The following is a 69,227-nucleotide window of genomic DNA, read 5'->3' as shown; positions in this document are numbered from 1 at the left end:
GGAAAGATGATATAAATGTGGAACAATTGGGTGCTCATCTTCGGATTGAAGAGGGCATTCGGGTTCAAGATGGACAAAAGGAGGTAAATCCTAATTTCTACCATTAACATGGTGGAGGATGGAAAGTTCAAAGACTCAAATCCTAAGAAGAGGGCTAATAATTTCACCAAAGGCAACAACTTTAAGAAGCCTAAGAATGGTGGAGGTTTCAACAACGTGGTTGTTGGGAGTGTGGCAAGCCCGGACACTTCAAAAAGGATTGCTTCCTATGGAAGAGGAAAATGAACAAAAAGAATGAGCAAGGTGGAGGGAAAGGCGAGTCTAGCCAATCCCAAGCCAAACAAGGTACTTGTGCACAACTTTCATGTAATTCAAGTTTGAATTATATGTGTATGATTTCTGAAATCTTTTGTGTACAGGATGATTGTTCATGGTATATCGATTCAGGAGCTTCAAGGCATGTGTGCAAGAGCGGTCTTCATTCAAAACCTTCAAGGAGGTGGACAATGGAGAAGTTCTATACATGGGGAATGACTCTACAGCTCAAGTTCTTGGTGTAGGACAAGTAGAGTTGGTCTTTAGTTCCGGCAAATCTCTAGTGTTAAGAGATGTTGTATTTGCTCCGGAACTTAGGCGTAATCTAGTGTCAGGAGCTATCTTGAATCGAATAGGTTTTAAAATGGTTTTGAGTCGGACAAATTTATATTATCTAAGGGTGGTTTGTTTGTTGGACTTGGTTATTTGTGTAATGGTATGTTTAAACTTAGCATTTCAAATGCTTTAGTAACAATGTGTGTGTTATTAATGATAATTCTTCTCTTTGGCATTTAAGACTTGGTCATGTTAATTATAGAAAATTATATTCTATGGCTAAGGATGATTTAATTCCTGCTTTTGATCCAAGTATTGAGAAGTGTAGAACATGCATGCTTACCAAAATAACTAGGTGTTCTTTCCCTAATAATGTGGAAAGAGATACTAAATTGCTTGATTTGGTACATAGTGATCTTTGTGATTTTCATAGTACACCTTCTTTAGGAAACAAAAATATATAGTAACATTTATTGATGATCATTCACGATTTTGTTATGTATATCTATTGTCTACTAAAGATGAAGCCCTAGAAAAATTTGAGATCTATAAAAATGAAGTAGAATTGCAACTAAGTGACAAGGTTAAACGGTTTAGAACCGATAGAGGTGGTGAATTTCATAATCCTAGTTATTTCCAAGCTTTAGGAATTAATACATGAAACAACCGCGGCTTATACACCACAACAAAATGGTGTAGCGGAAAAAGAAAATAGAACTTTACAAGAAATGGTAAATTCTATGTTATCCTACTCGGGTTTGAGTGATGGTTTTTGGGGTGAAGCGGTTTTAACCGTTGTTACATCTTAATCGTGTTCCTATGAAAAAGAACAAAGTACCCCTTATGAATTATGGTACAAAAGAAAACCAAATCTAAGTTACATTAGAGTTTGGGGATGTAGGGCAATAGTGAAAGTGCCGGAACCTAAACGTAAAAAGTTAGGTGAAAGAGGAGTTGAATGCATCTTTATAGGATATGCTGCTCATAGCAAATCCTATAGGTTCTATGTTATAGAACAAAACGACTTTTGGTCGGTTCACACTATTGTGGAGTCAAGAGATGCAATTTTTGATGAAAATAGATATTCATCGGTTCCTAGACCAAAGGAACATAACTCCAAGTACCGAAATTCAAGAAATTGATCAAACTAATGATCAAGAGTTAGATGAACAAATTCTAGATGAAAATGTTGCATCTACATCAACTCAACCAAGGAGAAGTAAACGGGTTAGGAAAGAGAAATCTTTTGGCCCGGATTTTCATGTATATTTGGTTGAAGGATCAAGAGATAGTGTTTTGACTAAATTTCCATATGTCTATAATGTGGAAGGGGATCCTTTAACATATGATGAGGCCATGCAATCTCAAGATGCTTCATTTTGGAAGGAAGCTATTGATGATGAAATGGACTCAATCATGGGGAATAACACATGGGTTTTAGCGGACCTACCTCCTAAATGTAAACCAATAGGGTGCAAATGGATTTTCAAGAAGAAAATGAAAATCGATGGAACTATTGACAAGTTCAAAGCTCGGTTAGTGGATCAAGGCTTTTCTCATAAGCCGGGTATCGATTATTTCGATACATATGCACCTGTAGCTCGAATCTCCACTATAAGATTATTGATTGCCCTTGCAGCAATTCATAATCTTGTGATCCATCAAATGGATGTCAAGACTGCGTTCTTGTATGGAGAATTAGATGAGGAGGTTTACATGAGACAACCGGTTGGATTTGTTGTCAAAGGTCAAGAACAAAAGGTTTGCAAGCTAATTAGATCTTTGTATGGGCTAAAACAAGCACCTAAGCAATGGCATCAAAAATTTGATGAGGTAGTGTTGTCTAACGGATTCAAATTGAACAATTCAGACAAGTGTGTATATAGCAAATTTGATGACAATGGTCATGGTGTTGATGATTTGCTTATATGTAGATGACATGCTAATTTTTGGAACTGATTTATCCCAAGTTGAATGGACTAAATCTTTTCTATCGTCTAAGTTCTCAATGAAAGATTTGGGGGAGGCGGATGTCATTCTAGGAATTAGAATTAAAAGAAGCAAAGGTAAATTGAGTTTGTCTCAATCTCACTACATTGAAAAGGTTCTTAAGAAATTCGATGTTAGTGGTTGCTCTTTTGTGTCAACTCCAATGGACCCTAGTGAGAAATTACTACCTAATGTAGGTAGTGCTGTATCTCAACTTGAGTATTCAAGGGTGATTGGATGTTTATGTATGCAATGACGAGTACTAGGCCGGATATCGCATTTGCGGTAGGCAAACTAGTAGGTATACTAGTAATCCTAGTATACAACATTGGCAAGCTATTCGTCGTGTTGTAAGGTATTTAGGAAAAACCAAGGACTATGGTTTATCCTACAGTGGATATCCTTCGGTTTTAGAAGGTATTCGGATGCAAGTTGGATCTCTAATAAAGAGGATCATCTTCCACAAGTGGATGGGTATTTCTACTTGGGGAGGTGCTATATCTTGGGCTTCCAAGAAACAAACTTGCATAGCGGATTCCTCCATGACTTCGGAATTCATTGCTTTGTCTTCCGCAAGCAAAGAGGCGGAGTGGTTGAAGAATCTCATGATTGAGATTCCTTTGTTGCCAAAACCGATATCGCCATAGCGATTCATTGTGATAACGATGCTGCTTTGGCAAGGCATATAGTCAAGTCTATAATGGTAAGTCAAGACATATTGGTGTCGGCATAGCTACATCCAAGGACTTATCAAGGATAGTGTAATCACTGTTGACTATGTACGTACAACGTATAATCTACGGATTGTTTTACAAAGGCCTTGGCTAGAGATAATGTAAAGAGGATGGCAATCGGTTTAGGATTGGAGCCCCTCGAGAATCACGAATGAGGGAATCTTAACTTAACGCCCAATATGACGTTGGGTCTTAAGTTCAATAAGATTAATTTCTTCATTTAGATGATTGTAGAACTTTTATTCATCCTAAGTTTATAGTTCTATAACTGTGTTGTATAAGGAGGTTGTATAACTTAATAGGTCTCTTGTTTATGCTTTTCACAGTAGCATGTATTTTAGAGATCTACCTATGTAAGTGTGAAGTTTAGCCGCTTCAAGGAGCTATTGGGGCATAGCTTTGATACACTTATGAATAGATATGGACACAAGGCTTTATGTGTCGGTTTATAATGAGTTTAAGTAAACTTTATCTTGTGTGTATTGTATCTTCGGGTTTCCATTATGTATTGAAATTGGTTCAATCGTTATCGACACCAATTGGATACGGATACTTGGAATGTGTACTTTACTATATGGAAGTTCAAGTTTTATACACTTTCATTTATGCATAAGATTGATTTGTTATGATGATGTTTATGCAAACTATTATATATACTCTAAATGGGGGAGGATTGTTGGAGATTTAGAGTATAGGTTAGTTTATTTCATGATATATTGTTTCAAATTACTTGGCTATGGTGGTGTTGCTTGAATCAATATATGTAATACTATGCTTAGTTATGATGGCTTCACAATGACATTTGTTTGCAAGCTTTTCATAAGCAGTAGCCTCGCAAAACTCTTCCTAACATATTGTAGTAAGCTCGCACAAGTACAGGCGAGGGAGGCAGTCGCAAGCCACAGTTCGCACTTCGCGAGGATGTCGAGGCTGGTCATTCGCAAGCAGGAAGACAGAAGGTGGTCGCGACTCGCGACCTGGGTCGCACCTCGCGACGCTGCCCAGGTCGCGGCTCGCGAAGTTGCTTCTGTTTTTCTGCGGTTTTTGCGTGGCTTCACGTATTGACGGTTTGTCAATACGTTGGTTCAGTTTCTCAGAAACAATTGAGCAGTAGTATATATATGATAACTCTCATATGATGAAGAATATAGAAAGAAAAATACTCTCTCTTTTGCATAAGTATCAAAATTTCATCATCTTACAAATAATTTCTTCCTTTCACTCATTTGACAAATCTCATAACGAGCGTGATATTTGTTGTTCTTCTTTGTATCTCGAAAGTGAATTCCTTGCAACCCGTGCTCAGTGTAGGGTAGGAATATTGCTTTTGGGAAAGTGTCCCAACACGCCTAGAAGATTCTAAGTTCATCAAGTAATCATCTTCTTCACCCTTTACCGATTTCTAACATTCATAAATTAGAAGCAAAATCAACATATTCAACAACATAGAAAAAATGTAGACTTCCATAAAATTGCACTAAGGTTGCTCTTGTTAAAAAATTAGGCAAACTAGTCAACTTCTTCACAACAATTAGGCACACAAACTGACCCAATTTGGCAATAAATTCATACATTCATGATTCAACAATAATAGCAAATCACAGTATGACACAAAGTTGAAAGTTAAATTGTTAAAAAATCATGAGTACAATCACTCAACCACAACAAAGATAATCCAATTACATGTTTTCCCTCAAAAGAAAAAGTTAACTAACCGCAATCCGGCAGGCGGCAGTTCTGGGCTTCCGAGTTCCGGCGTTTCCAAGCAGCGACTCGGCGAGCGGGCGACTGAGCGAGTGTCGGACAGACAGTCGGAGTGTGGGACTGGGCGAGTGCGGCACCTCAGCAGACCTAAAGAGTGAAGACTCGGAATTGGGAGAATAGGGAAAGTGAGAAAATCAGTCACGATCTTTTTAATACTACCTCTGTTTTTATTTAGTTGCAACATTCACATTTTTGCACAAACTTTAAGAAATGAGAAAAGAGAATATAATTGACTCACTTACTCCTGCTACTAGTATTGTAATTAAATGGGGAGAGAGTAGGTGAAGTAAGGATAATATAGTCAAATTATCCCAAAAGCTTTCCTAAAAAGGAAAATGTTGCAACTAATAAAAAACACCTAAAAGTAGAAATTGTTGCAACTAAATAAAAACAGAGGTAGTATTTTGGTACCCTCACGAGTCACGACCCACGACCCCTCTAAATCAACCCCTCGATATAACTAGTTTGTGTTAGAGGGAAAAATATAACTCACTCATATTTAAAATCATGAGACTTTTAATATACAAGAACCTTCATCACAACTCCAAATCATCAAAACTCTCACACATGACACAACATCAATTCAATATTCATAATTCGTATGATTCATACAATAAGGTAATTTGAATGTTAGTTCAAGAAACTGATCTGGGTGGTCTATGCTTCCGGCGAGGATTGGGATGGGGGGTCATTTGTGTTGGACGACTGTTAGGGTGGAGTAAGGAGTTGCTCGCGTTGTTGGGGTAGGCAGGGTTGGGGTAGTATTGTTTTTGCCGGGGTTAAATTTCAAAAGGGGTTAGTCTTTTAATCCGTTTTATTATATATATTAAAAAAAGGCTAAATACAATAAAAAAAAAAGAAAGTAAAAGACTAAAATGATAAGGGATTATCCATGACAAAAGGCCGCTCTGCACAGGGTCATCTATGATCAATAACCCGTCATAGGGGGGCATAGGCGGATACACAGGGGGTACAGTGGGTACAACTGTACCCCCATTAATTAGAAAAGCATATATATAGTTTACACATGCAGACTTTTATCAAAACTAGTGTTTGTTTCAGTGGTAAGGGAGAGAAAATTGATAAAAAAGTATGAGGTTGCATGTTCGATTCATGTAATCTACCTTTCAATCTTTCTTTCTTTTTCTTACTCTTTCTTTTTTCTCAAATGTTCTTTAGCAACATTTTTTTTCCCTCTTACTCTTTTAGGCCCTCCTAAATAAAAGGAATAACTTATGTAGAAGTTAAATATGCAATTCTTATTAATACATACACCAATATGAATCATAGAAAGTCGCTAACTTATATTAAAATTGTTGGATTTTTTTGTATTTTTTTTATCTCACTTCTATGTTCATATTAAGTCATCATTTTATCTTCTAATAACCATTTTTTACCTTAATTCATTAACATGATTATGTGACTTATATCAACAACAAATTTTTAAAAAATTCTTCTACAATAATTTATCTTTCATATTTTCCTCGGAATTCAAATTCATTACCTTTATCCACATCTTGTATTGGAGCATTTATATCATATGATATTTTTTTCTTATATATTAATGGTATTTTTAGGTTAAAGTTGGCGAAATTTGACTCCAAAAAATAAAATATAGCCAAAGATTAGGGACGGACAAATGATATATTTTATGAATCTAATTGCTCATTGTTCCGTACCCCCATGTCTGAATTTCTAGATCCGCCACTGTAGGGGGGTCATCTATGACAGATGACCCTTGAGAATGACTCCATCGTAAGAGAATCATGTAGGACAAGTGATCCTCAATTCGAAAAAGATGACATCCTACTATACTTTTGAATAGTGTGACAATAAATTTGAAATTACACAATTGACTACTAACCAATCTGTTGTTACTATTTTAATTGTAATGGGAAAAAGAAAAAAAAAATATAACAGTTTAATATTGTACTCCGCTATGATCAGTTGGATGTTAAGTAGTAAGTACTACTATTATACTATAATGGGTAGTTAGGTACAACAAATTAATAAGAAGTGATAAAAGCATCTCATATTTTTTTACTATAAAAAAGGTAAAATTAACCATGATTAAATTTTATAAAATATAAAATGTTATATTTATCCTTTTTTTTTTGCTATATTTAGCACACCCAAAAAAAAAAGCGATGTTGACTAGTAACTTCATCGTTGGTCACTTGGTTCTTTTCAAATTTGTCTATTTTTATTGATTTTGCGATTTTTTAACCTAATATCCCCGAGTTTTCAAAAAATTCACCACGTACCCCTCATGTTTTCAAAATTCACCAGGTATCCCTCAGTTTTATGTAAATACACCCAAATACCTTTAATGACTAACAGGTTAATCGCCGTTAATCTTAACTGTAATTAACCTCTAATTAACCCCTAATTAAACCTAACTAACCCTAACCCTAACACCCCTTCCCCACCCCTGTAGTCTCCCCTCCGCCCCATCCCGCCGAAACCCCCTCCTCCCTCCTCCTACCACCCCGCTGATAAATCATATTTATATATAGTTTTTAGGTTCATTTAGGTTGCATTTTAGAGCATTTAGTTTCATATTTAGGTTCATTATTGCATCATATTCTTAAGTTATGCTTTTCTACTCCTATTCGGTATGTTTTTTTGTTTTTGATGAATTTCAGGCATTGAGGACGTATTTGGAGTATGATTAGCTAAACTTAAGGATTAGGAGCACGTGGAAATAAGCTACAATGAATAAGGTTCGTATGGATATGTCATAGTACGAGTTTGAGCAAAAACGAAGCGGAAAATCATTAGAAGAAATGTGACAAAAGAGTCACGTCTACACTTCTGATCATAACTTTTGATGTGATTCTTAAAATCGAGTAATTCCAGCAGATTTAGAAACTAGACTTGAAGATCTTTCCAACGATAGGTGGCACGCCCCGAGGAGACTTCTAGTCAAGGAGTTATGCCTTTCGGAAGATTGCACTGTTTCTGCTGGAATCTGCCACGCGAACGCACGGATCACTAATCCGCCTATTAATGATTTATTTAAGACTTTCCTTATCTTGTAAATTACTTTCCTAGTCATATTAGGTGAATATTATTTAGATAGGTTTTCATTCTTTCTCTCTCCCCCTCCTCTCACGTGATTTTATTATTTTTCTAGGTTTTAGTTTTTCTCTCCTCTCTTTCTCTCTAGTTTTTAGTTGTAAACCCTAGTTTTCATCTCCTTCATTAATTCATGATTTTTTTTAGTTTCTTTCATTGATTTCTTTGATTATGTTTTCTTTTATAGTTTTAGATTTCATTATTTATTTCATGATAGAGAGTTTTTATATCTAGGGTTTTGGGAATCCATGTTTATATGCTATGATTTGATTGATATTTATTTGTGGTTTGATTAGTTATTGATTTCTCTAATTGATTAGTGTTTTATTGTTAATCTTGCAATCTGATCAATTGTCTGATTAAATATTGCTAATATCGAGTCATAGATCGAAAGATAGTACTCTTTAGAGGCTTACCTACAATTAGCAAATCTGATTATGTTGAGCGACCGTACTAGCATATGTTGATTTGAGAGCGTTAGTGCCTGACCAATGATTAACCTGTGCTCTAGATATCTGATTCATTGAACCATTGATGATATTTTGATAGATTATAGTTATAAATATGGTGAACCATTGCCCTAGATCTTTTTAGTTTGATTTTCGTATTTTGATTAGTTTAGAACTTTAATTCAAATATCTGTGATCTTGTTTAGTTTCTCTATACCTTATAAATTAGATAAAACGACCATCTCTCTGTGGATTCGACCCTACTACATTGTTAGAAGGTTTTGCAGGAATTATTTTTGACGGGTGTACGACAGCCTATCATTCGCCAAAACTCCGCATAAACCTCGTCGATTTTCATCCCCTCCCTAACCTACCCATTCCAGATTGCAAAGTTTTAGATTTGCATCCTTAGAATCGAAAAGATTTTGAGCACAAATTCGAGCAAAATTGAGGAGATGAAAATCAAGGAGAAGCTGATGAAGAGTGAAGAGGATGAAGAGAAGAGAGAGAGATAAGGGATGAAAATCGATGGGGGTTAGAGGAGGTGGTTTCGGCTTGGTCGTGGTGCTTAGGTAGTGTGGCAGCGGCAGCTCTAACGTGGCTGGGTGTTAGGGTGGCGGTGCGGCGGGCGGGTGACGCTAGGCAGCTGCCCAGACGAGTAACAAAGGAGAGGAGACGAGCAATAGAGAAGAGGAAGAAGAGGATGGGAGGTGGTGGCGAGGGGTATGGGCGGCAGTGGTGGTTCACGCGGGCTGGACGTAGTAGAGGATTGGTTGTTGTGGTGGTGTTGGGTGTGGGGGGGGGTGCTGGGGGGTGTTGGGGTGGTGGGGTTGTTGGGGAAGTGTCGATGCTTGGGAGGTGGGGGAAGGGAGGTAAGGGCTAGGGTTAGAATTTAGGATTAGTTAATTAAGAGTGAGGTTAATTAAGTTAATTAGGGTTAATTATGGGTTAATTAGAGGTTTGTTACATAAAACTGAGGAGTACTTTGTGAATTATGGGTTAATTAGGGTTAATTATGGGTTAATTAGAGGTTTGTTACATAAAACTGAGGAGTACTTTGTGAATTTTATCAATATGGGGGGTACCTAGTGAATTTTTTGAAAACTCGAGGGTATCAGGTGAAAATACCGCTGATTTTATGGTATATTTAAGTCATGAATCATGATTATAACCAAAACAAATGTATGAGCAATGGAAATAGGTCTTCCAATCACGATAAACAAAGTTTGCAAATTGTGATCTATTTTTTACTTTAGATCCAAGAAGGTTTTCAGTGGTTAACTAAATTGTGACCACTATAAATTTATAATTGCTTAAATTTTACCAATTATTATTGTAAATTCATATGGTCCATTGATTTAAGGAAGATTGGAATTTAATAATCCAACCTTTAACCGATCCTCTTAAAACAGTCCCACTTATAAGTTATTTTTGAATAATCCAACCTTTTGGGGTTATCTTCTCACAATGGTCCATGACTTGTTGTGACCGGTATAACAAGTCAGATGTGACACGCGTCACACTATCATTGGTCAGCCTATTTTCTCCCTCCTCTACCTCTTTTCCTTCACAACCACCACCACTTAGCCACCAATAGCACCATCCTACGCCAGTCCTTTACCCCCACCCCAAGTCCACCCCACCCCACCCCACCACACCACACCCCACCATCGCCCCAATCCCCTGCAGCCCCACCCCAGCCCGCAACAACCCACCCCACCCTGATTTTTGGCAGCCCCACCCCATCCCCATTCTCACCCCCAACCTGCTACAACCCCACCATCACCCCAAGCCCCTGCAGCCCCACCCCACCACCACTTCACCACCGCAGCGCTACCCAGACAACCACTGAACCACCACTTCACCACCGCAGCGATGCTACCCATACAACCACCGAACACCCTACGGACCTCCACCTTCTCAGCCACCTTTCCGACCCCGCACTTCCTTTGTCTCACGCACATCCATGTTCTCGACCCACTTGTGCCGACGCGCCTCCACCGGAACTAACCCCTTAGTCACTCGTTTTTTATCCTCAATGACGGCGAAAGTAAAAGGCGAGAGATAAAGTTACCGCGCGACTTGTTTGGGAAAGAGAATTTCGACAGTGATGAACGACCGTTGAAGAAGAACGGCCGACGATTGCCACTGATTGAACGACCGACGAAGAAGGACGAATCTTGAGAAGGAGAGAGAAAGGAGTGTTGAGGACGATGAAGATGTCGAGAGGAGTTTCCCGGCGAGTTGAGAGCGCCCGGCGAGTAGAGAGGAGAGTGAAAGGAGATTGGAGAGAGAAATGAGTAGGAGGAGGCAAAAAAAATTACCTGAAGTTTAGGTTGCAAGTCACTTGGGACCATTTTGAGAAGATACCATCAAAAGGTTGGGTTAGTCAAAAATAACTTATAAGTGGGACTGTTTTAAGAAGATCAGTTAAAGGTTGGATTATTAAATTCCAATTTTCCTTGATTTAATTGCCTTGAAAAATTCTAGAAGATTAAAAAGGTAAGATGATGGCTTTGAACAATTGCGGAACGACTACCTTCCAACACTTCCATTCCATAGTCTTCTTCGAGAAGTTTGCACCTTCCACTTCATAATTGAAATTTCCAAAAAATTACTCCCTCCGTCCTAGAATATTCTTTACACTTTTCTTTTTCATCTAATACTCTTTACATTTCTATTTTTGGATATGATCCACTATTATTTTAATCCTTATAGGGGTGCTTATCGAACGACCTGAGTCCAAATAGCACTGGGCTCGGCTTGACTCAGCTAGGCTCGTGAGCTCGACGAGCCTGGAGTCGAGCTCATGATTATTTTTTGCTGCTCGAGCTCGTTTTCAGGCTTGGGTCAAACTCGGGTTCGATTATGGGGTCGAGCTCGATTATCGACATTTTTTATATAATTTTTAATATAAAATAATTTTTTAATATAAAATATTTTTTAGTACAAAATAAATCGAGCTTTTCGAGCCGAGCTTTGCTTAGCTTAGCTCAGCTCGTTTAAGTCTTGAGCCAAGCTTTGATCGAGCCGAGCCCGAACGGTTCGCGAGCTTGTCAGGCTCGTTATCACCCTTAGTTACTTGTATTTTGGGATCTTCATTCTTTACTAGAGGCTTAGAGTAAACCGTTGATCTTGTAAAAGACCATCTATTTTTAGTCTAAAATTAGGCAACAACCTAGGCTCAAAGTCAATAAGAGAATATTCCACCTTTCTGAATTTAGCGATTTAGTTTAAACTTATTTTGTGACCGATTTAACGCATTCAGCAATCACATTCTTTAATTTATTTAGTGACTAATTTAATCTATTTAGTAACGAGTGTAATTCATTTGGTAAAACTACCGAGTTATTTTAAAAAAATTGTCTATTATAGATCGAGATTCAAAGGGAAATAAAGGAAGGAGAAGATAAGAGACAACTAGGTTAGCGCAAGATGTTTAGGGACAATATTGGGTTAGAGCGAGATGGAACGAGCTTGCATTGTTAGGAGAATGTAGGCTTGAGTTTGTCTAATTTTAACATAGAATTAGACTGCCTATTCTAATAATTCTAGTTAAAGTTCATCTCTTTACCAACTTAAAAAAAGCTCTTATTTAGGAATTTTCTGATATACCCTTATTCATAACAAATATCTCTGTAAGGTTAGTAGTGTAAATAATATTTTTTAAAGCGTTTCTTCAACATTCACATATATTATTTTAGCTAATACTTAATATATAATGACCGTTTTAATTAGACTAAATTTAAGTACATGATTACCTTGCATGATTTCCTAATAAGACTCATACTTTTTTTATTTATTATAAAAGTCATATCTTAAAAATGGTTCACTTTTGCTTGACTCTCAAACATAATTTTAGCTTTAGTGAATTTAATCATTAGGTTCAAGTATTAGTTAGCATATATATGTTGTTATTTGTTACATGAAGTCAAGAAACAAAAATAACATAGTGCCAAATATTGAATATGTAGTTCATTTTTATTCTTTTCAATTTTTAGTTTGATGTGTACAAGGACCATGAACTGTTTAGGGAGCATTTAGGTAAGGAAGAAAAATAGAGACTCGTTTCCTTTGTTGATGTTTGTTTAGCCATCTTAGTTATTGACTTTACGATTAAGTAGATTTCAAGATGTTATCGATTTGGTCAAATCTCAGCTCTCGTTGCTGAAGCCCGGGGATTAAGAAATGGATTGATACTTGGCATTCAGCACCATATTCAAGATCATCAAGTAGTTATAAGAGTGTTGCAAGGGCATTACAATTGCCCCTGGACTATCCAAACCCTAATTGATGACATTCAAAATTTGCTTCGACAGTTTAGATTCTACACCATCAAGCATATTTTTCGGGAAGCTAATCGGGTAGCAAATCTTCTATCAAAAAAAGGTCACAATAGTTCTGCTGCTTCGGTAGACGTGGATGCTTCTACGGAACCTTTGTTAAATAAATTAGTTATTCTGAATTCGTTAGGAGTATTCCTTGAGAGAAGGGTGTCCTAACTTTCAATATATATGTACCAAAAAAAAAAAAAAAAGTAGATTTCAAGATGTTTGTTAAGTATCTTTTGAAGAAATAGGAGTTCATACTAGCAGAAGTTTTTCAAAGAATAGGAGTACATAGGTAATTATTGATAAGAAATTGATTTACTTCATAGACAAAAAATCAAACACAATATATTTTTTGAAGGAACAACGGTAGTTCATAGTTTATACTAAACTAACAGAAAGTTTTACTCACCAAAAAAACTTGGGTAATGATACAAAAGAGTCTTCCCCAAAATCACCAGACCATTAAGTAAATTGTGCTCAATTTGTCGCCATTTAAGAAAGGTTCAACACCAAAAAGCTTGGTAATGTAATGAGACAAATGGGTATTGTCTTCAATCACCAATTGTGATTGATTTCTTACTTTATCACCATGATCAATTTTTGGTCTCTCTTACAATAAAATGCAAGACAATATTTGTGCATTATGAATGATCAAAGTACAAACAATCTTACATATCCCACAATTCGGCAACATTGAATGATCAAGTGCAGATGATCATAAGAGTAATTGTTCCACTAATTCCAACTAGTTATTGTCCATAAAATTGTCGAAAGTAATTTCGTAACTCAAAAAAAAATTCAAGCATATTATACAAATTATGTAACTCAAATATATAAGAGCAACTCCAATAGTGAGCATTAGGGACTTACTAGCAAATAAAAAAAAAGTTAAACAATTTGCCCAAGCATTAAAGTGAGTAGCTGAACTTTCATTTGCTAGTCAATCTAGATTAACTAAGCCAATTTGCTTGAGCTAAAGATGTAGGCCCATGTGGGAATTTTGGTTAACAATTTCTATATTCTTCTCTAAAAAAACTATCTTACTTCAAGTAGGACCTAGATAAGCAACAAGTATATTGGCTAACCATTGTGGGAGTTTTGGCTTAAATTTGAGTTACTAGAAAAATCTATATGACACTTTAAGCCAACTACCATTTTGCTATACCATTGGAGTTGCTCTAATAACACCAATTTTTTATGGGACCCCCATTGGGAACCCCATGGTAACATGAAGGCTCTACCAAACCGGATTCTTTCGCAGGTTAACTCGACATGACTTTGCGGGTAGACACTTTTAGAGCGGGGGATGGTAAGGGGAATCTTAGAGGGGATCAAACCATAACCTTGAGGTTGGAAGGTTCCTTTCTTCTTTTTTTTTTTTTTGAAAGGAACCCACCAAAGGGAACAATTATATTAAATCATCCAAAGCAAATTTCACAACCGAGTTAGGAAAATCTTCCTCCCAAAAACGTTCACCAACCTCCATAGGGTGGAAGTGGGCAAGCTCATGAGCGACTCTATTTCCCAACCTCTTAACAAAAGACCACACAACACACAAAGACAAATTAATTAAAGCTAAAATGTCTTCTAAAACCAAATGAAAAATACTAGAGCCTATGGAGGTTAGCTTACTACTTCCTCTGTTTCTTTTTAGTTGCAACAGTTTGACTTTCACGCTTGCCAATACATAATTTCAACCATTAATAAGTTTAATTAGCGATAAATAAAAATTATAAAAAGTATATATTCGGAAAATATACATTCAGACGAATCTAACAAGATCCCACATGAATATGTTTTTACTTAACTATAAATCACCAAGCATAAACTAAGTAGAGTTGGTGAATAGTGTAAAAGTTAAACTGTTGTAAGTAAAAAGAAACGGATGAAGTATATAATATCACCAATTATTAAAAAAAAAAAAATACACAATAACACCACCAACTATCAACAGAAGATTTTGCAACACCAAAAGTGTCTACCCCACAATCAACATCAAGTAAATTGTTATCGATTTCTTACAATTTGAAAAAAAGTACAACACCAAAAAGTTTGGGTAATGAAATAAAAAGGTCTTATCCTCAATCATCATCAATTGATTTCATACTTTATATCATCCATGATCTATTTTTGGTGATGCTATATGATCATGAATGCAGGACAGTGCATATAATCTTACATATCCCTTATCCCTCAATCCGGCAAGTTAAAATGATCATAAAAGAATCATTAATCTACCAACTCGGACCAAATAGTCCATATAATTTGTCCAAACTACTTTCACAATACAAAACATAATACTCACGCATAGTATACAGATTATAAATCTCAAATACTACTATATACTAACACACCATTTACCACCAGCAAATTTTGCAACACCACAAAACTTGGGTTATCAAACCCACAATTAACATCAAGTAAATGAAATAGCTCAGTGTATGGCAAAGTGGGCTATTTCTAGTTACTGTGATGAGGTTTGGCATGATGATGATCATATATGGATCTCCAATTTGATTGTATCGGATTTTCCGATTATTTCCAATTAATATATGATCCTATTTTTTCACCTCAAAAAAAAACATCAAGTAAATAATGATCAATTTGAGAAAGGTTCAACACCAAGAAGCCTGGGTAATGAACGTTGAAACAAAAGGGTCTTATCTTCAATCGCCATCAAGTAAAATGTGATTGATACTTCCTTTATTATCCATGATCTAGTGAATCTCTGATCATGAACACAAAACAATGTTTATGCGTTATAAATGATAAAAGTACAGATGATCTTACATATCCCACAACCCGACAACATCGAACGATCAAATGCAGATAATCATAAACTTAATTATTTCACCAATTTCGACGAGTTATTGTCCATATATTTGTCCAAATTACTTTCATAATGAAAATATAATGTTCAAGCATTAAGTTTAGATATATAATAATACCACCAATTACAATTAGAAAATTTTGCAACAGAAAGCTTAGGTGATGAAACACAAGATTCTTCCCCGCAATCATCATCTAGTTAATTGTGATAAATTTCTTACAATTTGAGAAAGGTTCAACACCAAGAAGCTTGGGTAATGAAACAAAAGAGTTTTATCCACAATCATCATCAAGTAAATTGTGATTGATTTTAATCTTTATCATCCCACACCAATTTTTGGTGACTCTTTCGATCATGAATGCAACACAGTGTATGTGTATTATAATCGATCAAAGTGCAAATAATTTTACACATCCCGCCATCAAGCAACATCAAACGATCAAGTGCAATGATCATAAGAGTAATAAATTTATCAACTACAAGAAGTTATTAAAAACCATAATATTCAAGCATGGTATAAAGTATGTAACTCAAATATATAATAAAACCACCAATTAACACTAGAAAATGTTAAGTGCAAATAATCTTACACATCCCGCCATCAAGCAACATCAAACGATCAAGTGCAATGATCATAAGAGTAATAAATTTATCAACTACAACAAGTTATTAAAAACCATAATATTCAAGCATGGTATAAAGTATGTAACTCAAATATATAATAAAACCACCAATTAACACTAGAAAATGTTGGGACACCAAAAAGTCTGGGTAATGAAACAAAATGGTCTTATCTGCACCAATTAACCCTCAATCATCATCATGTAAATGTGCTTGATTTTTTCTTTATCATCCATCACCAATTTTTGCAAGACAATGTGTATTTAAATGATGAAAGTGGAGACAATCTTACATAATTAGATATCCCACAATCCAGCAACATCGAATGATCAAGTGCAAATAATCATACAAGTAAGGAAAAATTCACAGGAATAATCCCAACTATTGAACATCTTCCATAATTAATCCCAACTATGGGTTATTCCTGTATAATCCAATTTATAACCTCATTAATCCAAAAATACTCCAATCACCTACTGCAACCTATATTAACCGGTTACCTAGTCATGTGAGCCTCACATGACTTACTTCTTCTTCTCAAATCTATTTAATCTCAGCTTCTTGTAGAAAATGGGAATTCTCACCAAGAAGCTTGCATTTTAACGAAAAATCTCCTCTCCCCAAAAAGTTGCCATGAAATCTGCTTCTTCTGGATCATCTTCTTGGAGGTCTGCTGAGAGGGTAACACTTTGTTATCACAATACTCCCCCCAAATTGAGGACAACGAAAACAAGGGGTCTGAATTATGGAAGAAAGTTCTATGGATGTGCTTTATGGCCTGTAAGTACAACTCTAATTCGAAGTTTGTTTTTTTGCAAGATTTGATTTTTTTTTTATTATGATTTATATATGTTGCAGAAATCAGATTGTGGCTTTTTCTTATGGGTAGATGAAAACCAAATTGGAGATGTTGAAGACCATAGTAGAGAGAAAGAAATGTTGATTGACGAATTACTGAATGAGAAAGGTTTTAGAAGGAAAAGTGCAGAGGCTGAAGAAGAAGAAAGAACAACTGGAGGATGCCCTAACTGAGATGAAGATGGTTGTTTCAAACACTACAAAGAGGGAAAAGCATGCAATGACTGCACTAGTTTTTTTCTTGGGTTTTATTTGCTCTTGTGCTGTATTTGAAAGGATTTTAATTAATGTCAATTAGTTCATGTATTACCACATGAAGACAGTACTTTAGAGCTACTATGTAACTGTTATTGCCTGAAACAATGGCATAATGATATAATATGATAATTTTGGTCCAATACAACCTTCATTACATTGCTTCAAAACAAACAGCTTCAAAATATCCAAGTTCATAACTAGAACTAAATTATGCTGAAAAAAGCAACTAACTACACATTACACTATTCAAATTCTTCTTCTGAACTGATCAATTTGGGTGGGTGATGTTCATATCACATGCAGCAGTGCTAGTAGTCACTCCAATTAAATTTGCCAACTGCAAAACAATAACACAGAAGGTTAGAAACTATGAAAAAAAGGCTTTGCTGCTGTTAATAGGTGAAGCTTGCTTAGTACTAACCCTATTGTTGGTGTTTGATGAACCCCTCCCACCTCTCCTTGTGGTGGTTGATGCACCTCTCCTGCCTCTAGTAGATGTGCCCCTCCCACCTCTGCTTGTGCTAGCTCCCCTGCCACCTCCTATGTTGTTGCTAGCAACTCTGCTTATGGATGCACCCCTACTAGTGCTAGCACCCCTGCTGCCTCTTCCTCTGTACAAAACTCTTCCTCCTTTGCCAGTGAGTGTGGGTTGTGCTGAGAGATTGTGGTGGTCAAAGCTCATAGCCTGAGTGCCATCCATTGATCCATTCCAACTTTCCTTGGCCTGCCTCTGCCCTTTTTGGGTTGTGGTTGGACTTCTTTACCTTTTTCAGGGCACCTTCTTTTGTTGTGTTGTGTTGATTGGCACAAGCTACAAGTCATCTGAGTCCCATGCTTGGTTAACTTTCCAGGTTTCTTTGGATCTTCATGTGGATCCTTTCTTCTGTTCTTCCTTGGTCTACCTGGACCAACCTTAATTGGAGGTGGATCAATTAGCAATTCAACTCTTGGCCAGTGCCTTTCCCCAACACATGGGGGAATGGCAGATGAATATGAAAGCAAGTGTGTTTCCTTCTTGTACCATTCATGCACATAACTCTCAGCTTCTTGGTGCAAAAAAAAGATGCAAGCCACAGCATGGCAGCATGGAATTCCAGTTAATTCCCATTTTCTACATGTACACACTCTCCTTGTTAGATCAACTGTCAGAGTGTTAACCTATGGGACACCTGAAATACCATTTTGCTAGAAGGCATCACATTACAAGAAGCTGCCCAATCCTTCTCTTTTTCCAGTTTTGCTTGAATTCTAGGGCAAATACTCCCTTTGTACTTCTCCAACTCTTCTCTCTTAGCTATTAGTCTTTGCATTAGTGTTGTCCTGATGTCTTCAAGCATGAATATCAAGTGTTTTGTCCTTGCACCAAGTATATAACCATTAAAGGTTTCTGCCATATTGCTCACAACAACATCACACTTGGTCACTGTATTTGTAAATGCTCTACAAAAGCACCTTGGATCATACCCTTTGAAAGCTTCAACTGCACTTGGACTTACTTTCCCCATCTCCTCCAGTGCATCCTGGTAATCTACCTCATTGTAGGCCCAAACAGCTTTCCAAAACATAAACTTGAACTCCTCACCTTTGTAATTCTTGTGCCATAGTGCAAAGATATGGCGTGCACAGTGCCTATGTTCTGCTTTAGGTAGGACACTATGCACTGCATTGAGTATTCCCTGCCACCAAAGAGCTTGTTTTAGTATTCATAGCATGTTTAGGATATGTTAAATGTATGTATAAGTACAAATTAATGGCAAAGTGCTTACCTGATGTTCATCAGAAATTATTGTAATGCCTTCACCATCAATGCTTCCAATCACTTTTTTAGCTCAGTGATGAACCATTGCCAACTATCATTATTTTCCCCTTCACAAACTGCCCAGGCTAGAGGATACATTTGGTCATTAGCATCACGACCTACTGCAGATAGTAACATGCCTCCTAAGAAGGTTTTCAAGAAGCAACCATCTACACACAATACCTTTCTACACCCAGCAAGCCAACCATCTTTTACACCTTCAAAACATACAAAAAATCTTTGAAATACAGGAGGATTAACTCCCCTAGTTGGATCAGTTTCCAACTTAAAGCAACTGTTAGGTGAAGCTTGTTTCAGTGCTTCTAAGTACCTTCCCAGTTTGTTATAGTGATCTTTCATGCTGCCATGAAGCTTTTTGTGAGCTAAATACTTCACTTTGTAGGCCCAATTCTTCTTCACAAGAATCTTGTAAGCCCTTCTTACTGTTTCAATTATATCCTTTGCAGGCCAATGGGGTCTGCTCTTAAACACTTCAAGAAACTGCTCTGCCACCCAAGAAGCTTTCAATTGCCTATTTGCTTCCATGGTTCTATTACAAGTATGCTCAGATTTCACTGACTTAACTACAAAGCATGCTTTACTGTTGTCCCAACTTGCATAGATCCTAAAAGGACAACCTTTGCCACACTTTGCTCCTAGCCTCTGTCCTCTTTTTTTGTCACTCACTGCAATAAACAAGTTTCTTCCTTGTGCAACTGCAAACCTCACAATGGCATCCCTGAACTTATCTCTATTTTGAAACCTAATGCCAACCTTCCACTGCAAAGTGTTGAAGTCAGTGTTATCATCCACAACTTGAACCCTAGCCCTCCTTTTTCTGCTACTTATGTTGTCCTCATCACTTGAACCTGGTGTATTTGCCTCTTCATCAGTGTCTTCATATTCACTAAGGAATTCATTGTTGGTTTCTTCAACTCCACTTGGCTCACCCCTTTGCTGCTTCTGCTGTCCAGTAAGCTTACCTGATGCAGCCTCCTTTTGTAGATCTCTTGCAATCCCAACTATCCTACTGTTCCAACTCCTGAGGCTATCCTTGGCCACCCTCCATTCCTCATCATTAGTCCCTCCATCAGATCCTACCTCTAATCCCTCAACATATTCCTCACCTTCACCAGCAATATCTTCCTCACCTTCATCACTTAATCCCTCAAAATCTTCCTCTTCTAGTTCTGTCTCAACATCAGATGTGTCCACATCATCAGGGATAAATTCAGAATCATCTGGATGCTCATCATAATCAGTCTCATACCCTTCTTCAAGATTTTCAGTGTACTGATTTATTTGGCTTTGTTGAGTTTCAGGTTGTTGGATTAGTTCACTAAGAGGCTGATGGCTACCTTCAGCTTCTGGTTGTTGTCTTTGTTCAGTTTCAGATTGATTACTAGCATTTAATATAGTTTCTGTGAAAGTGTTATCTAGGGTAGGTGAGTCAACATGAGTGAGCTCAGGCTCATTTTGTTGTGTAGCTGTAGATTCTGCTTGGGTAAAGTGAAGGGTTCCCCCTGAGTTGCTGACTGGTTCTGGTAGTGGGGTAGCTTTTTGGGTTTCTGGGACCACTGGACTTTTATGCCCCTTCTTCCCTCCTCTAATAGGGGTAAGTTTTTTGGGTCTAATACTCCCTCCTTCACTTACATTTGAGACCTTAGTTTGGCTTTGTGTCTCTCCTCCTTCAATTTCAAGAACTACCTCTGCTGTGTCTACCCCATGAACTACATAGCAATCAATAAACCTATTTTTAAGCACAAGTTTTGTCATTATCCTAACCTCTGAGTCATTGTACACCCTTTTCAAACCCTGCTCAAATGACTTACAATGGGGGGTCAAATAATATATCTCAGAAATGCTAGAGTATTTGCCACACTTGTTAGCCAATTCCTCTAAATAAAACCAACAGAGTTCATCTGCATCCACCTGAAAAGTCCTGGCATCCCCTCCACAAAAATCTAGGTTTCCGTATTTATTCTTCTTAAACTGACCACCATGCCACATTCTTATACAAACAATTGTATCCATAGGAATCAACTAAACCTATAAATTAAACAACACACCAAATTTAACAATTAAAAACAACAAAATTCAGAGAGTTTACATGCACGAAATTGATCAAAGTTCAAAACTTTATGAAGAAAAAAAATTGACATTAATGGCGAAATTCAAAATTCAACACTTTACTTACCTACAATGGTAGAACCTTCAGTAGATTTTGCAGAAGAAGAAGATTTGCGAAATTCAAAATTCACCTTGCTGTGTTGAAGAAGAAGAAGATTTGCAGAACTTTCATGGTGGTTGTGAAAAAGACACGCTATTAACTCCCTTCATTAACTCTCTTCCTAGTTTTGGAGGGAAGGAGAAGTTTACCGGATAAACAAGTTCCTGGTTAGTGGGGAGTATTTTTGGATTAATGAGGTTATAAATTGGATTATACAGGAATAACCCATAGTTGGGATTAATTATGAAAGATGTTCAATAGTTGGGATTATTCCTGTGAATTTTTCCTACAAGTAATTCTTTCACCAATTCCCACCAGTTAATAAAAACCATAATATTCAAGCATAGCATAACATTTATGTAACTCAAATATATATAATAACAGTGCCAATTACCACCAATACCAAAAAGCTTGGGTAATAGAGCAAAAGAATCTTTCCCACAACTATCATCAAGTAAAATGTACCAAGGATGTCTTGGCCTAGTGGTTAAGATTGAGGTGCTGTGAACGATAGGTCACAGGTTCGAATCCCCCTCCCCTTCTTTGTACTTTGTACCGCCTTCGTGGCTCATATGGATCAAAAAAAAAAAAAAAAATCATCAAGTAAAATGTGATTAATTTCTTACAATTTTAAGAGAAGTTAAACATCAAAAAGCTTGGGTAATGAAACAAAAAGGTCTTACCTTAATCCTCATCAAGTAAACTGTGATTGATTTGTTACTTTATCATACCTCATTAATTTTTGGTGACTCTTTAATCATGGCAAGACTGTTTGTGCATTATAAATGATCAAAGTGCAGATAATCTTACACTTTCCACCATACGCAACATCTAACCATCAAGTGCAAATGATCATACGAGTAATAATTTTACCAACTACAGCCAGTTATTAAAAACCATAATATACAAATTATGTGACTCAAATATATAATATAACCACCAACTACAACCAGAAAATGTTGGGACATATTCAAAAAGACTGGGTAGTGAACAAAATGGTTTTATCATCCATCACCAATTTTTCCAAGACAATGTTTGTGCATTATAAATGATCAAAGTGCAGACAGTTTACATAGTTATATATCCCACATTCCGGCAACATCAAACAATCAAGTGCAAATAATCATAAGAGTAACCAGTTATTAGAAACTATAATATTCAAGCATAGCATACCAATTATGTAACTCAAATATATATAAATAACACCACCAATAACAACCAAAAAGATTTGCAATACCAAAAAGCTTGGGTAATAGAACAAATGAATCTTTCCCATAGTTATCATCAAGTAAAATGTGATCAAAAGGGTTCAACATCAAAAAGCTTGGGTAGTGAAACAAAAGGGTCTTACCTCAATCATCATCAAGTAAATTGTGATTGATCTGTTATTTTATCATGTATGATTAATTCTTGGTGACTTTTTGATCATGAATATAATCTTACAATTCCCACCATACCACAATATCTAAGTTCCAACCATCAAACGCAAATGATCATAAGAGTAATAGTTTTACCAACTACAACCAGTTATTGACAACCATAATATTCAAGCATAGCATACAAATTATGTAACTCAAATATATAATAAAACAACCAATTACCACTAGAAGATGTTAAGACACCAAAGAACTTGGGTAATGAAACAAAAGGGTCTTATCCTCCATCATCATCAGGTAAATCGTGAAGGATTTGTTACTTTATCATCCACGCGATCTATTTTTGGTAAATCTTTGATCATGAATGCAAGACAAGTGTTAATGCATTATAAATGATCTCAAACAGTGTTACATTGATACATATCCCAAAATCCGGCAACATTGTATGATCAAGTGGAAATAATCATAAGAGTAATTGTTTCAACAATTCCAACCAGTTACTAAAACCCATAATATTCAAGCATAACATACAAATTAAGTAACTTAAATATATATAATAACACCACCAATTACCACTAGAAAAATTTGCAATACCAAAAAGCTTGGGTAATACAACAAAAGAATCTTTCCCACAATTGTCATCAAGTAAAATGTGATCAATTTCTTAGAATTTGAGAAAGGTTCGGCATCAAAAAACTTGGGTAATGAAACAAAAGGGTCTTACATCAATCATCATCAAGTAAATTGTGATTGATTTGTTATTTTATCATCCATGATTACTTTTTGGTGATTTTTTAATCATGATTACTTTCTGCATTATAAATGATCAAAATGCAGATAGTCTTACACTTCCCACCATACCGCAACATCTAACCATCAAGTGCAAATGATCATAATGATAACAGTTTTACCAACTATAACCACTTAATAAGAACCATAATATTCCAGCATAGTATACAAATTATGTAACTATAATATATAAAAAAACCACCAATTACCACCAGAAAATGTTAGGACACCAAAAAGTCTCGGTAATGAAACAAAAGGGTATTATCCTCCATTATCATCAAGTAAATTGTAAAGGATTTATTACTTTATCATCCACGATCTATCTATAGTGACTCTTTGATCATGAATGTAACAGTGTATGTGCATTATAAATGATCAAAGCGCACATAATCTTACACATCCCAGTATAAGGCAACATCGAACGATCAAGTGTAAATGATCGTAAGGATAATAGTTTTACCAACAACCAGTTATTAAAAACCATAATATTCAAGTATAATATAAAAATAATGTAATTCAATTATATAATAAAACCACCAATTACCACATAACAATCTGTTGGGACACCAAAAAGCCTCGGTGATAAAACAAAAGAGTCTTAAACTTAAAAGACCTCAATCATCATCAAGTAAATTGTGATTGATTTCATACTTTGCAAATCGTAATTCATGATCAGTTTCGTGGTAACTCTTTGATCATGAATGCAAGACAATTTTGCATTATATATGATCAAAGTGCATATAATCTTAATATCTCACCATCAAGCAACATCGAATAATCAAGTGCAAATGATCATAAGAGTAATCGTTTCATTTCACCATCAGTTCTTAAACAATATACTACTTTCAAAAGCCATAGATTTTTTTAAAAAAAAATCATGATTTCAAAATTTTATGATCTTGAACAAGATACAAGTCATAAAAAGAGGTCTCAGACATCCAAGGAAGGATAAAAACAACATTAGCTCTCAAGTCTGCGCAGACGAAAGCTCTTAGACGGCCACTGCGAATGTTTTGAGAAACAAGCCTTCAATTTTATCATCATGGACCATTTTTCTACAACTTGTACTCATTATTATGACATAAAATCAGAAATTAAAAAAACAAATTGATGAAAAACCACTTATTCAAGTAAAAATTAATGTATTAATGTAAAACAGCCTCAGAAAGATAGTCTAACATCAATGTAAATCTCAGACGGTAATTCCAACATTTGTTTTTAGTTATTTCATCATTGGCTACAATAATTAATCAAAACAAACGTAAATTATTGATTTAAAATTGAAAATAATATATGCAATCGCAAAAACGGCACCTTTTAATCATCAAAAATAAGATCAACAGATTGCTATCAACATGCGAAATTTGATAAAGAAAAAGTTTGATGTAGGTATCGTACCAATAATAGCATCAAAAATCATGGCTTTTTGTGCTATAAACGACATGGTATTGGACCGTTGAAATTAAAAAAAAAAATAGAGGAGAGAGAAAAATCAGAGAAGACATACTTAATACCCTAATAGGCATCGACGGGACGAGATGGGTGGATTAGGAGAATCAACGGCGGAGAACTTGTTGGAAATCTTCTTCATTGGGGGAAATTGTGAAAACCCTAAATTCCTAAATCCTACAAGATTGTTAATGTGTGTGAAGATGAGAGAGACTGAGAGTGGGAAGGAGGAAAAAGGAAGGGGGGATTTAATTATATATAGGGGAGGGTCGGAGGTGTTGGAAAACTTTGGCACAAAATAGAGCTGTTGAGTTGGCCCCCTTGGGTTGTAAGATTCTTGTCATAATTTCTCTTTTTTTGCCTGATTTTTGAGGTAGTTACTTGTAGGAGTGATTATTAAAACGAGCCGAGTCCGATAGTATTGGGCTCGGCGCGAGCTCATTTAATTTTTTATGGGCTCGGCTCGTGAGCATGACGAGCTTGGGGGAGTCGAGTTCGGCTCGAGCTCGTGATTAGTTTTTGCTGCTCGAGATCAGGTTCGAGATCGTTTTTAGATTCGGGTTCGATTATGGGTGCTTAATATAATTTTTAATATATATAAATATTTTTTTTAATATAAAATAATTTTTTTATATAAAATATTTTCTAATATAAAATATTTTTTTAGTATAAATAATAATCGAGCTGTTCACGAGATTTTCGAGTTGAGCTTTGCTTATGTTTTAAGTCTCGAGCCGAGTCACAATGGGCGGAGCTTTGACTGAGCTTTAACCGAGCCTGAACTGTTCGCGAGCTTGTCAGACTCATTATCAACCCGAGTTAATTGTATTATGGGATCTTTATTCTTCATTACACAGAGACTGTTAGAGGCTTAGAGCGAACCGTTGTCTTGTACAAGACCGCTTATTTTAAGTCTAAAATTAGGCAACAATCTGGCCCCAAAGTCAATAAGAGAATAGACCACCTTTTCTTAATTTAGTGATTTAATTTAATTTATTTAGTGACCGGTTTAACGCATTCAACATTCACATTATTTAATTTATTTAGTGACTAATTTAATCTATTTAGTGACTAGTTTAATCCATTTGATAAATCTACCGAGTTATTTTTAAAAATTTGTCTGTTGTAGACCGAGATTCAAAGGGAGATAAAGGAAGGAGAAGATAAAGGACGACTAGGTTAACGCAAGATGTTTAGGGATAATATTGGGTTAGAGCGAGATGGAACGAGCCTGCTAGGAGAATGTAGGCTTGGGTTTATCTAATTTTAACATAGAATTAGATTGTCTATTCTAATAATTCTAATTAGTAATCACCTCTTTACCAACTTAAAAACTCCTATTTAAGAATTTTCTGAGATACCCTTATTCATAACAAATATTTCTGTAAGGTTACTGATATAAATAATATTTTTCAAAAGTGTTTCTTCAATATTCACAGATATTTTAGCTAATACTTAATATATAATGACCGTTTTAATTAGACTAAAATTAAGTACATGATTACCTTGCATGATTTCCTAATAAGACTCATACTTTTTTTTATTTATTATAAAAGTCATATCTTAAAGATGGTTCACTTCTGCTTGACTCTCAAACATAATTTTAGCTTTAGTGAATTTAATCATTAGGTTCAAGTATTAGTTAGCATATCTATGTTGTTATTTGTTACATGAAGTCAAGAACCAAAATACCATAGTGCCAAATATTGAATATATAGTTCATTTTTATTCTTTTCAATTTTTAGTTTGATGTGTACAAGGACCATGAACTGTTTAGGGAGCATTTAGGTAAGGAAGAAAAATAGAGAGACTCGTTTCCTTTGTTGATGTTTGTTTAGCCATCTTAGTTATTGACTTTACTATTAGTAGATCTCAAGATGTCTGTTAAGTATCTTTTGAAGAAATAGGAGTTCATACTAGCAGAAGTTTTTCAAAAATAGGAGGACATACACTGACACAGACATGAGACACATAGACACGGGAAAACGCAAATTCTAAAAGTGAAAAAACACCAGGGAAACGTTAGAGAACACGATATTTTGCAGTTTTGATAGTAGATTAGGCTATATTTTAAGAGATTTACAGATATTGAAAGGAAAAAGTAAGGTTGAGAGGGAAAACATTTCTTCTAATAACAAAAAACTATGTCGGTCTCGTTTCAATTCACTATTTATCTTCAAAAGAAAATTCAGAGTGTCTGAAAATATCCTGAAGTGTCGAAAATGTTTAAAGTGTCGAAACGCGACACGTTGACCCGTAGAGAGTGTCCGTGCATCATGATAAGAAATTATTTCACTTCATAGACAAAAGTCCAAACACTATATTTTTTTGAAGATAGAAAGTTTTACTCACAATATATGACTGAACTGTAATTTCTTGCACAATTGAAATAATCTAAAACAACATATACTTGGATTGAAAAAAAAAGAATTAGAACCCTCCTACAAACACTATATTGCTAAGTATTTGCTAATAGAACTATGTATTCTAAGCTATCAAATAAAATTTCAAAGAGCTATCAAACAACTTGTAAGAGTTGTGGAATAATTTGCTGAAACAAGCCTTGAGCCATGCGCATGTAAGCCCTTTGAGTCAAATGGATTCCATCCCAGCTGACGAGTCGAGATGGGTTTGGACAAACTGGAACTCCTTTGTTTCCACACATCTTCATCAAATCAAAATTATACGCATTGTTACCAGATCCACAGCATGCTTTGTGTATCTCATCTTTCTTGAATCCGAACGCATCTGCATTATAAAGAATTCGCCTTAAACCTGAATAATAGTCTGCATAAACCACTGCAACATTCTTGCCAGCATACTCTGCTCGAATCTCCCTAAGAGCTTGTTTCAGGACATCATTATGAAACTTGGCGAATTCGTTCAATCCCTTCAAACACTTCAAATCATCGTATTGATTCGTGTCCTTTGTTTCGAATGAAGCAAGATAGATGGGTAAACAACCAATAGGAAAGTTACCAGGTACAACAACTCGAGTTGCACCAAGACTGATAACTTTTCTGACAGCTTCTTTAATAGTTCCAACCACTTGATGCACCATATCTTTCACCTCTTCAATAGTCTTCCTTTGAAGTAACGCATAATTGTAATCATTACCTCCTGTCTCTATGAAGAACACTGATCTTCGGAGTTTGTTTTCGCATTCTGAAGGACTACCACAGGTTGATTCAAGATGAGACTTAAACCAGTTAAGCTGAACAGATAAAGAAGAATTGGTAACAGGTGAAAGTACGTTTAGAGATGCTAGAGTAGCGGTGTCTAGAGCAGTGGAGCCAGCCACAGCAAAGTTAAGACCATGTGTGAAGCTGGCCTGTTTATCAAGGAAGGGACTAAGGAGTGGGAGATGGAAGTATTTAGCGAAATAATCGATGATAAGAAGACCATCAGAGCAACGACCAGTAGGATTATGGATTGTAACACCATAAGGAAAGTTGGCAAAATTGTGTGCTCCTAATGGATTTTCAAGAACAAGGTTGCCGGTATCGCTTAAGGAGTCACCAAACTGATAGATTTGATCAAAGGACAGTTTTTCAGAATCTGGAATATTGATATTAACTGAAGCAGAAACAACAACAGGAAGAAGATAAAGGCATAGAAGAAGAAGAACGAGGATGTTGCATCTCTTAGCCATGATGATGATTGATGTAGTGTATAATGTATATGAGTAGGAGGGCTTAAACAAAGAGAATGTTAAATGCTTGGTGTTTGATGTTAATTAATGATATGAATGTGGATTATAGAGGGGAGGCCTCTGTATATTTATAGGCTGGTTTGTTAATTGCTACGATTAGGATTCGAACTCTAGATCACCTGGTTAATCTGATTACAATTTGGAATAGGAATATAGTTAAAGTTGCTTAATGTTGTTATTAATTATAGGACAAATAGGAATAAGAGAGTATAAATTAGTTGACGTGAGGGAAATTCTAAGCTTTTAGCAAAAGTGTGTGGCAATGGCAAGTACACTCCTAATCACAATGCACTTCTTATACTCGATTAGAATAGAAAAGTTTCAAGATTAATATCTTTGGGATAAAAATCAAAATCAAAGAAGTCTAATAAATTAAAGGCTGTAATTATATTTGAAATTGTTTCAAAATAATAGTCTAATAGACCACCTTGTAATGTAGTTGGATTTCTCAAGTAGTATAATTTTATCTATGACCGCAACAATGGATAGTTAAGGATAGTAATAGTCAAATTTATGTACTAATAAGTTAGAAACGCGATGCTGGTATTGGTTTTTTTGCTTGATTGATGAGTTTGTTTTCTTGTGGACATCCTCAGAGAAAAATGACAGTTATACATGTAATTTTGTCATTTTCTACTTTTTGTTTGTTGTGATTAAGTCGAGATAGAGACAATAACCTTTTTCGAGCCATTACGATTGAAAATACTAAGTATGAGGAGTATATAGTATTTTTTTCAGCTCATATCTTCCTGAGAATCTACAAATTTGTATCACATATATGCACTATTTAAATATGTTACCGGACACTCTTGTTAAAATCTTTGTACACTCGGACACTCTATTACATAATTAATCACTAATGTGGCTTCCGCTCAAAATAATATTTTTAAAACGCTCCTTATATATAAAATATAAATCGCCCATCAAATTTCCTAAAAAAATCTCTATTATATAAGGGAAGGGGGGAGTTACGTTGTCCCCGAATAAAGTGACTATTTTACCCCTTCCTTTCTAAATTACAAATTCACTTGCAAACCATAAAGGGCCTTCATACAAAAATACCGAAAATAAAATTATAACAATCACTCACAAAGTCAACTAAAAACATAAAATTGCATAATTTACGTATGCAAATCACTCAAATGAGAAAACTTTTCGAAAACTAAAAAAATTCACTTACAAACTACAACCAATACACTACAACGTCAATATATACTCACAAAAACATTCACAAAAATTTGACTTGAAATCAAGGTGTCCACTTTTTTCACAATTTATGAAGTAGTATATTTGATTCAAAAATCAACTAAAACATTCACTTACAAAATTATAATACTTCATATATAAATTCAATAGAATTTCTATTTTGTTTATATAATTTAACTTTAAAAAGTAAAAAAGAAAAGAAAAGAAATTGACGAGAGACTTATGTTGTGCATATACTACATGTTATGTTTTGATGATGAAAATTAATATAATATGTTATAGTATGAAAGTATGTAACAGTTGCAACAAATGCATGAAGAAAGGAATTAATAAATGAAGACTTTGAAGAAAAGAAGAATCTAGATTGAAGTCAAGTTTATATGTTCCTTAGAATAGTTACTTTGGATTCAAATGTAATATGCTCAAACTTGGTGATATGCTTTGTGCTAAATATAGAAATATAAAATTAGTATAATTATTATTTTCTTAGAGTTAAGAAAATAAATAATTGTATTAAAATTATATATCTATATAAAAAGGAAATTATTTTTCGAAATAAGAAATAAAAAGAATTTAGGGAAACGTGTTTTTAGAAAAAGAATTCTATAAAACCGTGTTTATAACAGAATTTGATAAAAACGAGTTCTTGAAAAAGATTTTAATAAAAATCGTGTTTTGATAAAAACGTGTTTTTAAATAAAAGATTTTTATAAAACAGAGTTTTACTAAAACGTGTTTTCAGATTTTCTAAAAAGATTTGGAAAATATTTTTTAGATAAAAACAAATTTTGAGTTGAAAAGAAAATCTAATATGGAAAACTTATCTTTTTAAGTTTAAAGATAAAGATAGAAAAAGATAAAGTTTGTTTTTCTAAAAGGAGAGTTTTATCCCTTAAATCAAGGATTAAAAGATAAAGATATTTTTGAAGGATTTTCGTCCAAACCAAGTCCTATAAAAGGGTTTCATAATTCACTTTTAGATCTCACGTTTTCAGAGAGAAAAATCAGAAATATTAAGAGCTGAAAACTATTTCCTACGGCACTGAGCATAGCACTGAGCGAGTCAGATTCAAGTTACTATTATACGATTGTAATTGTTCTCTAATTGCTTGACTAAGAAGCACACGATTGAGGATTCTTTCTTTCTGTAATTTCACTATTATAGAGAGTTACAACTCTTAGAGTTAAGGGTTGGGATTCACTACTAGGGTTAGTAGTGGGGGAATCTTATTGTGTCAAGAGTTTGATATTTTAGGGTTCAAAGAAATAAAGAGTTTTATTTCGTGTGGACGTAGATCTCAGAGGTGAGATTGAACCACGTTATATCCTGTGTTTGCGTATCAAATCTCACATACTTTTAGTTTATTATTCGCAAAAACTCAAATCAGCGATTTACGAGTGTTTGGCACAGTGCCAGGCACTGAGCCATAAATGAGATTTTGCGAAAATCGATTAGATTTCACTACTCAATTCAACCCCCCTTTCTTGAGTGTCACCTTATGTTCCAACAACTTAAGTGACAAAGACTAAATCAATCAAATTTTGCAACTAAAAACAATTATATTTGATAGGTCTAACATTCAAATTTTGATATTTAATGATGTCAAAGCAAACCAAACTTCCGTCTTAAAAAAAATTCAAGCACACATCGCGTGCAAAAAGTACAAGTGAGTAGTGAGTAAAAATGCCATCACCACATGTCCTCCTCTCGCACCATTCAGCATCATCCAAGAAAAGAAGGCTAAAGGAAAAACAATAACCATGGTGGTAGTTGCACCGCCCAGCTCTTTGTCTCTCTCCTCATGTAAATGCCGCCCTTCTCTCACCCCTTCTAATGTTTCAAGACTCTTGTTCGCCAAACCAAAACGATTTGCAAGTAAGTTATGTTAATTTTGTACAAAAATTTTACCCAAATCATCTACTTTATTTTCTTAATTCTTTTGTTGTGTTTGATAATTGTGTTACCTTTGCTTGCACTTTTTACGCTCGATTTTAATTGATGCAAGAACTATGCTTTTATTATCATATAGTTTTATCAAAGTTCTTTATTTAGTTAATGAAATGTTATTGGGTCAGATAATGTTGCAATGGATGGAATTTTCATTGAAGTGGCAAAATTTATTCTTGGGTGAACCTACTTTTTTTTATTGTTGTAGTTTAGCTTAATTTACTTGTGATTGAGAATTTTAGGTTTTTAATTGTGAACTGTATTATTGTTTGGACAGTTGTGGCAATGAGTGAAGACCCAGTTCGTGAGTGGATTCTTACTGAAGGGAAGGCAACACAGATTACTAAAACAAGTCCTGTAGGTGGTGGTTGTATCAATCTTGCCACCCGATACGACACCGATGTCGGTCCTTTCTTTGTTAAAACTAACAGGTATATTATGCTGAGCAGCTTGATTATTGTGCCTATTCTATGTTGAACACCAACTTATTCCTTATTTATGGAGTAGTTTGTATAAGTGTGGTGAATTTTGGAATATGAGATGCTATCACATGAATCAAAGTTGTTTCACAGACTTGTGTTGAATGTTGGAATGAACAGGAGTATCGGTCCATCGATGTTTGAAGGGGAGGCTCTTGGTTTAAGACTAATGTATGAAACCAGTACAATTCGTGTTCCTAAGCCATTCAAGGTAAGAAAATACCTAAATTTTTGTTTGGTAACTTGCTTAATATTATGCTTGGTCTTGATATGTTCTCTAAGCAGCTGGGAATGGATATGTAAGTGTATCCCTCGTTAAGGATTGCAGGTTGGATCTCTACCACGGGGTGGCTCTTACATCATTATGGAATTTGTAGAATTTGGGGGATCTGGAAGTGGTCAGGTGAGGATGGGTCAGCTTTAAGTTAGCTGCCAATAATTTTTGTGTTGTAGTCCAAGTATCTTAACTAATAGTCCATAGTAAATCTTTAGGCTGCGTTAGGGAGGAAGCTCGCAGAAATGCATAAAGCTGGGAAATCTGAGAAAGGATATGGTTTTGAAGTTGATAATACTATTGGCAGGTACATTCCTTCCAGAGAAGCTATAATCAGTTTATAACCTAGTAAGCTACCTAGTAAGCTACAGTATTAAACATCATTCTACTAGGTTTCTAGTTGGCTGAAAGTTTTCATTTTGTTTTTTAATTTGAGAAAGGGGAGCTGTTTGCTATCTCACTTGTGGAATGTTCTATAGCCTCTAGTTTGTCACTTTGTTGCTGCAGTAGTAGTGGGAGTTCTAAGTCACTGAATGCTGTCAGTGATCACGACTCCACTATTATATGACTCTAGTTCTGTGGTTGTGCAGTACTCCACAGATTAATACCTGGACATCAGATTGGATTGAGTTTTATGTAGAGCATAGACTGGGCTATCAACTTAAATTGGCCCGAGATCAGTTTGGAGATTCTTCTATCTATGAAAAAGGTTTTCAACTTTTCACCCATGGTCTTCAGTGTAGTGAACTACCTTTTAATCTCTTACTGATTATATTTGATACTGAGATACTGCTTGTTGATCTCATGTACTGCTCTCACTGATTCATTCTCTGTTTTGTCTCCAACTATTTATGATATTTCAACATTAGTTTAATCCTTCCAAGGCTTTCCAGTTGACAATATGCATTTTTACATCTTTGCTTCTATGCTAGAAACCACCATGATATTTATTTTCTCTTACTCAGCTATTTGTTTGAGACAGTTTGATTATACAAAATAGTGAATTGAATACCAAACTAGAGCAGAAGTATTGAATTATGCTGACGAAATACTATAGTGATTGTGGTCATTGTGAGTTATGAGGATATAACAACTGTAGGCTGATAGGATCATCCAAGCGACTGTAGTTCATAAAACTTATACCTGTTAATCTGCCACTCTCATTTAGTTGAAACGTCCAGAAGGATAAGGCTGCCGTAATGTGAAGAAGTCGTAAGCTATATGTTAGATTATTCTCTGTAATAGGGAATCCTTCTGGACCCTTTGGATTAAGCTAACTATCAAGGTCTATGAGTTCTAGCTTTTAAAGGACTCTTTTTCAACACATAAATCGAACTATTACCTCAGTATCTTCAATGTATAGCTTCCGTGTTTGTCTCAAGTCTCAACTAAGACCAATATGTATCAAAAGATTCTCAAACGATATCCTGGTTTTACTGCCTTTCATCCATATTTGCTACTCCCATATTTGCTACTCAATTATCCGAACATATGGTGTCGAACCCTACCAGCAAAATGCATCCGTTAGTTGAAGGCTACATATGTCACTAGTGTACAATTCCAAGATTATGTTGATGGGGCCAATATTTGAGGTTACTTGAGATAAGTCTTAGGTGTTGATGGGACCAAATTTTACTGTACACTTGGGTGTACCAAATCCATATCATGGTACACCTGGGTAGTGTGTCTGAGGCGCATGCTCTAAGACCGTAGCAGTCATCCACACACCTCACACACAGCCCACGCGCTGGCAGCTCTGGGGAACTGTTGCCTGGTGGCTGGTGCCCCTGTTCGGTACTCCAGCATGTAGAGTAGACCTATCTTTTGATGAGATATATCTTCGTCGTGATTAATTTTTCCCCCTTGGCTGTAAACATGAAGTACAGAATCTAATTTGACGGTAACCTTATTGTGTTTTACTGGTGTTGTTCGAATATGTTTGCCTCACCTGATGTTTGGGAAATTTCTTCTGACAGGACAAAAGCTGGCAAAGAACCTGACACCTCTCTTTGAGAATGTTGTGATTGAGCCGTGTTTGCTGCATGGAGACTTGTGGAGTGGGAATATAACCTACGATAAGAATGGCGAACCTGTTATTCTTGATCCGGCATGCTATTGTGAGTCCTATCAGAAACTGCTAGATTGACCTGCTTAGATACAGGCATGTATGCAAAGTCTCTAGCCATGAATATCCCTGAATTAGCTGTTAAAAGTAGTTCAAACGCAAAGGTGATATATATAAGATGATAGAACCATGCTACCCGAAACTTTTTATGGATGCCTGTAGAAGTTCTACAGCAAGACTCAATCTTAAGTGATCAGATGGGATAACTGCTGAATGGTGCTGAGATTAATACTTTTTTGAATTCGGGTGCCTTGAGGTGGCATACTGGCATCTTATCTACAGCCAATGCCACCTTCTTTGTATTGCATATGTTTTGGCTGAGAAAATATATTGTCTTGGTAATTGTTATCATCTGCATGAGTAATGATGCGATTAATTGTATGTTTAAAACAACTAGTAGAGGTTAATTCAAGCTAGCATTGCGAGGTAATCTTGCAGTTTAGGCTCTAGCAGAAACTGTTCTAGAATTGTATTGATGCTCGTTGGACATATCAAGTGAATTGTCTTCTACATACAGTTAAAGCTTGGCTAAGACTTGACCACGATATTCTATACACAAAATTGCAATACTTTGATGAAGCATGTAATGGCCAGCGCACAAGTGACCTGTCTTCTAGATGTGCAATTAATGTTCTGAGTCCTCAGTATTGTATGAGATTTATGTACTAGAGAACACAAACACATGTGGATTGTTAATTGCTTAATGTGCTTTCATCTATAGATGGACACAATGAAGCGGAATTCGGAATGTCGTGGTGTGCGGGCTTTGGTCCATCATTTTACAGTTCTTATTTTGAGGTATTATCGTTTCTGAATCTCCTTCATCAACTATTCATGTCTAATGACTTGTACCGTTATGAAAAGAAAATGTTGTTTTGAATTCTGTCTTCTTGTAATAATGTTAGATTTATTTCACCCAAAAATATGTTCCTTATTTGCAGGAGGAAACCGGGATTTTTGTATTGGATGGCCCTTCATCAATATTTAAATCACACATAATTTAAAGTGCATGTATTATTAAAATGTTTATGAACAAAATTTATATAAAAGACAATTTCCATCCTTAAGTATTCTATATCTTAGTTTCAAATGAAATTTATGGTATAAGAACATAGGGAAAAGCTAAATGCCGCCCTAAGGGCTGCATATAAAAAGCTAAAAATGAAAAAAAAAAACAAGCATCATTTATTACATAGATTAATGCAAACTTTTGTCGTAAATTGACAACTAATGTCCATTTTAAACAATGTATTTTATATTTTATATGCAGCATGCAACCCTAAGGGCTGCATATAGCATAATCCAAGAACATAATAGTGAATATAATGCGATCTAAGGAATACCATATAACTTGTGGGTTTTACAAGATCCTATCCACCTTGCTTAATCTGTTTGCATCTTTGAACTAGGTAATGCATTTTTTTTCTTCTTATTCCCTAGTCTCCTTAGAGTCCCTCAGGTTGCTGCATAATTTCGAATTTGGCTTTGCATGTATGCTCAATGTTTAATGTCCTTTCCTGTGCAATTTGCCTCAGGTGATGCCCAAACAACCAGGATTTGAGAAAAGAAGGGACCTTTATATGTTGTATCACTACCTTAATCACTATAATCTATTTGGCTCTAGTTATCGCTCATCCGCGCTGTCCATAATCGAAGATTACTTCCGGATGTTAAAGATTTAGTCATTTATGTTCAGTTCTACCCAGATGTAAATTTCCTGTACATGTATCCATTGTTCGATTAATACGTATTCACATCATCAGCAAAATTGTTGACTAATAAAATACTGTTGTGTTACTGATTTTTGCATGTTATTATTAATAATTTTTGCTTGCAATCTATCCCATCCTTCATTTAGGAACTCTGCTGGTCAGTTGCAAACTCTAATGAGTGATTGTTCTCTTTTTCTGAAATGAGAGTTATGTAGTTAGAAGCATTAATCCTAATACAGCCAAGAGACTGGAGGAGGTGAAATTCTAACTCTAAACCTTATTGATGGGAAGGTGAGAACTAGATCATTGAGTGTCATCTTGCTTCTTCTGTCTTTTGAGTCTTGACATTAATAGTGTAATAAAATGAAATACAATTAAGATTAAAAAATTACCACTAAACATTACTATCCAACTTTTAAGAGTTGTTTTAGATGATAGAAGAAGTGCTTTCCTCTAATAAATTAAAACCTCTCGTAGGTAAACCTGATTTTACTTAAAGTAAGGTTTTTTTATAGGGGGAAAGAGTAGTTGGATAAGGGAACACCTATCCCTCAATACTCCATAGACATTTGGTATCTATCTTGGTAAGAAATGTTGTATTGATACTATGTTGTGTTTAGTTGTACTAGAAAGTGATTAAAGGGTACTAGAAAGTATTTCTCCTGTTCTTTATTACTTGTATCGTTTTCTTTGGCACAAGGACTAAGGTAAGGAGAAAGATAGCGAGAGATAAAAAATAGAAGGAACCATGTGCTAGGAGAGAAAGAGAAAATGTATTATCGAAAATATAAACAATGCAGTAACAGAAAATTGCCAAAAATGAAAAATGATGCAAGTAACTAAAGTATTTGATTGGCATAGAATTAAGTACCAAACATATTATTATTCAATAACATCTAAAACTCCACCACTCAAGTGCTTATCACAACTCCAACTCTCAACTTGCTCATGTAATTCTATCACTTAGTAACAATAATTATATATTCGCAATCATTGCCCCACACACACTAAAAAAAATTACATAAGTTGAAGGCCGTTATAAAGAGGGGAAATTGGAAATCCTCCGAGTTGATGACGCCAATATCACTGAACTATCACCTACTATTAGCGGCGTGCATCGTTCCATAACCGAACCGGACATGAACTGGTGGATCGAAACCCAAGATTTTTTTGAAGCGGGAATGGACCGGATCCGGTCAATTTTTCCGGTCCGGTCTGGTTTTGGACCTGTTAGACTGAAATCTATTTTTTTAAATTTTTTTTTAATTTTATTTAAATATATTTATAAATTAGATGTATTAAAAATTAGAGTTTTTTGCGGGGATATACTAGGGTAATGGGGCATTTTATGGGGATATACTTCACTAAATTTTTTTTGTGGGGATATACCAACCTAAATTTAAGTTTTGTTAAAAGATACCAAAAACACTATTTTCAACGAAAAATTCAAATTTTCGGCCTTTGACTTGGTAGGAACTCGTGAGTAAGTCACAAAATGACAGTGAGGAAGTTGAAAGAAAATGAATATAATCGAAGCAATCGAATATCACACACTATACAAAGAGTAATTAGTACCATTATGGACGAAGATCCGGGTAAGATATGAACTTCTTCAGGAATGAAAAAAAGCCGATCGACTTTCATTTAAGCAAGTCAAAGGCTGGAAATTTGACTTTCTCGCCGAAAATAGAGTTTTTGGTACTTTTTAACAAAACTAAAATTTAGGTTGGTATATCCCCACAAAAAAAAATTAGTGAGCTATATTCCCACAAAATGCTCTATTACCCTGGTATATCCCCGCAAAAAACTCTAAAAATTAATAATTTTAATAACAATATTAAATAGTAGGTTTTTAACTTTCTAACTTTTTAATTTTTTTTAACATATACACTTTTTGTTTAACTAAAATAATATAAATTCCGGTAAAACAGGTCTGGATCGGAAGACCAAACTAGACCAAAAACCCTAAATTAGGTTTTTTTTGAACTGGAATTTTTCGAATTTGATTTGGTTCGAATTCCGATTTGACTCTAGTCTTTGCACAACCATACCTACTCCTCAGTGCTAAATACTCAATGCTCATATAGCTTAAGTGCAAAATTCATGTAGAAAAAAAAGAGAGTACAAAATTAGATGAAATTAACCGTCAAATAAATAGTCCGAACTTTAGTACTAAAATCGAAGATATAATGAGTGCCGCGGTTTCAGTGTTCGTACTCTTGGTTCTTTACCAAGCACAGAGATATGCTATCGTTTGTGCAACCCTTCCCGCCAAATCCAATTCCAGTTACTTCGACCTCGAAAATTCAGCATAATAAATCTTTGTATTCAACGAATCTTACTAAAATACCAAAGCGAAGAAGAACCTTGTTCATAATCTCTGCTGCAAACCCAGATGATTACAATGCTACACTCAAAGCTCTCAATTCCAGAAAACGTTTCCCCAGAAAATCTCTTGGCCAGGTTTCATACTTTCTTCTACCATTTTTATACCTGAAAGAAATGGTTTATGGGTAACAATTTTTGTCTGAAATGGTGGGCTATTAATTTATTTTACTTCATTGGGGCATTTCATCGAACACTTACTGATCATCTTGTTTGTGTGTGTGTTTTGCTTTTTTACAGCATTATATGCTGAATTCTACCATCAATGAGCAGCTTGCATCTGTTGCTAATGTGAAAGATGGGGATTTGGTGCTGGAGATTGGACCTGGTACCGGGTCCTTGACGAATGTTCTTACTGATGCTGGTGCTACTGTGTTGGCCATTGAAAAGGTTGGATCATTTTGTCAAGTAAAGTGAGATATTATTAGAAATTAGATTATTCATTGGCTTCAAGTGCAATTTATTAAAATTTATGAACCTTTGTTTTTCTCTATGTGGCATAAAAAATGGCTCTTTTCATTGTAGTTAATAGTAGTTCATTTGAAGCTAACCTTCTGCTTTGCTTCATGGTTTTATGCTTTCTTTTGTGTTACATAAAATTTATGCATTCTTCTGAAAAATAAAAGACCTTTAGTTTCATCGACTAGGTACTGTGTGCATTAGACTTGGTTCGTAGTATCATCATAGGTCATATTTTACTTGAAATTACAGCTTTCTTTCAGGGATTTTAACTCCTTATTTTTGTATTGTGCGCGTTGTTTAGGATCCACACATGGCTGCCCTTGTCAAGGAACGGTTTGCAGATACAGGCCGCTTGATGGTAAATCAGTGTCGCATAAGTTTACATGACTTTAGATATAAATCCATGACTTGGTCGTGCACAATTTTATGTGTAGCTACCTTCATTTAGTTACCTCAATCTTCAAGTATTTGGTTGTCATAATTCATCTTCAATGCAGGTTGTACAAGAAGATTTTACAAAATGTCATATACGTTCCCATATGTTATCTTTATTGGAAAGTAAAAATTTGGCTGGTACGAAGACAAGGCATGCCAAAGTAAGATCTCTATTGTACGTGGGGATTATCTTTCGATTATTATATCTTGTGTTTATGTCATTTCCTTTCAGAACCGTGACTTGGAAAATCATCGCACGCAACATTTGCCTGTGAAAACTGCTTTTGTTGTTTTACAATTAGCGTCAACCAGAATTGAAAGATATGCAAAACTTGAACTCCTTTTATAATGAAACACACATTGAGTCATTGACATGTGCCAGCAACAGGACCCTTGTCTTTCTGATGTATAGTTGCTATTGCTCATTTCTATTTGATAGTTTACATAGTTGGTTTGACCAGCTGATTGCTTTTTTTTTTTTTAAAAAAAAAGAGAATTTAGGAGAGTAATAAGCACCTCTTTTCTCATTTCCCTTTTTCCTGGCATACAGTCTTTGGTTTTTCTGAGTCATGAGGTCCCCTACATCTCAAAGAAGATTGAAAGAGTTCTTTGAATATGTTTCATGTTAATCATTAGATTCTGAAATATACAGTCAAGTTCGTAATTGTTTTGCCATCAATGAATTCAAGAAACATATTGTTTGATATTTAGCAGGATTATTTTGGATTTATTTTCTATCTATGAATGATCATGGAGTAATATGGTAAAATAAACTGACTTCTTCCTCTTATAGGTTGTGGCAAACATACCTTTCAACATTAGTAAGGATGTGGTGAAGCAGCTTCTTCCTATGGGTGACATATTTTCAGAAGTTGTTCTGTTACTTCAGGTTTTTACTTGTTTTTAAGCTGGAATTATTCCCATTCTTCTCCCTTTACAAAATTTTGTGCTTTTTGTACATTTCTGTGATATTGTTTGACACCTCAATTCTTATTGGAAGTTGTATCATTTTCTCATTGACTCCTTTCGTCTGAACATATGAGCTTCCAGTATAAGTGAAGACCAGACAATGAAAAGATAGTATAAAATTGTAAATTTAACATAAAACCCATAGAGACATTGCTGGCATCAGCATTTATAATTGATGTAATCCTTGAAAGTTCTATAATACTTCGTAGTACACAGATTTATATCCTTCATAAAAAGCTCAATTCATAATGCATGTGATCTTTATCTTCTGTAGAGGTCCATAAGTGGTTGCTGGCTTTTATTATCATGAGCGTAATATGGGAAATTTTTGGAGCCGATTTGCGTGGAGGTGGTGGTATTGGGGGGAAGGAGCAAGGGACCTCACTAGGATCAATCCCACATATGTAGCGTTCATGTTCTGCCCAAAATTCCCTAGCAGGTTGTTCAGTCACTTTCTGAACTCTTCTGACTAATAAATCTTCAAGCTTCCAAAAAATGCTGCTAGAAAATTTTCTTCTTGTTTGTATTTTATTTTACCATTTTCCAACTTCATGATTGGTTTTTACAATTCATCCCAGCTTCCTCATGAAGACTTGTTCATAGCTTCTAATTATGTATGGTTACCATTGTCCTTTTTCAGGATGAGACTGCTATACGTTTGGTTGAATCATCCTCAAAATCGTCAGAGTACAGGCCTATAAATATATTTGTGAAGTTCTATTCAGGTACAAGTTTTCAGTCTCCAGTTCGACACATAATAATCTAGTAAGTGCTGAGATCCATCATGGATTTTGAACCTAAACAGAGAAAATAATCTAGTTGTCTTAGCATTAGGGATAAGAGAATTAGACAACATTGGCTTGTAGTGTCCGTTAGAAGATTGAATATGTGTGTTATTTGTGCTGAAGCAAGTCTTGCTGATGGTGGTGTTTCTTAAGGCAACATTGAACATTTCATCAAGATATCTTCAAACGTGTAATAAAGGAGATGTTTCAGAATCTTTCCAATATCTGGAAGCCCATAGATGGTCTTTTATGTAAAGCAACTATATCTAGGGAAACGCTCAAGATGAGTAATGATAGTTCACATATTAATTCGACCAACTTTGAGTTGTGCATATGATTGTTAATGTGTCGGATGGTTGCTTTACGATGTCTTGTGAAATAATTGATATACTGTCATCTAATAACTGACTATCGTGTTTCACTGTTTTGATTCACAGATCCAGAATACAAATTTCAAGTTCCAAGGGCTAATTTTTTCCCTCAACCCAATGTAAGTGCTGAGCTTCCATTGTAATTGCCATCTCTAAAGATCAATGGATTTAAATTAATATTTCTTCTATTGTTTCAGACAGTGAAAACGTGCATAAAGAAAACCACATCTTCAAATAAGATGTACTGTAAATAGCTTTTCGTTGATTCTGGTTCTTTTGCAGGTTGATGGTGCTGTTGTTTCTTTCAAACTCAAGCAACCTTCAGATTATCCCTCTGTTCCATCAATCAAAAGCTTCTTCTCGTTGGTTTGTTCCTCGTGTTCATCAAAATTTGATTCTTGGTCTGATATACTTAGCAAGCCTCGAGTTAGTCGTTGTTATTGGGTCTCAGGTTAATTCGGCATTCAACGGGAAACGCAAGATGTTGAGGAATACACTTCAGCATATACGCACACCTCCAGAGATCGAAGAAGCTTTAAGAAGTATGGATCTTCCAGCCACAGTAAGTAGTAACATAATACTTTTACGTTGCCCATTTCGTGAACACACCATTTTCGAATTGAAAATCCATTCTAATGCTATCCTTTATACCATGCTTGAGCAGTCAAGACCGGAGGAACTAACGTTGAATGATTTTGTAAAACTGCATAACTCCCTCGTGATAGCTGACTTGGATGCGCCATAAGATATAACTTGAAAGACCATGAGTACAACAAGCATAGCGCCATAGTTCTTCAAAACTGCTGAGAATAGTCAAATGATGCGGCATTCTGTTGTAAATCACAGTCGAATTATTTAGGAAAAGCTTTAGGCTGATAGAGGTTTTCTGATTGAAACCTTGAACTGGAAGATGTAACAATCAGCATTTCCTGATTAAGTTTGAACCTAGGTATGAAGTTGCATCTTGGTGTATGTCCAATCAATTGTGCATTATTGCCTCATATGATCTATCAAGCCTTTCTAGTTTCTATACAATAGTTGTATTTTACATACTCCCTATATTCAACTTTATTATTCTATGATTGTTTTATTGTATTTTGTATATGAGTCATTAATTCCGTGCAAAGGGTGATACCAAATGCAAACTTTTCTTAATTCTGCAATTATGAAGGTCATTTTAATCATCTTCTTCAAAATTCAATCTCATAATGTTTTGCTAGTTTGCTCCAACAACTGCTAGTACTACAACACTTGTTGGGATTTGATTATCAAGGAATAGAGACTTTACAAATAAAGCCTGAAAATTGATAGTTCATTGCTGTTAGCCTGTTATTTTATACTACCTCCGTTCTTTTTTAGTTGCAACGTTTGACAAATTGCACTATTCATGTTCTCTTATTTGACCACATTTATTGATTTATATGTTAAACAAAATATAGTCATGTGGGGTCTTGTTTGATTCGTTTCGATGTAAGCTTTCATAATATCAAATTTTTATAATTTTTACTTACATACAATTAGAGATAAAACGATTTAAAATTGTACATTGGCAAGCGTAAAAGTCAAAACGTTGCAACTAAATAAAAACAGAGGTAGTATGTATATGGTTACAATTATTTACGTTCTCAATGTGCTTATGATGTAGCTTGTAGCATCATGCGGGTTCTTAGCTAATGTGTATCATCTTACGACACGCTAAAAACTTAATCCTTAAAGGATGAGGTCGGCAGTTAATTTGCTCCAATTTTAAAAATTTTAAATTGTTTTGTCCCAAGATTATTAAAACTAACAAATTAGAGAAATTTGTCACACCATCAAAAAGTAATCAGGACCAATTAAATAATAAATATAATAATAAAGGGGAAAAAACACCATGAAAATATTATTCCCCCAAGTACACAACTGATACAAAAAAAAAATGATCAAAATCTAGGGTTAGCCGTGAAATTGAAAAACAAGGTCAATTTTTCTCGACCGATTCCCAAGAGGATCAAAATCCGGCGAAACCCTAACACTTTCTCTCTCCTCAATACGCCGTCGTTCTAGCGCACTAACAGACGAAGGAGAAAGCGGTCTTTTCGGCCGCTTATTCTGAATGGAAAGAGAATCTCTCATCTTCTCCTCCACTCTTTCCATCGACGAATCCTTCGAAATCTGCTCTTCGTCGTCGTCTTCATCGTCGACAGCAACCATCGGATCATCGTCAGAGACGTCGGCGCACGAGACAGAGTTGTCGGCGTAGTTGTTGTTGATGTGGAGAGTGAGGAAGGAGGAGAGAGAAAGTTGTGCGGATGAAAGAGAAGATAGTATTAGGCGGTGTTGATCGGAGTCGGAGATTGCTGGAAGTTGTTTCGCCATTAGAGTAGCTTGTTCGAGCGATTGTATTAGGTCATTTAGTTGCTGTGATTGTTGTAGTTGATGTAGGTCTGTAACCATCTTATTCTCCATTCTAGTGTTTTTGGCCAGGTTTAGTGTTGCAGAATGCAGATGTTTTGGTGGAGTTTGTGAATTTTGTGACCCAAGGAAAAAGAAAGTATCGGATAGATATCGTTCTTTTTTTATTGCAACACTTCGACGATCTCATTTGCACAACTTTTACAAAAATATAACTAAAAAGTTACTAATAGTCAAAATTGTGCTTCAATAAGTGTGAAAATGCATTGCAATTAATAACAGAGGAAGTATTTACTTTACATAATTTGCCTCATTGGTATTTATTTGATCAAACGGCGATATATAGGTAATAGTATAAACATTAGACGATGTAGTCTTTTTTTTTCTTTACCTAGAATTAGGGCTTGATATGTACTTTATTTCTTTCTCCTATTCCAATAGGTTTTGGTTGATCTAATATAAGGAACTAAAAGTACTTTTAAGATACGGTGCTAAATGCTAAGCATGATAATGTAGACCAAAGTTCTAGCAAGGCAGTAAGCCAGTAACCAATAAACCCCATAAATGGATGCGTTAATACTTTTGTGGATAAACCATAGTTTTTATAGCAAAAGTAAAGCAGAACTAGAAAGCAATAAGTAAAACCCTTCACAGTTCAGACAAACTTCCTACAACAGAAATAAACCCATAACTAATTGTCTGACATGGTGACATGGGCATTTGACCTTGCAATTTCAATTTAAAGGGGGGGGGGGAGGCTCCAATGCTTAATCTAGAGCATTGAAAGGCCTTTTATTGAAAATTTCATCTCGGAAAGAACTCACAGATCACAATTTCCCTACATCTCGGATGATGCCGGTGGATAGGGAGATTGCCCCGGTGATGTGAACCATGCAGGCTGGCTTTGAGCTTGATCTCCATGCTTCCTATCATCCTCTCCTCGGCCAGGCACAGGTGGTGCCATGTTCAGTGGAGGATCCTCATTAACAGATTGAAAGAACATTTGCACGGTATTTGCTCGAGGCACTGGAGGTGGTGGAGGCAGCTGGAACATACTCGGCAAAAGCATGGAAAAATGCGGGAATAATCTTATCAATGCCTGTTCCATCTGCATTTCCTCAAGTCCGGGTAAATTAGCATAATCTTCAGCTGTAATCGGCCATTTGAACAGATCACTGTCCAGTTCATCCTCACTGTCAGCACCCTCCAAGTATTCTATTAAAGGGGCAGGTTGTTGAAGGGCATATGCCATTGCAGGGATTGAATAGATATCATCATCATCATCGTCCATCAAGTGGTTGGCTATATGAGGTGGCATGTGAGCAATGATGGGTATTGAATTTAACTGCAACTCCTGCTGCCTTCTTAGGTATGTGCGGAATTCCTGCAACATTGAACCAATTAATTGACACACACAACCAGCAACTCTAATCCACGCTAAATGGAGCTACCCACTACATAACCTGCTAAAAAGTTGCATATGACGAGAGTATTTTGGAAACCAGGGCAATTTTGGGTGAACAGAAGGGTATTTTCAAAAGTTTTGGGGAAAAATTTACAATGATACAATTTTATCTTTACAGCTGTTAGTCGAGAAAGACTTTTCTATAAAAATACACAGAAATTTAGAAAATCTTATTACAACAGAAACAAACCTCCAGCTTATCAATAACACATCTTATAGTGAGCCCAGGCGCATCAATAAGGCGAAGAACCTCTGAGGGAGCAACATCTAGATAGAAAGTAGAAAGGGCAGCCCGTTAATGATAGCGCAAGTAGAAGAGCAACTACAAAATCCATCACCAAAAACCAGACTAGATTCTTACCATAAATTCCAAAATTCCAAACAATATCAAGAAATTTGCAGTTTATATATGGTGTCCAAGTGAAGCCCTCATTCCAGCTCTGTGAACTGTTACCTGATATTGAGGATAAACGGGTTTCTCCCATGTAATATTTTTTCTTTATTACGGGGTGTTGCCAAAGGTTTGCAATGTCCTCCATACACAATGGCATCGAAAGACAGTACATTGCTCCTTTTGAAACACTTCTTAGCATGGCAGACTCAGGATAAGTATCACATATCACTGAAGAAATTACAACAGATCAGTTAAGAAAATTTTGATATGAACAAGAAAGCAAACGAGACTGACACTTACTGACAACGGGCATCTTGAATCTGCTTTCTAGGATTTGTGCAAGCTCAAAGGCGCACATATCAGGCAATTTGGTGTGTATCATCACCAAGTGAACCTTCCGTTTCTTCTTCTCCAGTGTGTACAGTGCATCTCCTCCTTGTAAAGCAGGGATAACTGATGATTACCAAAAGAGGGAAATTACTTAGAGGACGCTAATACACAAGTAACAAAAACATATGCAAGGTTGTAAGAATGAAACAACTTTTTAAAAAAATTACACTTCAAATACACTTGAAGGCCTAACTTTGACTTTATGAGAACTTCAAGGATATACTTTGACCATTTGTAACCCACGTAACGTAGTAGGAAAAGTTAAAATCGTAAAAAGCTGTTTACAGGACTGCTTCCCAAGACGAATTCGAAAAAGCACATTTGCATGTTCAGCATCGGCATATCTTTGAACAGTCAAAGTTTACAAGCTTCGACTATTGACTTTTCAACAGGGACACTCGATCTAAATGATATGTACAAAGATTCATGCTCATGATCACTGGAACACACAAATGCACAGAATAAAGCAAAATTCAGACCAAAAAAAAGCAAATATACTTTTGGTTCCTCTTAGGGGTCGTTTGGCTCACTTTTTTTGAGGCTCCAAGAAACGGAATCAACTACCGAGTCTCTTTCTTCTTGTTTGGTTCAACCCATCACCGATCCATTACCATTACTTGGTGGTGATGGATTCCCCAATTTGTTACCTTCCACATTTGACTCCTAAGGTCAAATCATAACAAATTTAATACTTCTATGAAAATACTTTTTAAGATAAAGGCAAAGCATTTAACTATGTTTTGCAAAATAAAATTTTTATTTTTATTTGTTTTGATTTAGCCAAGGTTGAGTGCTGCAGTGGTAGGATTCCGACATGGTGACTAGGCAGTCGTTCCACTAGGGTCCTTGGGGGTGAAACTTACAATCCAACCCACCTAACCACTTCTATGGACAGGGATTGAGCTTTGAGATGTTCCGGTCTAGTAGGGTACCCTTCTCATGTTACAAAATTTCGTGCAAGTAACTACCATAAAGATATTTTTGTAACTTATGGTTTTAGGACCCCTTAACGTAATATTCCTATGTTATAAACTCTGTTAAAGGGACCTAGAGAACGCAACTCACCATTTTAAATTACCACCCTCAGCCTGAACCTCACCTCACCTCAATCGCTGCTACCACCCCACCACAACCACCATGTGCTTCCCACTCTTCCCGGCCTAGTCAGTGTTTCTCTCCTTCCTCCTTATTTGATTCAGATGGCTTCCCACTAAGGCTGGCAATTCTGGCCCGTTTGGTAGTCGTTAATAAATTGCGGTAATGGGAATGAATTTTAAGTGTAATTTTATTAGGGAAGCACCCCTAACACACAAATTCATTCCCATTACCACCATTTATGACCAACTACCAAACGGGCCATCCAGGTCAATGGGTCGTGTTCCGATTATATTTCGGGTCGATGTACTTAAATATTACAAAGAAACAGCCTAAAACTTGAAAAAATATAATATACAAATAGTCAAATCGGGTCGAATTCAAGTTGCTCGGATTCTGTTGAGGCCGGGTATGTGGATCTCTCAGTAACTTCAAGTAGGGTTATAGGGATCAGTCAGAGATTGTCAACTCTACTTCCCACCACACCCAAGTAAATATAGGTCCATAACACCCTCAAATTCCACTATCAAATTCACATCTGAAAACAATGCCCTCACAAATAATAAAACTCAACATTCAACCAACCACCAAAAACTTTAAACTCAAGAATGAAGAAAAAAATACATCCCCCCCCCCCACCAAAAAAAAAAGCAGCAATTTAATCAACCAGGAGAAATGAAATTCCAACAAGAGAAAAAGAATAAAAAGAACCTAGAAAGCCAGAAGTAAAGCAGCCAACATTCACTTCAAAATCACAAATCAAACATAACCCATGGAAAAAAATTAAATAAAAGGGTAAGTAAAAAAGGCATTAATTGATCAAATTTAAGGAAGGATTTGAGGATTGACCGACCTGCCATCTCTTTCGCTCAATAATGCCTTCGCTTCAAAACGCTATTTACCAATAAGAATAGGAAAAAGACACTACCTTTTAGAATTGAAGAAGCCGAAGGGGGCGTTAACGAGCCGTAAGAAAGATGAGCAGAGCACTCTTTCCGCCGGCCTTTTAAAGAGTAGGAGAGCGTGGTAAGATAGATAGACGTCCAATCTTGCAGGGTTCCCTGCCAGACACCCACGTGCAAGTCTCCCTGCATATGGCTCGTCCTTTGCCAGAGGAGGGGGGAGGTCAACAGAGGGAGGAGAGGGGAAGGGGAATGTCTTTCACAGGAGGTTGTGACAACAGCTAGGGTGGAGGTCGGTGGGGGAAAAAATGGTGGGAGTTGTTGGCCCCTTAAAAAGAGTTTCCTAAGTAATAGAAAACCCTGATGATCTAGGACATAAAAGGCAGTGATTTAGAAAGAAATTTATAACGTATTTATTTGCATAACTCAACATATTAGAGGTGGGTGATACCCGATTTTGTAGAGAGAATTCAAAAATGTTAAATTTATGTTATCTCGGAACAATTTTGACGGAATCATGATTACAGTTACAAATTTCGACACTTAAGTCGTCGTATATGGCAAATCATTAGAAGATGATACCATATAGAGAGAGTAGTAAGGGAATCTTATCGGCTTCAAAGAGAAAACACTCATCATATCAGTGCATGCAAAATTATTGAATCAATCTACATGTCAGTACAAACCTCTGAACTCGACCTCAAGCAAAAGAGCTACATTGTTCCTTAAACGGCTAAGATCAGCATCCACAATCAAAATGCATATATCAGTACCAGATGCCACATCCATGCTGAAAAGCTTTATGAGAAGGAAGGAAGAGGCAGAAATATGAAAGCAGGGAGAGAATATATAATATTATATGGAGCAATGAAGCAACTGAGTGAGATTTGTATGAATGAACAGGCTTTTTATAGAGGTAAGAAAAGGAGCCGAAAGAGGTTTGTACTGACATGTAGATTGAAAAACTTAAAAAGAAAATGTAAGTAACGCTCCATTCTTTTTGGTGAAAAAGAAAATAACGCTCCTAATTGAAACGGTTGGAATTTCCAATCTGTCAAAATCAAAGAGTCATAATGACGTGATGAGATTTACCCTAATAAGTCAAAACAAATTAATATCCAAGCAAAAAACATGCCGCACCAGATTTTTTTCCTTATCAGCTTAACAACAAAAAGAAAGGGGTCATTTGAAAGAGAGTAACGTAAACGCTGGTCTTGGTTCTACAGTATTCTACTTCGAACAGATATGATTTCCTTATCAGAGCAGCTTAACTACAAAGCATAAAAAGGGATCAATTTAAGAGTGTGATGGAAACTGGCTAGTATTCGTTCTATAGTATTATACTTCCGTTCTAATACATGCAACATTTCTCGATTGGCACAAATATTGAGGAAAGGACTTGAGGAGAGAGGGGGAATGAAAGGTAGAGGACCCACATGTGATGGAAAGAGAAAGAGAGAGTGATAAGAACTTGTTAAAAAGAGAAATGTCGCGTGTATTTTAAATTTTAAAACCTCCGAAATGGAAAATGTTGCATTAGTCAGAAAATGGGGGAATAAGAAAATGTGGTAAAAAAAATTGGTTTCATGGGCCATTACATGTGACTAATTTGATTTATTGGGCGTAATTTTTAAAAAGGCCGGGGGAGGGGGGCGGTAACCCTTCCTCTTAGCCAATTGAAACTTCAAATCTATGTTACTCACATACGGATTGAGTGTCTACTCGGATACGGGTGTCCAAGTGTCCGACTCAGCTATTTTGTAGAAAAAAGTCAAGTTTTTAGTTTAAAATGAAGTATCCAAGTAAGTGTTGTGTCGGATACGACACCCCGTTTTTGAGGTAAATGAAGGGGTTGGTGTAACATTGCTTCAAATACATATCTCTAATGTTTTGGCCCAGCCTCTTTGCACATATGTTTTATAGGAGACAATTCTTTCCACAGTGTAGTTCTTTGATATTTTATGGGAGGAGAAATGTCTCAATGGAGTTACTTTTTTGTCTTTTATTCAATCTGTCATGACTAGGTAAGACCTTCCCTCTGACGTTCACATTTGACTAAAGGATACAAACAACACTAAAAAGAAGCTGATGCTGCAACATAAGAACTAGGGATCACATGCACAAGCCTGTAATCAAACAAAGCTAGCAATCTTCCACAATTGACAAACAAAATTTATTTATAACCGTTATGACTTGGAGGATGACAGGTGAACCTCTCATAGATCTATTACCTTAACTGCTTCAGCAAGTTGATCGAGTAATTAGAATATTATAGTGCTCGAGTATTGCGATAAATAATCAAAATTATTGTACTTGTCTAGCTGAAAAACATGTTTTAGATTTAAAAACAATGCTGAACTGAAGAGGGGGGGGGGGGGTAATCACTAACAAAGATAAATCACAAAAAGACAGTCACGGGCTCAAATGCTCATGTTGACATAACTAATTCAACGAATTCTCAGTTCATGTTCAGACACAGCAAAAATTCTTTTACCTTGGAGGCAATAGGATGCTCAAGGAAATATAGGGAAAGACTCAAGCTATGCATCAATGTCCTTTCTGGCTTCCTAGTCCCTACAGACCCAAAATTACAATGACAACAAACTAGCAAATCTAGAAAAAGGACTAGTATTACCTTAAGTAAATCACTGGATCAAGAAAGCAGATAGATGAAATATATGCAGAAATGTTTTCCGCCAAAGATCATATTGCAGCTAGTAAAGTCAACGCTCCTAACATATTCATCCTAAAGCATCTATAGCCTCATGGCAACTCTCATAAAGTATGATTAAACACAAGAGATGCTTTACCGCCTCTAAATTCAAATCATCCAATATCGTGAATGCAAGGAAATGAAATACAATGTGAACAGGTGAAGATAAGGAGCTCAGGTCCGTCAGATACAGCATAAAGAAACTTGCAAATAATTAGTCAATAAGAATTCAGTCCTAAGAGATCTTCGACACTGTTAAGAAAGAGGCAACAGCATCTACCCCAATGCCTCTAGAATCTCCTGCCCATATGAGATGAGTAACAGATATATGTAGAAACCAATTATAGAAGTATGAGGAGTTACCTCTGTAACTATAATCTCTCTTTTCTTCTCAGGATAAGTTATTAATCTCTCTGTGCTGACAGACCTTCATTGAGACTACAAAAGATGAAATAAAAATGAGTAATGAACAGCAGTTCAGAAACAGCAGAAATATAAAAGATTTGTCCAACCAAGAGTATAAAATATCTGAACAGAATCCCCTGCATAAGACCCTGCTTAATGCTGACAAAATGGACTCGACTAATACCCATTGTGGATCATTCTTTATTTGTTCACCAACGAAACCTGTCATGATAAAATCTTAACCTTTAAGCCATCACTAAAGTCGGAAAAACTAAAAAAGAAACAAGCCACAGAGAAAAAGATGTACTTACGCAACTTCCTGCACTGGTCACAGACGTTGCAAAGCTTTCAGCAGGAAAGTTGGCGAAGGTACTTCCAAGTTGCAACAATCAGATATGATATGCAAAACCTCGAATTTGGGACTGGAACAGCCTCTACTTCATCCTAATATATAGTCATACTAATTGCAACATGGAGACCAACTTCTCAAATTACTACTATAACCATTTCCTGATTAAAATATCAAATCACAGAACAGGGCCAGGAGGTTGGAAAATGCGAACTTTAACGTAATAATTAGTAATTACTTTACAACTAATTTCTTTCCACAGTAATTGATCCTAAAGTAAATGTCTTTCAAAATTACACACCCAAACAAAAGAGTGCTAGTTTTTAAAAAGGAAATTAAAACTAACATAATGCAATACTGATTTATACTGTCAAACAATAGTGTATTGACATGTTATGTGACAGTCGAACAGATGATAAAGTTATGTGACAGTCGAACAGATAATAAAGAGCAAGAGAAGTCAGCCACAATTTGACCACTTATCAAATGATACAACAAATTCAAAATGCATTAACCACTCTCTCCTTTCCTCCATCTTGATCTCTCTAATGAGCCAAACCAGCCATTCGGATCACCTTGGCATGACATCAGAAATATTTCGCCATGCTATAAGATTAAGGAGTTCCCATATCAATGGATTTACACAAGCAAGAAAAAAGTTGCTTTACTGAAATAGTGACTTGCTTCCATCAGGGTAGCTAGAAACTAAAAGGCAAAAGAACATATTATTTAACATGCTTGAACTTAACCCACTCAGTACCTGAGGACTTGTTAAAGATAAAATGTACAGATTCATGAAGTCCGCATGTTTTCACATGTCAGGCAAGAGTTGGCACAAGTTCATGAAGTCCGCATAATTCTTAGAAAGAATTTAGCTAAACAAAAGCCGACGTCTCACTGATTTTGGGAGGCTTGCTGTTGTCACCTTACTCTTTTCTCTCAAACATTCAGCTTCTTCACTCTGAGCCAGATCATGGTTGTCTTTAGCCTGAGTTAGTGGTTTGCTTGAACGATAATAGTCAGTAATTGCTAGTTGACCACTGCCTAAATTAGGAGAATGTGACTCCACGCAAGTTTCTCCAGATCTGGATTTTCTTTTAGATTCTTTCACTTCCTGCCAAGAGACCAATAAATGAGATTTTGGAAGGAAAATATGATAAATGCACAAAGAGAGGTGCTAGCACAATATTTTAATCAATCTATCAATCATTTTCGTCAGGCAGGCATATAGAAAAGGATCAGAAGAAAGCTTATACCTTCTGCTGCAGAAACCTGTCAACTTCTGCTGGACTAGCTGCTTGGACAAGCTCCAAATTTTCATCTGTCAATATGAAGCTGCATCCACCATCAACATGAAGCTGCGGTCCATTAAGCTCGTCCAAACCGCAAGATCCATCCATTTGAATCTCTTCAGACTGAGAAGCTGAATCCACAAAATAACCTTCAGAAGACACTGAATGATTGACATTGTTCATTGCTGGTGCAGATTTTTTCCACCTGACCACATAAAACTGATGACCACACCTAACTTTTACACGTTGAACAGAGTCAAATTTATACTGTCCAAGCAGAAGAGTTTCACTTGGATTCAAAGCCATTTCTCTCAAAGAAATGGTGGAGAGCATCTGGAATATCTGCTGTCGTATGTAAGATGGGTCCCAATGAAGATGAAAAGCCAAAAAATCAATTAACATATCGATATCTGGTCCATCCCACAATAGACTAGCACTGAAGTCATCACTATCTGCAAGCAAGACAGTTGAAAGTTACCACACCAACAGTAACAGACAACAACATGAATGATCCAAAATTGACTATGATTAACCCTGTAAGAACCATCTATAATTTCTGCTCGCAACCGCAATATTTTGACGATTTAACAGATCCTCAAAACTAGTAATCCAGAGAGAAAGCAGGATAAAAGTAAAATGTTATCTACATTTGAGATACAAAGCTAGACAAAGTTCTAGCCCAGCCAAATTTGGCATTTCTAAGCTTTCCTGTAAATGCATTTTTTTAAAAGGAAAAGACGAAAAATAAGACATTGTCCCAACAAGTAGAGCTGTATTAGGTAATATATACAAATCTAGAGTGAGATACTACCAACAACAGATAAATAGGTCCTCAGCAGACATTATATGCACTTTTAAGTAGAGTTATAACAAGGAAATAACAACAGTATATAGCCACCTTCATTTCTCATATATATTTCAGTGATCTCATTGCAAGGAAAATGGCACTCCATGGATATCTTCTTGCACACTCTAAGGTGCCAATGTTCATTCTTCTTGAGTTCCCTTTCTTTCAGGTCCTGTGAAGCAAAATGCAGCCAACGCATTAGAAGTCATTCATCCTACTATCTGCATGCAAAAGTAAGTTATCACAGATGAAAAGGTCTTGGAAAAATGGTACGAACAACAAGGTGCAAACCCACATCCCTCATCGCCCTTATGGACCCCTCCGAAAACCCCCACCTGCTCAAGGGAGAAATTAACTAGGTGTTAAACAGGTAATATTTCCAAAGAATGTGCAGTTACCAAAAACTTGGCCTTTTTTTTTGAGCTTTTAATTAGATGAGCAGCTTAGCTGTAGCATAATGAAGCTCTTATAACTTAAATGCAATGGTAATTAAAGAGCCTATGTCACTTTCAGGCAACCATAGGGGAGGAGGGAACATGGAAAGTGACAATAACGAAGCTAATCTATTGATCTTGCTTGGCTGGAAAAATGTTTAACTGTTGATCTGATTTCTTGGACAAAAGTCTGGCGTTTGGTCAAAATCTGACATCGAGTATTTGGAAATGGGTAACAATTTAAAGTGTTTTGCAGATCTTAATGATGTGTTTTCAATTTGGATTGAGAGACTTGACATGATCAAGATAATCTCTTTGTCATTTATCCATGGAAGCCCTCCATCAATCCTTCCTTTAAAGAAACAAAATGATGGGGCTATGGGTCTCCATCCGTTGTCTTCCTGCCAACAATATTGGAACCCTGATCAAGCTTGATCAGAGATTGCTTCTTGGAGGCAAATTTTGTAAGCTTGCATTATAGTTGATATCACTACTTCCGTGATTCCGTCTATCAGGAATATAAGATCTGTACATCACGTTTCATATTTGTGGCTATGACATTTGGCATGACGAAGCTGTGCATATTGTGATGGAGATGATCATGTCATTGATGCTTGCCCCTCCTAGCTTCCCCTCATAAGAAGGTCTAAAATGACTTTGGTCAAAAATCTGAAGCAAAAGTACCTAGCTGAAGTACCCCCCGGTAAGCTAAGAGTGACACCAATGCTGAGCAAGTCTATGCAGTGGATGCAAAGCCTAGGCAGCCCCAAAATCTTCTGCAAGTAACACTAAAAAAGCAGACATCCGATGCGAGATATTCAACCTTTTATTGCAGTCAAGGGCATTGTCATCAATAAGAATTGTAATTCTACTCCTGTCACAAAAGGAAAAACTAAATTCTTACCTCCTGTCATAGATGGTAAAGGTGAAGCAATTATTTTTAATCTCCGGTCTCCTTTTATCATGATAATTGGACTTCCTCTTGCGGTCTTTCCTGATAAAGGATTTTACCACTATTAAAAAACAATGGAAGACTGACTTTTCTGAAGTCTTGCATCAGACGATAGTTACTAAATCAAATATGTGGCTTGCCTACTCAGGTTTTGGACTGGATCCGTCCCCTGAATTTGAGTTAAATTGGATATGAAAACTTCAACTACCTCCTAAAATCAAATACTTTCTCAGCCAAGCTCACAATGATGGAATCCCAAATAGACTAGTTAGGGGACTTTTGTTATTAGGGGACCACCTTTGTCTTATGGGTTTAGAAGCACCTTCCAAAAACGTTAGCATACTTCAAGTAAAAGCCTGATGTCTTAAGGAAGGCCTTAGACGTGCTTCGTACTTGGGAATGGAAACATTGTTGTTGAAGAAGACAACCTTGTGGTAAAAAACACCCTCAAAAAATTATGGTATATCCCAGTGAAACCAGGAACGCGGGACGTACGGCCGAATCGCGTCCTGAGTTGTTCGTACCGAATCGCGGAACGAACGCAACCCAAATCGCTGCGGTTCTCGTCTCAGTACGGTGGTCATGGCGTTTCCTTTTTCTTCTTCAAGTACCCAAAGATATGCAGATTGAGAACTAAAAATATTTTGATGATGTAATTGAGAGTTGAAACCTTTCATGTGTTTGTCACTTTGTTAGTTAACTTTTGGACGTTTATGTACTAGGTAATATGAACTTATGAAGTATGAAGTTATGAACTATGGAGGTTTTTCTTGTTTTTTCTTTTATGTAATCATATTTTGAGAAATGGATTAATGGTAATTAATATTTTAATTTTAAATACATTTTTAGTTCTGTTTTTTCAGATTTTTAAAAATATATATATATATATATATTAAACTAAACACCAAACGTTCCCGATTCACTCAAGGTAGCGTTTCCCGTTTCCATTTCCGTCCCGCGTTTCGTATCGAATTTCGTTCCTTGTATCATTGGTATATCCCATGGGAGATAAACTCCATTGTTTGTCATGAAGAGCAAGACTCAAAAAAGTTCAAGGATGTGAACCAAGTTGTGAATTCATGGGCAACAAAGGGTCATTCATCCACCCAACCCTCACCTATTGGCCTTTTTCCTTCAATGATGGTCTTTTTCCCTTCTCATGCAAATATATTTATAAGGTTGAGAACCAACAAAAAGGTACCTAAATGAGAAGGATGAGAAAAATAGATGTGCTTATATTTTAAATTGCATATGCATATTTTATAATTCAACATGGAAGTACTTTCTTTTGCGAAAAGAACAAATAAATTCTGTTATTAAGTGGGTGATAACAAAAAGGCATATTTAGTTCAAAAAAATGCAAAAAAAAATAATTAAAAAAACCTTCTCATTTTCAGAATTTGCCATTTGACCCTAAATCTATTTATATATTGCATCATTGCATGCAGCAGACCTTCAAGATATAGATAGATAAATATAAATAGATATGAAAAGAACTTACACATTCAAACATTTTCCAGAGAAAATAATTATGGGTAGGTACAACTCATACAAGAATATATCACCAACTCCATAAAACAAAAAAGCAAGAGGAGAGAAGGTAGCTTACCCTAACACAACCAGAGCATTCACATCTGAACCCAGGAGGCTTTTTACTACAATTAACTCCTGCAGTGCTATGACAATACCCACAAGGAACTCTGCTATGAGCAGTTTTGTTGCCCGGATGACCACATAAAGAACAATGAGGGGATTTGAATTTCTGCGATAACTTATCCATATTACTTGTACAGTTGACTGGAGAACTTAAATTTGCATCAGATGGAAGTACAGGCTGAGAACCTATTTCATTTAACCTGTATCAATTGTTCAAAAAATTCATATGACCTGTCAATATAGACATTATCTTGGCTTTAAAATGGCTGAAGAAACAAACATTCATATAATTTTGAGCAAAACCTTTGTAAAACTTCATCTTCATGAAATTTTTTGACAAAACGAAGAGCTGTTTCCAGCCCTATTCCTTGCACTCCATTTAAATTATGATCATTCCCAACTAAAAGAGAAACAGCTATTAAGTGCTTCCTTCTCAGTCCCAGACCAACTTCAATGTCTCCAGCATAATAGCATTCAAATGGTTCCTGAAGAGGATAAGAAATCATAACAAATTCTCAAGCTTTGAATGTAACTTGTATGGTCAGCATGCTATGAATACAAAAAACCAAGGAATGGCAATGAATAATGAGGTTAAAAATTCAAATAAGGACAAAAAAATAATTGAAGGTGCACAGGGAGCAAAAGTGTGAGGCGGAAAACTAAAATGAAGTATGGGAGCTATGGTACCATATATTGGACTGCGGGGAATGGACATAGATTAAAAAGGCAGACAATCATGTTTGGTGCTCAATATGGTAAAACAAAAGACTGGCTATGAGTGAAAGCAGGGAAAGACAACCCATACATGATGAGTAATATAGGAGTGATTGAGAGACTGAATAAGCAAAGGCATTACCGTGGATTTAGGATCCACTTGTTTTATCACACACTTAGCCCCAAAAAGGAATGCATCACTATCAGCTGTAATGCAAGCATCTACAAATCCTTCATTGTTCAATTGAGCACAAAGTGCTTCAGCTTCACCTTTAGCTCTTAGAACGGGCATCCCAAGAAGCTTGAGAAGTTCCTGTGGAAGCAACAGATAATCAGAAGAGAATGTGTCATCCATAAATTATCCTTGACAAAAGAAGCAGAATTGATATACAACACGACCATACTTGATATAGTACTAGATTTTCATAAGATAAAAGTAACAAGCTATAATAGAACCGTTTAAAATCTTTATGGCTACCAATATAATAATCCATATCCATATTATGACCTTGGTGCCTCTCACAAGGCGCCTTCCAAGTAAGGTATAGGAAGGCCAAAATGTAAACAGATTGGCTTCTTCGTACACTTGATCATGAAGGCATCAATCTGCCCGAAAGTACACAACAAACAAGAACCAAATTCACTACTTCAATCACCAATTAAATTTAACTAGTGCTTTGAACTGACATGGTCCAAAAGTAGAAAGTCGGTCCAATGAAATGTTCAACATTAATTCAAGTACAAATGTACAATCCATGGAACAAATAGTAGTAAATGGAAACAGAACTAAATGCTTTATAAACTTAAAGCATAAAGGATCTCACTCACCACACACTCCTCCACACATTTAACAAAATAATCATTCCTCTCAACGCAAACGCCCTCCTCCGCAACAGGCAAGTCTTTCGAATCAATGCCAGATGATCGAAAATAGCGAGCAATCCTTGCTTGAGATTTCAACGGCGAAGGCTTTCCATCCACAACAAATACAGGATACGCTCCAAACTGCAACATATCACCAACACACTACTAATATTAATTAATTTCAATCACCAAATGCAACATTCATTAAACATAACAAAAAATAAGCAACCACATAATCCTACATTTATAATGACAATTAAGTAACTCAATTCCAATTCCATGAACAAAATCCCCAAAATTTATAAAAAAATTTGCAGAATTGAAGAAATTAACCTTAGAAAAAAGATTGATGGTGCGGAAGAAAGTGAGGCGAATATGAGGATTTCGGACGTTGGACGAATTGAGAGCAGTATTATGTTGTACAATCCATAAAGAAAGATCAACGGCTACTTTTTTGTTCCTGAGAAAATCGAAACCCTCGTGTTTAGCGTAGGGTTTTAGCGCGTCCCAGAATTTCGCTCCAATTCCCATGAATTGATTCAATTATCTTCTTCGTTCTTCCTCTTTCGGAAAACAAAACCCTACAATTGCGATTTTGATCACTACTTCACTTCACACTCACAACTGTTACTCTGTTTTTCTTTCGTGCACATTTGATTTTGGTGCGCAAAATTTTTTGGCTTTTTAGTCGAACGGTAAAAAAGTGAAAAAAAACGAATTGGAAACTCAATTTGTGATTTTAACCTATACTTTTTTTTTGGTTTAGAATTTAAATCTTCTATCACACAAATAGTACAAAGTACAAAGAAGGGGGGAGGGGGGATTCAAACCTGTGACCTATCGTTCACAGCACCTCAATCTTAACCACTAGGTCAAGACATCCTTGGTATAAATGTAAATGATTGAGGGGTGGATTTATAAATTATAATTACAAGTAATAAAATAGAGTGACACACAAGTGGTACATAATTTATGGGACACATGATTTGGATTCCCGCCTTAAATAGATAGGGCCTTTGTGTTTATTGACATATAGTCACTGCAATGCATAATTTTGATATATAAATATCCATTATCTACAAATTTTCCATATGATACTAATTTTTACTTTAAAAAATAACCTTTTTAAGCATGAGTATAGAGTATAATATGACTAAAACAAACAATGAGGTCTTTTTAAATGAGGGGTCCTGTATTATAAGTCTTTTTGCACGTCTTCAGGCTTCATACAGTTTTGCTCGTCAAACATCAATACATAAATGTTTGAAGACACTAACATTAACAATACTTTTTCCGATTTGTGATATAATTATGTTGAAGATGCAACCTTGTTATAAGTTGATGATGGGAACATTTACTCTTATAATGGTCTTGCTTAATGTGTGACGGCTTATTCATAGTGTAAGATTTTTATGGTTCATATAAAAAAACTATAAAAAGTAAGAATATTATTAAATTTTGGGAGAAAATAGAAGGAAAAAAAAAAGGAAAAGAAGTACATCTTGTTGGAAAGTCTGGTGTATGTTTAGAGGTTGTAATTGGATTTTTGTACCATTTGAATTTAATAGTTATCATTTTTTTATATGAATAGTACTAGCATTTATCAAATATAAAAATTTATGGGATATTTCAAGTTGGGTTGATTAGACATATATTAAAATCTTTCAAACCCAATATATTAATAGTCTATTTGGTGTGATGGAAAACATTTTCCATGAAAAACGTTGGGAACAAATATTAGTTTTCCTTTATTTGGTTTGATATTTTGATGGAAAACTATTAAGCTTTTTTTTAGGGGAAAATCATGCTTTATTAAATCATTTACAAAGTATCCATGAGTACATAGGACGCCACCTCCAGAGGGAAGTGGTTTTCCCAAATTTGTTCAACATCAAAGGAAACTAGCTTTGCTAAATGATGAGCAACAGAGTTTCCATCACGCTTAATATGTGACCAAACAAGAGAATAAAAAGATGAACTAGAAGCTAAGATGTCATGCAAGATAATATCAAGGTCCGAAAGGAATAGGGCACTTTTGGACAAACGCTTGATCATAACTTGGCAATCCGATTCAATAATCACCTCATTAACACCAAACCTTTTACCAAGTCTCACACCCATTTGAATTGCTTTAGCCTCCGCGACTTCTGGACTCCAAAAGGCTTTAACACGTCGGGTCGCAGCAAACATCACCTGACAGTAGCATCATGGCGCACCACCCCTAAACCAACCCAGCCCACAACAACAAGGGATGCATCGACGTTCAGCTTGAACATACCTGGAGGGGGCGGTTGCCAAGTTTTCACACTAGGCAAAATAAGTTGGGCCTTGGAACAGTAGATACGTGTAGTGTATTTTCCTTGCTCCTCAACCAAGTGCTTAACTCCTTGCACCGGAATGTGATTGGGCGTGCTCTTTCCTTGGAAAACCCACAAGTTACACTCGGCCCAGATGCACCAAGCGAGAAAAATGTCATGAGAAAGTTGGGGTTTTCTCACATTTCTTCTAGCTTTCAACTAAGTCACACGTTGAGATGCTTGAGGCATTTGCACAAAGAGCTTTGCAATTCAACTCCTCCCGCAAGTCAAGGAACCGGGGGCACTCAAAAATCACATGATAAGCAGAGTCAACACCTCCACATCCCCATGGGCACAATTCATCATGAAGAAGGTGTTTAGACTTTCAAAGAGATCGGGTAGGTAAAGAGTTAGTACATAGCCTCCAAAGAAAATGCCTAACCTTCGGGCTTGTATCCATACCCCCCACAAATCGACCCAAGCTTAGTGAAAAGCATCAAAATTGCCACCCTTTCCCAACATATAAGTTGTTTTAACGGAATAATGACCATCTTTGGTGAGGGTCCATGTTATTTCATCATTTTGATCCATAGAACTCAAATAGATTGCAAGGATACATTTCACATCTCTTTCATTAAAAAGCTCTTCAACAAGGCTAGTTTTCCACTCCCTATTGCCAAAAATCAATGAGATCACTCACCTTCTCGATGCCATCATGCGGACTATTCAAAATGAATCTCCCTTCATCACCCATCACCCACGGCTCACTCCACACTCCTATCTTCACACCCTTCCCAACACACCACAAACACCCTTCTTTAATTAAAGCCTTCGAACTCCAAATGTTTTTCCAAGAATAGCTACAAGAGTACCCAAGAGGGGCATCAAGATAGTCACAATGAGGAAAATACATGGCTTTCATAACACGCCCAAGTAAAGAAGATGGGGAACAAACAAATCTCCAAGATTGACGACCAAGTAAAGCATCATTAAAAACATTGAGGTCCCGAAACCCCATACCACCATAACACTTTAGAGTACACAAAGAGTCCTAACTTTTCCAATGAATCTTTCTTTGGTTGTCAGAGCTTCCCCACCAAAACCTTGCCATGGCTGAATGGATGTGTTGAATTATCATTCGCGGAATTTTTGTAAACGCCCATGAGATCAATAGGGATAGCTTGAATGATTGATTTGAGTAGCACTTCCTTCCTGCTCTAGATAGTAGCTTATCGTTCGTTCTTCCAAATTATATCAAGAAGTGAATCAAAAATGAATTTTTTTGATCGACCTCCCAAAGAGGGGATACCAAGGTACTTCTCATGTTTTTCAACTTGTCGCATCTTCAAAATCTCCACTAACTCCTCTGTTGAAAGAAATCTCAGACTTTTCATGATTAATTTTCTGTCCGAATGCAATCTCATATCGGTTGAGAGTATCAACTTACTAGTGGGAAAATTCCCATCTGATGCGGTCAAAATTGGGCTTGCTGATGCGGTTTTGGTCCGCATCATATGGGCTCGCAGCAGTATTGAGATAAATACGGATCCGGTCCAAAACCGCATTAGATTCGTTAAAATCTGATGCGATTTTGGATAGGACCGCATCAGAAAGTGGTGTGGAAGGGTCTTAAACATAGCAACATATACAGTTGTACAGCGTCATGAGTTCATGACAAAATTTCAGTCTTGAGTGTTGAGTCTCAACATTTCAGTGACACAATTTTATAATAAAAAATCGGTTTTTTCACCAAATACCCCTGACAAAAAATTTATTCACCAAATCCCCAACTTTTTTCAAAATTCACCATATACCCCTAACTTTTAATAAAATTCACCAGATACCCCAAATTTTTAAAAAAATGACATAAAATGCCCTTAATGACTAACGGCGGTTAACTCCGTTAGTCATTAGCGTTAATTAACCCTAAAAATCCCTAAAAACCCTAATTAACCCTAAAAATCCTAAAACCCTAACTAGCCTTAAGCCCTAACTAACCTAAAACCCCTAACCCATTCCCAGCCCACAGCCCCACCAGCCCCCTACCCCAGCCCCAACAGCCACCCCTTCCCCCTCGATCTCCCTTGCTGCTGCACCTCCCCACACGCACCACCCCCGCATCCCCTACCAGCCCTCATCCGCCGCAACTTTCATCGTTTCTCTCTCCCCAACTTTCAACAATCGATCTTCTTCGTTCTCTTCATTCTCTGTCGTAGGAGATTTCATCGTTGAATCCTCCGAGATTTCTTTTCAAGCGAAATTCGGCGTCAATTATACGCAAATGCAGTGTTTTATCAGTTATTTTTGAGGAGATTTTTCATCAGATTAACCACTTGATTTCATTTTCTCCTTCTTCTGTTCTCTGTTTCGAAGAAATGTTCATCGTTCTTCAATAAATCAGAGCTTTGATTGAAGATTGCTCTAATGGCGGAAGTAAATTATGGTTTCTGATGTAGATTGAATCGATTTCTAGTGCTTTTCATGAGTTGACCTTAGATTTATGGACGTTGCTGGATCTAGTGCGCCGGTGAGAGTGAGGGAGGGGGAGGGGAGGCGCGAGGGACAGGGAAGTAAGGGGAGGTGCGAGGGAAGTAGAAAGAGGGAAGGCATGAGGGAGGCGAGGGGAGAGGGGTTGCCGGAAAACGGGTCTACGGGGGTTGCCGGGGAAGGAGAGGGGAGGGGGTGGGGTTGGGGTTGGGTGGTGGGCTGGTGGGTCTAGGGTTTGGGGTGGTAGGGTTGGGGTTGGGTTAAGGAGAGTTTAGGATTTAGTTAGGTTTAATTAGGTTTATTAGGTTGAATTAGGACTAATTAGGTTAACTTAGGCCTAATTAGGTTGACTTAGGGCTAATTAGTTGATTTATGGCAAACTTGTAAATAGACACTAACGGAGCACTAACGTCTGTTAATAGTAAGGGTATCTGGTGATTTTTTTAAAAGTCAGGGGTATATGGTGAATTTTGTAAAAAGTTGGGGTATTTGGTGAATAAATTTTTTTGTCAGGGGTATTTGGTAAAAAATCCGTAAAAAGATTTCATATATAATATTTTTCAACGATTTTACATATATAAAATACAACAAAGAAAACTAATACATAAAACTGAAAAATGAAATATTATACTGAAAAATAATAAAAATTGAAAAACATATACATAAAATTTAAAAAATACAAAAGGGAACTTATACATTCACATTCATTCAACCAAAATTTTATACTAACAAATCTAAAATACAGAAAATTAATAAAACAAACTAATTTGAAAACAAACTAAAATACTGAAAAATAATAAAGCGAACAAATCTTAAAATAAAATACTTCAGATCCCTAAATTAATTCCTAAAAAATAAAACGAACAAATTAATCACGAGTTTCCTCATATCTGGAATATTAAAAGACGAACAAATTAGGGTTCCTCATACGAGCGTTCTTCACTTTGTTCCTTCGTTTTTTCTTCATTTAGGGTTTTCGTTCTTCACTTCGTGACAGATTAGTAGAGAGGAGAGAGAGAGGTGGATTAAGGTGACGGCGTATGTGAGAGGAGATATGAGGAAGTAGGGTTTCAGCCCCGTGTGTGAGGGAGGAGTAGAGAGGAGATATAGGGGAAAGGAAGAGAAAGGTGGACTGAGGTGGTGTCGTTTGGTTCGTCGTTGCCTTCGGCGTCTCCTTCGTTTGGTTCGACTTCACCGTCGAGGAAAGGTGGGGTTTTGGAGCAGAGGATGAGGGGGGAGTGAGGAGCGGAGGATGAGGGGGGTAGGGCTATGAGATAAGGGACTTGGGCTGGGGTTATAAGGGGAGGTAATGGGCCACAAGTACTGGGCCGTGATTAATTTTTAAAAAAGAAAAAATAAGAAAATCTGATGCGATCCTAGAAACTGAATCATATTTTAGAAAAAGTGCATCAATTTTTTATCTAATGCGGTCCACAAGAGGACCACATCAGATTTTACTCCCAGCTTTTCTTCCCATTTTTTTAATTAATTTTCTGATGCGGTTTTGTAAAAACCACATCTGTTACTAAGTGATAGATAAGATTTTTTCCACTAGTGATTATAACAATGCATTCATTTCTGGTGGCTCTTGTGAAGATAAGGCTATCATCGGCGAAGAGAAGGTGAGAGATTTTGGGACCACTATAGCTAGTTTTAGCCCCATGAATCTGCTTATCATGCACCTTTTTCTGTAGCATTCTGGAAAAAGCGTCCGCAATCAAAATAAACAGATAAGGAGATAGGGGTCACCTTGTCAGAACCCTCGCCCAGGAATAACAAAACCACAAACTCCTCCATTCACAATGAAAGAGTAAGAGACAGATGTCACACAATCCATAATCAGGCTCACCCAGCGACCATTATAGCCTATAGTGGGAAGAAGCTTCCAAAGAAAAACCCCACCACACTCTGTCATAAGCCTTGATGATATCCAATTTCATAGCAATACTATATGGAAAACTATTAAGCTAAAAAGGGGAAAATGGAGATATTGGGAATGAGAGAGTGGAGGGAAATAATTTTCCTTCAAGATTTAGTAGAAAATGTTTGCAAAGGAGTGAATTTTTTTTCCACCTTAGATTTCCTTTACAAATCCCTTGTCCAACCAAACAACAAGTTGTAGATCTAGAAAACAACAATTGAGGGGGGTGAGTAAATTTGGTGAAATGTATAGATATATGATGGGCCTGAGGTTCAGAACCGTCACTTGTCCTAGTCTTTGTTAACTACTTTGATGACTAAATCTGATTTGCCTTGGCTTTGTGTTGGTGATTTCAATGAGATTATGTTGATGGCTGAGAAGATGGATGGTAATAGAGTAGAGTGGCAAATGAATAACTTTCGCAGAGTTGTGGATGTTTGTGGTTTCCATGATATTGCTTTTTTAGCGTATGAGCTCACTTATGATAATGGGAGAGAACTGGAGGAGAATATTCAGTGCAGACTTGACAGGGCCCTTGGCTCGAGTGCTTGGTTATCATTGTTTCAAGATAGTCATATGTGGCACTTAGATCAAGAATGGTTGGATCACCCCCCGATTAAGCTTACTCTGTGGAAAAGGGTGGAAGATGTTTAGTTGGGTTTGCGATCATTTAGATTTGAACAGTTGTGGACCACATAGAGAGAGTGTGAGGAGGTAATCATTAATTCATGGGTGGGGAGAGATTCTTTGGGAGGGAAGATAGAATCGTGTGTTGTTGAATTGAAGAGTTGGAGTCAGAGTAAGTTTGGGAAGGTGTTTGTTGATTTGAAAAAAAGAGGAAAGCTTTGCAAAATCTCAATTATGGGAGCCTTACTGGGAATCAGTTAGGGAGGAGGAGGAGAAGGTGAAGGTGGCGTTGAGCCATATGCATCCTATTAAAGCTCTTGGTCTGACGATATGTGTCCTATGTTTTTACAAATTTATTAGCATATTTGTGGGACATTCTGTGACTCAAATGGTTTTGGGGATCCTGAGAGGTCGGGGATCCTATCCCTAGTTATCGTAATTGGACTTTTATTACTCTTATCCGCAAAAAGAGTAATACGATGCATATGATTAATTTTCGTCCGACTTCGTTGTGTAATGTGGTATATAAGTTGGGTTCGAAAGTACTTGCCAATCGTCTGAAATCTTTCTTATACATAATTGTATCTATCAATCAGAGTGCTTTTACTCCAGAGCGTTTGATCACAGATAATATTTTGGTGGCTTTTGAGTTGTTTCATCACATGAAGCAACTTAAGAGTTTGGAGGGTTGTACGGCAATGAAGCTTGACATGTCCAAAGCTTATCATAGAGTGGAGTGAGAGTTTTTGGATGCTGCTATATTGAGGTTTGGCTTTGATACTTGTTGGAATATTAGAGTAATGGAGTGTGTTCGATCAGTCTCCTTTCTAGTGCTGGTTAATGGGAAGCCTTCAGTTGAATTTTATCCGCAAAGAGGAATTCATCAAGGAGATCCTTTATCTCCATATTTATTCATTTTATGTGCTAAAGTGTTCTCTCATTTGATTAGGAGAGTGGAGGATAATGGTTCACTGAGAGGTATTATGGTGGCTTCTACTGCCCCTTATGTTAGTCACCTGTTATTTGCTGATGATTGTATCATTTTCTCCAAAGCTAGTATGCAACATGTACAGGCTATTCAACAAGCACTTGAAAACTATGAGAAGTCTTCAAGCCAGAAGGTTAACTTTGATAAGACCACAATTTCTTTTAGTAAGGGAGTTAGTGCTGCTAGAAAGAGGGAAATCTCTTCTCTGGTTGGTGTTCAGAAGGTGGACATACATGATGGGTACTTGGGGAATTCCTACGGTGGTCGGGAGGTCAAAGAAGGTGATTACTAGAGGGGTAAAGGAGAAACTTTGGAAGACGCTTCAAGGGTGGAAGGGGATGGTGCTTTCTAAGGCAGGTAGGGAGGTTATGATAAAGGTTATAGCCCAATCTCTCCCTACCTATGCGATGAATATGTTCAAGTTTCCATCTTTTTGTGATGAAATTAGATATCTTATTTCTCAATTTTGGTGGGGTTAAAAAGATAGTGAGTGGAAAATACATTGGGTAGCTTGGAAGAAGTTGTATAGGCCAAAGGTTGAAGGAGGCCTTGGATTTCGAGACATGAAAATGTTTAACTGGGCTATGTTGGACAAGCAAGGGTGGAGACTCATTATTTTATGGATGCAGAGTTAGGCTCTACTCCTAATTACACTTGAAGGGGTATATGGGAAGCTCGATTGGTTCTTAATAGAGGTATGAGATGGAGAGTGGGTGATGGAGAGAAAATTAAGGCTTCGAAAGATGCTTGGATCCCCGGTTCACAATCAAGAAAAGTTCTATCTCCGAGGGGTGAAGCGAACATTGAGTTGGAGGTTGGTGCTTTGACGATGTGTGGCATTTAAGTGAGGAGTCAACTTCTTCGATTCATGATATACGGAAGGTTATTTGGAGTGCGGTTGTATGGCCTAGAGTTAAAGTTTTTGCTTGGAGATCTTGCTTGGAAGCCTTACCAACCCGACTTGGTTTGAGTAGTAGGTTGAAATGTATTTCCTCGGATTGTGGTGTGTGGTGCAGCTAACAAAGTTGGGCTGCATTCTCTTCTTGTGTGTGGATTGGTGCAAGGGATGTAGGAGGAATGTAGGTGTGAGTTTGATCTTCCGTTGGATTGTTCATCAGTGGCGGATTGGTGGAGCTATAATTTTAAAGAAATGAACGAAGATGAGTTAGCTTGTTTCTCACTCGATGTTGGGCTGTGTGGGGATCCCGTTGTTCTGCATTGATGGAGTCGAATTTCGCAATGCATGCTTCCACGTGCTCCTATGCGTTGAAGACTTTGCAAGAAGCCAAGGAATCCTCGGTGCACAAGCAAAAGGCGAGCTCAAAGATGTTGGCCCTCATCCCGATGTGTGGAGTTTACCGCAGGGTGGGTGAGCGAAATGCAATGTTGATGTTGTTGTTATGGCTGAGTGCGATGTGGGAATTGGTGTGGTGTGTAGGGACGAGCATGGCGAGGTTATGGGATGTGTAATGCTGCAACAACAAGTGGGGTGAGAGACGCGAGTCGCAGGAGCTTGTGCAGTGCTTGAGGAGGTTCGATTGGTGAAGAATCTCGGTGTTCGTAAACTCATTGTCGAAACTGATTGTCTCCAAGTCATTTCGGCTCTCAAATCAAAGTCCGCTGGCGTTGGTGTTTTTTATTTGATTACTAACAATATTCTAAAGTTTGTTAATTATTTTGATGTACTTGTGTGGTCTTTTGTTAAGCGTTCGGGAAATAAGGTGGCTCATATAATGGCTCATCTCCAACCTATGGAGTTTGGCTATAAGTGTTAGGTCGACTCTTTTTCGGCACTATTATTCGCTATGCGGCTTTTGATTTATTAAAGTAGTTTCTCTTTGGAGGTTCCCCTCAAAAAAATATCTACAATACATGATCTTCGACTCCTTTTGGTCGGAGGTAAAACAAATTCAATGTAAAATGATTTTTCATGCACAACATTTTACATTGAAAATTTCGATTCGAAATCTAATTTTCCTTTATTTGGTTCAATGTAAAAAACATGGATAGAAAGGAGAGAGGATGGTTAAGAG

The 69,227-nt window shown here is 36.4% G+C and overlaps 9 protein-coding genes and 3 non-coding genes across 20 annotated transcripts in view; 3 read left to right on the top strand and 9 right to left on the bottom strand.

Moving 5' to 3' along the window:
* LOC104905477 (uncharacterized) overlaps positions 1-5,277 on the bottom strand; it is a 10,019-nt gene extending 4,742 nt beyond the window's left edge. Inside the window, exon 1 of the mRNA XM_010694035.3 lies at positions 5,030-5,277. Within this exon, the coding sequence (XP_010692337.2) occupies positions 5,030-5,262 (233 nt within the window). The 5' untranslated portion in view covers positions 5,263-5,277. The remainder of the gene's footprint in view (positions 1-5,029) is intronic.
* An 11,681-nt stretch (positions 5,278-16,958) lies between these two features.
* Positions 16,959-17,490, top strand: LOC130591265 (uncharacterized). The gene is made up of 2 exons (XM_057394287.1): positions 16,959-17,167; positions 17,246-17,490. The coding sequence occupies exons 1-2, from the start codon at positions 17,021-17,023 to the stop codon at positions 17,417-17,419; spliced, it is 321 nt and encodes a 106-aa protein (XP_057250270.1). The 5' UTR covers positions 16,959-17,020; the 3' UTR covers positions 17,420-17,490.
* Positions 17,491-17,590: 100 nt separating this feature from the next.
* Positions 17,591-25,427, bottom strand: LOC104889330 (uncharacterized). 3 transcript variants are annotated; one of them, XM_048641167.2, is made up of 4 exons: positions 21,499-25,426; positions 19,270-21,350; positions 17,925-19,179; positions 17,591-17,840 (listed from the first exon to the last, which is right to left on the bottom strand). In XM_048641167.2, the coding sequence occupies exon 2, from the start codon at positions 21,333-21,335 to the stop codon at positions 19,320-19,322; it is 2,016 nt and encodes a 671-aa protein (XP_048497124.2). In that variant the 5' UTR covers positions 21,336-21,350; positions 21,499-25,426; the 3' UTR covers positions 17,591-17,840; positions 17,925-19,179; positions 19,270-19,319. The 3 variants fall into 3 exon arrangements, with proteins under 3 accessions (XP_048497124.2, XP_048497127.2, XP_057250268.1); XM_048641170.2 differs by having other exon boundaries at positions 19,270-21,695; positions 25,204-25,426; XM_057394285.1 differs by having other exon boundaries at positions 17,925-19,163; positions 19,270-25,427.
* On the bottom strand, positions 24,623-24,745 carry LOC125494524 (small nucleolar RNA SNORD14). The gene has a single exon (XR_007270771.1). It is a non-coding gene; the product is annotated as a small nucleolar RNA SNORD14 (small nucleolar RNA).
* LOC125494559 (small nucleolar RNA snoR77Y) lies at positions 24,850-24,936 on the bottom strand. The gene has a single exon (XR_007270806.1). It is a non-coding gene; the product is annotated as a small nucleolar RNA snoR77Y (small nucleolar RNA).
* Positions 24,988-25,151, bottom strand: LOC125494573 (small nucleolar RNA snoR2/U65). Its single transcript, XR_007270812.1, has one exon. It is a non-coding gene; the product is annotated as a small nucleolar RNA snoR2/U65 (small nucleolar RNA).
* Positions 25,428-27,517: 2,090 nt separating the features above from the next.
* On the bottom strand, positions 27,518-28,797 carry LOC104905582 (GDSL esterase/lipase At5g03980). Its single transcript, XM_010694170.3, has one exon. It carries the CDS (start codon positions 28,795-28,797, stop codon positions 27,664-27,666), a length of 1,134 nt encoding a protein of 377 aa, XP_010692472.2. The 3' UTR covers positions 27,518-27,663.
* Positions 28,798-31,762: 2,965 nt separating this feature from the next.
* LOC104905479 (protein-ribulosamine 3-kinase, chloroplastic) lies at positions 31,763-36,690 on the top strand. The gene is made up of 9 exons (XM_010694036.4): positions 31,763-31,939; positions 32,289-32,442; positions 32,611-32,701; positions 32,819-32,893; positions 32,983-33,071; positions 33,355-33,473; positions 34,741-34,881; positions 35,611-35,687; positions 36,425-36,690. Exons 1-9 carry the CDS (start codon positions 31,825-31,827, stop codon positions 36,569-36,571), a joined length of 1,008 nt encoding a protein of 335 aa, XP_010692338.2. The 5' UTR covers positions 31,763-31,824; the 3' UTR covers positions 36,572-36,690.
* Positions 36,691-38,776: 2,086 nt separating this feature from the next.
* LOC104905480 (ribosomal RNA small subunit methyltransferase, chloroplastic) lies at positions 38,777-43,103 on the top strand. Of its 2 annotated transcripts, XM_010694037.4 has the most exons (10): positions 38,777-39,064; positions 39,227-39,376; positions 39,750-39,806; positions 39,946-40,044; positions 40,677-40,772; positions 41,493-41,577; positions 42,075-42,127; positions 42,291-42,374; positions 42,460-42,570; positions 42,673-43,103. In XM_010694037.4, the coding sequence occupies exons 1-10, from the start codon at positions 38,846-38,848 to the stop codon at positions 42,751-42,753; spliced, it is 1,035 nt and encodes a 344-aa protein (XP_010692339.2). In that variant the 5' UTR covers positions 38,777-38,845; the 3' UTR covers positions 42,754-43,103. The 2 variants fall into 2 exon arrangements, with proteins under 2 accessions (XP_010692339.2, XP_048497139.1); XM_048641182.2 differs by lacking the exon at positions 39,946-40,044.
* Positions 43,104-43,825: 722 nt separating this feature from the next.
* On the bottom strand, positions 43,826-44,591 carry LOC104905481 (hypothetical protein). Its single transcript, XM_010694038.4, has one exon. It carries the CDS (start codon positions 44,454-44,456, stop codon positions 43,944-43,946), a length of 513 nt encoding a protein of 170 aa, XP_010692340.2. The 5' UTR covers positions 44,457-44,591; the 3' UTR covers positions 43,826-43,943.
* A 356-nt stretch (positions 44,592-44,947) lies between these two features.
* On the bottom strand, positions 44,948-52,216 carry LOC104905484 (two-component response regulator ARR10). 5 transcript variants are annotated; one of them, XM_019252157.3, is made up of 6 exons: positions 52,078-52,216; positions 51,725-51,988; positions 46,562-46,714; positions 46,229-46,489; positions 46,058-46,134; positions 44,948-45,786 (listed from the first exon to the last, which is right to left on the bottom strand). In XM_019252157.3, exons 3-6 carry the CDS (start codon positions 46,641-46,643, stop codon positions 45,241-45,243), a joined length of 966 nt encoding a protein of 321 aa, XP_019107702.2. In that variant the 5' UTR covers positions 46,644-46,714; positions 51,725-51,988; positions 52,078-52,216; the 3' UTR covers positions 44,948-45,240. The 5 variants fall into 5 exon arrangements, with proteins under 5 accessions (XP_019107702.2, XP_019107703.2, XP_010692343.2 ...); XM_019252158.3 differs by lacking the exons at positions 51,725-51,988; positions 52,078-52,216 and adding an exon at positions 51,143-51,165; XM_010694041.4 differs by lacking the exons at positions 51,725-51,988; positions 52,078-52,216 and adding an exon at positions 49,335-49,712 and having other exon boundaries at positions 46,322-46,489.
* A 98-nt stretch (positions 52,217-52,314) lies between these two features.
* Positions 52,315-59,564, bottom strand: LOC104905482 (flap endonuclease GEN-like 1). Of its 2 annotated transcripts, XR_007272552.2 has the most exons (9): positions 59,208-59,564; positions 58,839-59,015; positions 58,153-58,323; positions 57,600-57,781; positions 57,250-57,496; positions 54,306-54,426; positions 53,372-53,859; positions 52,876-53,229; positions 52,315-52,721 (listed from the first exon to the last, which is right to left on the bottom strand). XR_007272552.2 is itself a non-coding variant. In XM_010694039.4 (8 exons), the coding sequence occupies exons 1-8, from the start codon at positions 59,403-59,405 to the stop codon at positions 52,987-52,989; spliced, it is 1,827 nt and encodes a 608-aa protein (XP_010692341.2). In that variant the 5' UTR covers positions 59,406-59,564; the 3' UTR covers positions 52,698-52,986. The 2 variants fall into 2 exon arrangements, 1 of the variants encoding a protein (XP_010692341.2); XM_010694039.4 differs by having other exon boundaries at positions 52,698-53,229.
* Between the last annotated feature and the right edge of the window lie 9,663 nt (positions 59,565-69,227).

Source organism: Beta vulgaris, chromosome 1 (assembly GCF_026745355.1).
Source record: "Beta vulgaris subsp. vulgaris cultivar EL10 chromosome 1, EL10.2, whole genome shotgun sequence".
Lineage (NCBI taxonomy): Eukaryota > Viridiplantae > Streptophyta > Magnoliopsida > Caryophyllales > Amaranthaceae > Beta > Beta vulgaris.
Note: the sequence above shows the minus strand (reverse complement) of the source record. Positions and strands in the feature narration are given on the sequence as shown.

Bases quoted from the DNA above. Each gene is read 5' to 3' on its own strand.
- LOC104889330 (XM_057394285.1), bottom strand. From the start codon at position 21,335: ATGGATACAATTGTTTGTATAAGAATGTGGCATGGTGGTCAGTTTAAG.
- LOC104905480 (XM_010694037.4), top strand. From the start codon at position 38,846: ATGCTATCGTTTGTGCAACCCTTCCCGCCAAATCCAATTCCAGTTACT. The intron at 40,773-41,492 runs GTTTTTACTTGT...GTCCTTTTTCAG, and splicing joins AAGTTGTTCTGTTACTTCAG to GATGAGACTGCTATACGTTT. The intron at 42,571-42,672 runs GTAAGTAGTAAC...ATGCTTGAGCAG, and splicing joins GTATGGATCTTCCAGCCACA to TCAAGACCGGAGGAACTAAC.
- LOC104905582 (XM_010694170.3), bottom strand. From the start codon at position 28,797: ATGGCTAAGAGATGCAACATCCTCGTTCTTCTTCTTCTATGCCTTTAT.
- LOC130591265 (XM_057394287.1), top strand. From the start codon at position 17,021: ATGAAATCTGCTTCTTCTGGATCATCTTCTTGGAGGTCTGCTGAGAGG. The intron at 17,168-17,245 runs GTAAGTACAACT...TATATGTTGCAG, and splicing joins ATGGATGTGCTTTATGGCCT to AAATCAGATTGTGGCTTTTT.
- LOC104905484 (XM_010694040.4), bottom strand. From the start codon at position 49,437: ATGGATGTGGCATCTGGTACTGATATATGCATTTTGATTGTGGATGCT. The intron at 46,715-49,334 runs GTTTGTACTGAC...GGTAATCATCAG, and splicing joins GCTTGAGGTCGAGTTCAGAG to TTATCCCTGCTTTACAAGGA. The intron at 46,490-46,561 runs GTAAGTGTCAGT...TAATTTCTTCAG, and splicing joins ATTCAAGATGCCCGTTGTCA to TGATATGTGATACTTATCCT.
- LOC104905479 (XM_010694036.4), top strand. From the start codon at position 31,825: ATGGTGGTAGTTGCACCGCCCAGCTCTTTGTCTCTCTCCTCATGTAAA. The intron at 32,702-32,818 runs GTAAGAAAATAC...TAAGGATTGCAG, and splicing joins GTGTTCCTAAGCCATTCAAG to GTTGGATCTCTACCACGGGG. The intron at 35,688-36,424 runs GTATTATCGTTT...AATTTGCCTCAG, and splicing joins TTTACAGTTCTTATTTTGAG to GTGATGCCCAAACAACCAGG.
- LOC104905482 (XM_010694039.4), bottom strand. From the start codon at position 59,405: ATGGGAATTGGAGCGAAATTCTGGGACGCGCTAAAACCCTACGCTAAA. The intron at 58,324-58,838 runs GTGAGTGAGATC...TTGCTTCCACAG, and splicing joins AATGTGTGGAGGAGTGTGTG to GAACTTCTCAAGCTTCTTGG. The intron at 57,497-57,599 runs GTTTTGCTCAAA...CAATTGATACAG, and splicing joins GAAGATGAAGTTTTACAAAG to GTTAAATGAAATAGGTTCTC.
- LOC104905481 (XM_010694038.4), bottom strand. From the start codon at position 44,456: ATGGAGAATAAGATGGTTACAGACCTACATCAACTACAACAATCACAG.